The sequence below is a fragment of the Spinacia oleracea genome, chromosome 2, assembly GCF_020520425.1.
Source record: "Spinacia oleracea cultivar Varoflay chromosome 2, BTI_SOV_V1, whole genome shotgun sequence".
Classification (NCBI taxonomy): Eukaryota; Viridiplantae; Streptophyta; class Magnoliopsida; order Caryophyllales; family Amaranthaceae; genus Spinacia; species Spinacia oleracea.
The window spans coordinates 69075003-69135950 of NC_079488.1; the positions used below are offsets into that span (position 1 = coordinate 69075003).

General features: G+C 37.9%; 1 protein-coding gene, 1 long non-coding RNA gene and 3 other non-coding genes across 6 annotated transcripts; 3 read left to right on the forward strand and 2 right to left on the reverse strand.

The window, feature by feature from the left end:
* The first annotated feature begins 28493 nt into the window (after positions 1–28493).
* Positions 28494–34251, forward strand: LOC110788267 (2-oxoglutarate-Fe(II) type oxidoreductase hxnY). Of its 2 annotated transcripts, none has more exons than XM_021992910.2 (11): positions 28494–28874; positions 29088–29283; positions 30406–30504; positions 30667–30718; positions 31676–31797; positions 31901–32001; positions 32092–32150; positions 32371–32427; positions 32679–32724; positions 33708–33787; positions 33880–34251. In XM_021992910.2, the coding sequence occupies exons 1-11, from the start codon at positions 28776–28778 to the stop codon at positions 33956–33958; spliced, it is 990 nt and encodes a 329-aa protein (XP_021848602.1). In that variant the 5' UTR covers positions 28494–28775; the 3' UTR covers positions 33959–34251. The 2 variants fall into 2 exon arrangements, with proteins under 2 accessions (XP_021848602.1, XP_021848601.1); XM_021992909.2 differs by having other exon boundaries at positions 28498–28874; positions 30400–30504.
* Positions 34252–38834: 4583 nt separating this feature from the next.
* TRNAY-GUA (transfer RNA tyrosine (anticodon GUA)) lies at positions 38835–38922 on the forward strand. Its single transcript is given in 2 exon segments — positions 38835–38871; positions 38887–38922. It is a non-coding gene; the product is annotated as a tRNA-Tyr (tRNA).
* Positions 38923–38996: 74 nt separating this feature from the next.
* TRNAY-GUA (transfer RNA tyrosine (anticodon GUA)) lies at positions 38997–39082 on the forward strand. The gene is given in 2 exon segments: positions 38997–39033; positions 39047–39082. It is a non-coding gene; the product is annotated as a tRNA-Tyr (tRNA).
* Positions 39083–40793: 1711 nt separating this feature from the next.
* TRNAT-AGU (transfer RNA threonine (anticodon AGU)) lies at positions 40794–40867 on the reverse strand. Its single transcript has one exon. It is a non-coding gene; the product is annotated as a tRNA-Thr (tRNA).
* A 567-nt stretch (positions 40868–41434) lies between these two features.
* LOC110797102 (uncharacterized) lies at positions 41435–43537 on the reverse strand. Its single transcript, XR_008927927.1, has 3 exons — positions 42990–43537; positions 42839–42895; positions 41435–42012 (listed from the first exon to the last, which is right to left on the reverse strand). It is a non-coding gene; the product is annotated as an uncharacterized lncRNA (long non-coding RNA).
* Positions 43538–60948: the final 17411 nt, after the last annotated feature.

Consider the following 60948-nt stretch of genomic DNA (forward strand, 5'->3'; position numbering starts at 1 on the left):
CTCAAATTATGGGACGGGATACGTTCTGTTCGATATGAGTTTAATTAATACGTTAACTTTTTTTAATTAATTCATTTGTCTCCTTTTTTTATTCGTGACTCAAGACGGTTTGATAGGATAATTTGTATAGGTATTGGTCGAGCATGAGGATTACATCTGTTAGGACTCACAATTTGTAGCCTCAAGCTAGGGTCATGAGCTTACATCAACCGAGGCCAATGAGTAGCATGGGGACGGCCCAAGGGTATGTCAACAGGATGTATCCACACAAGTTATATGGTCATTATGCTAATGGTGGTGTAAGAGCAGGTTTTGGAAATAATGGGTATGGCGCATGTGTCAATGGCCGTGCGTGGTTTGCGGTTGACAATAAGTTCAAGAACAAGAGTCGAGGTAATGGTTTCTTGGGTTATGGCAATGAGAACATGGATGGGTTAGATGAGCTGAACAGGGGCCCCAGAGCGAAGGCGTCTAAGAACATAAGGATTGGAAAGGGTAGACTGTTAGGTTATGATACATATGACATTACATAGATCATGCGGAAACAACCATTAACCCAGGACAACATATTATTTACACATAATCATATAGCATAATTTAGATGCATACTCTTTGTTGCGTGCCCTCCCTAGCTGCGCCCGAACCGAACAAGAACAAGTCTTTAGGACTCCAAGTGTCGTCCCTCCGTAGATAGTCCACAGCACGTCCGGATCCGCCTTAAGATTGACCAACTAGAATCGCCCTTAAGGTACTAGAAAATTTCGGCACTTTATGAGCAAGATGTGTGTTTTAATTTTCTCTCAAAAAACTCACTTTTGAATACTTTGAAACTTGTGTATAAATTATGACCCCTAGGCCTTTATTTATAGAGTTATGGAAAAGGAATCGTAATCCTAGTAGGATACGAATTAATTGAAATTAGAATCCTACATGAATTCTATTTAATTAATTTATCCAATTAGGAATAGAAATTTAATCATACACTGACTCTTGTAGATTCAGGAATCACGCATGAGCACAAACTCACACACACACGGCAGCCACAAGGGCTGCCCATGCGCGTGCGAGCAGCAGCCCACGCAGCGCGGCCCACGCATCCGTGGCCCTTGGCGCGCGCTGGGCCTGCCTTGCGGTAGGCCTGGGCGCTGCCTTGGCTGGGCTTGTGGCGCGCATGCCTGCTGGGCGATGGCCCCGGCTTCGTGCTGGGCCTTCGTCCGGCAAGCCTCGTCCGATGCTAATTCGTACGATACGCTTCCGATTAAATTTCCAGTTCCGGAATTTATTTCCGATACGAACAATATTTAATATTTCCGATTCCGGAATTAATTTCCGTTTCGAACAAATATTTAATATTTCCGTTTCCGGAATTATTTTCCGATTCCGGTAATATTTCCGATTCTGACAATATTTCCGTTTCCGGCAATATTTCCGATTCTGACAATATTTCCGTTTCCGGCAATATTTCCGATTCTGGTAATATTTCCATTTCCAATAATATTTTCCGATACGTACCATGTTTCCGTTTCCGGCAATCATCTACGACTTGGATAATATTCATATTTCCGATACGATCCATATTTCCGTTTCCGGCAATATCATCGTTTCCGGAGTATTCATTTCTTGCCTGTGACAATCTTAGCTCCCACTGAAACCAAGATCCGTCGGTTCCGAATATTCATAGATGGAGTATTTAATGCCATTAAATACTTGATCCGTTTACGTACTATTTGTGTGACCCTACGGGTTCAGTCAAGAGTAAGCTGTGGATTAATATCATTAATTCCACTTGAACTGAAGCGGCCTCTAGCTAGGCATTCAGCTCACTTGATCTCACTGAATTATTAACTTGTTAATTAATACTGAACCGCATTTATTAGACTTAACATAGAATGCATACTTGGACCAAGGGCATTATTTCCTTCAGTCTCCCACTTGTCCTTAGGGACAAGTGTGCATTTCCTAATTCCTTTGTCGCTCGATGCTTGCTCTTGAACATAAGGTAAGAGTTGTCATCCTTATTATGTCCAGAGGTGTTCCTCGGTTTCAGAGTTCAACTGATCAAATAAACAGATAATCATAGCCTATGATTCATCCGAGCACGGCCATGCATTTCACAGTTTCTAGCTCTCCGAGTGGCCTTGTACAACTTTTAAGCATCTCATCCCGATTTATGGGAGGACAATCCCAATCTTGCGATCTTGAGATTAGACTTCGTTTGATAGGTGATTACCTGAGCGTTGCCTTTATAGCCTCCTTTTACGGTGCGACGGTTGGTCAACGTCAAAGCAACCAGTTCTCAAACAAGTAATCTCAAATCACTCAGGTATTGAGGATTTAGTGTCTAATAATTTAATGAAATTTACTTATGACAGACTTTCATCTCTTACAGTAAAGTTTCATAGGTCTTGTCCGATACTAGTCTTCCCAAAGTAAGTATCTATGCAAATGATTATGACATTGCCATGTCCACATAGTTCAAGAAACAGAACTACTAGTCATCTTGCATTCTAATCGTCTAACGTTTTCTATGCGTCCATTTTTATAGAAAACTCCGATTAGGGACCATTTTCAATCTTTGACATTCAAGTTCACTTGATAGACATTTCTTAGTCACAGGACTGGTCCTGACAGTCTATCTTGAATATATCGTCAAATTGAAGGGACTCATCATTTAATACTAAACCAAGATTAAATGGAATATGAAAATACATTTCATATATGATAAATGTTCAACCCCAATGTTTTACAACCATGGGCCTCAAACCCATCTTCTAAAACAGTTCATGGAATTCAAAGCTATGCTTGATTTCCAGTGCTACAATGTGAGTGTTGCTTCTCACTTGTTGCATAGGTTTAGTTATCATGCTTTGCCAATCTTAATATCCTTTTCATCGAATGTTCTTCGAGATATGATGATAAGATCTTTTCGAGTTTGTTTATTATGTGATCTAGTCTTTCTTACTTCGATGGTGGTTTTACTCATTTTGCAATGAAGAACCATCAAGTTAGCGGACGTTTTTCTTGCTTCAAGAGTGGTTCTACACATTTTTCAATGAAGAATCATCAAGCCAGCAGATAGGTGATCTACCCAAGTTCAGTGAAGAACTTTAAACAACCCTGTTTTATTGCTTCTTAGGCAATAATTACTTTTACTTCAACTTTATAGGTTGCTAGTGATGCTTTGTTTGGAATTACTTATCCAAGCAGTTCACAGATATGTGGAATACTCTCAACTATATCTTAGAACATAGAAATCATTATTTTAATTTCCCACGCAACAACTCATGGTCTCCAACCCATGTTGCCATTTCAAAACACGATGCTCTATAGCTCGTCCTTGTCAATGGTTAACTCCAAAGGGGTCTTGCTTGATCCTTTGCCAGTGTTTCTGCGTGTAGCATCAATATTTAGCATATCTTTATTTCCTTGAATCAAGAACTATTCCTATGTACCTTTTCAAGTACCATAAGTATTCTTGATCTCAATCTAGTTGATCTTCACTTAGATCAATAGAGATTGGTATATGTTCGTCATGGCTAAAGTCATACGATACGTTTTTGGCGATCCTCATATCATACATGATAAATTCTTTTGCAGAATAATTCCCAATTGAATTCTATTCATGTAACTTTAGCTTATTCAATTTCAGCAGATACTGAATCCAGCTAAATTCTTTGACATATAATATAGGTTAAGAATCTCATTTAGACTCTTTGATGTTTAACTTAGTAAATGCTTATACATAGTTCAAACATCCTTTACTTAGATTTATTCACATGGGTCGAATATCTCCAATGGAGACTTTCGTGTTTGATTTAGTAAATGCCATTACTTAATCCAAAACAATATCATAAGATTTTTGTAAATAGATCTTAATACCCAGTATGTACTAAGTTTCGCCATGGTCCATCATTGATGAATTATTTCAAATCTAAGTCATTAGCATTTGAATGTTATTTCACAATAGAGAGATATGTGTGTAATACACATAGGACCAATTAAGTTTTAAGTACTCCCACTAAACTTCTTATATATCTATAAGAATCATGTATATTTTATGAAACTAAAATACTTATTAGCTTCACTAAAATACAGTTCTAATTCCCAATTGCTTGCTTAAATCTGGACTTAGATTTCATAAGCTAGCTTTCCTTTTCAAGCATTTATTTGGATCCACAAATCCTATGACATACCATGTACATAGTTTATTCCAATATTTGATTGAGGAATACGTTTTGTCATCCAATTGCCATATGTACCAATATGCAATCATTGCTTGAATTATAGACTTAAGCATTACGATTTTGCATGAGGTTTCAACACAATCCATGCCATGAATTTGCTTGTAACCTTTAGCAACTAATCTAGCTTTGTGTGTGAACACAATTCCACGTTTGATGGTTTTTATCCTTAAAACAAACTTGCAACCAATAGGTGTGAAACTATTCTTGCAAATCAACAAAATTTCAATTTTGTCATCAAAACATTGAGTATGTTTTATGGCCTCTAACCATTTAAAACATTTGAGTCTATATATGGCCTCTAACCATTTTAGGGAATCTGGGTTTCGTCATAGCTTTCTTACAAGTCACAAACTAATTAATCTATATGATAATAGTTTGACTGCAAGTTGTAGGTTTCTTCACTATTTAATAGAAGAATCTCATAGTTTCATTGACCTGATCTCTATGTTTCTTCACTATCTAATAGAAGAATCTCATAGTTTCAGTGACTTGAATTCTATGCCTACTTGGGTATAGAACATCAAACATTAGAATATCAATAGCCACTTAAAGTCCTTTAAATATTCTGTTCTCCTTGAAGCACTTGTAAAGTCTTCTAAGAGATGTCTATTCTTTAAAGCCACTTCTAAAGTCTTAAAGAATAAGTTCGGATTTTCTGAAGCACTTCGAAAAGCCTCCGGAATGTCCGTTTTATGTTTGTTGTTCGCCTCGAAAACTTTCGAGGTCTATTTTCTCCCACTTGTCATTTTGGAAACGAATCTCCAAAAGGACATTATTTCGAGCAAACAAACATTATGTTCTCAAAAATTCGTGGTAGAAACAATACCCTTGTGTCTCATTTGAATAAATCACAATGAAACATATATCTATGCTTGGGCCTTAGTTTGTTGAATAACAAACACTAAGCTCCCACTGAGTTTAGGAACTCTTTAGATATATTATGAAAAGATATTCTGAAATTACTTTTCAATAGCTTTGACGAATTTGGTTTAGTTTGGTGGTAGTTGAGCATTTTGTTTTAGAAATTATAGGAAAAGTCTTTATGATCCATCATTGATCGAATCAAGTACTAATTGACTTCGATTATTCCAACTAAGATATGCCATATCTTATGGACCTAGATTGTGAAATTACAACACACAATCATTGATGATCATATTTGGTCTCAAGTAATCATCAACATGATCTAACCTAGATCTTTATGATTTCTTGACAAGTGGATTTTATACTTTTGAATCTTTGAACTAGCCAAACAGATTCAACTTATATCACATTTGAGTAAATAAACCTATATTCACTCAAATCCATGTGAAATAATAAAGTCATAAAACCTTTCTTTAGCTTTGAACTCTATCGTCTAGGCGTTCTAACAATAGTTCATATTCTTTGTTACTTTCAACAAGTAAGACTAGCTTGTCTTAAGTTGATCTAGAAATCAACCAACTTTCAAAGTCCATCAAAATAGAGCTTATGAATGTTAACTTGTTGATATGGTCTAAGCAACAATGCCAAAGATTTAATGGAACTCAAATCAAGGGTTTGATTTGAACCTAGTAAAGTTCTTTAAAGAGTTGTTTGTTTTAATCAAGCATATTGACTCAACCAGTAATTGACTATTTCATTCAAATAAACAAACAAACAAGCATTGTTTTTGTTCTTCTGAATGTGAGTCTTTCTGTGTTTGAAGCAGAAATTTAGGTATGCTGATTATGGAACAAAATAGCCATTAAGTTCCAGCCTTTGAAAGGACTTAAAACAAACTAGATGACCCTACAACTAATGTAGCATTGCCATGCTTCATTTCCCACTTGTAGGTCATTAGTGTATCCTAGCTTCCATTATTTGAGTTATTACCGAAGTAAGAACCTCAAGCGGTATATGATACCAAGGAAGTTTGATTGCTAGGTCACTTCTCTTTAAACATAAATTTATAGGTAGAAACGGAATCGTAAATTCCTTTCATTTGTTCCTCGTTTTTCCTATTTCTTGTACCCTCTCTTATAGTCTTAAGAATTGAATTCTTTAGTGTTGACTTTTATACTTTGTTAGACATGTCCAATGTCACCAACAAGGTTCTTTACCATTTTAATTTATGTTGAATATTCTGTTTCAACTAGATGATCTTACCAGAAGCTTCTAAAGTTCTCTAAGCATCGATCTATTCGAATGTCTAGGAACTAGACTCATTCGAGAATTAAATGGAAAAAGATATTAGGTTGTTAACCATTGGTAAAGCTGAGCGTTTAAGCTCAATGCTTTATGATCTCAAAACTACAGTGTATTTTGAATTCACAAGCACCAATTGGTTTGCCATTCGAATTTGATATTCGAAAACAACCATAAAAGTCGATATAAGAAACGTACATTTTAAATTGCTCACTTTCTCTCTTTTCCGTGAATCGTTCTTGGATTCACTACCAATCGAGGAAATTTACTGTTACCTTTCTAAAAGGATTTATTGCAGTGCAAGATATTTAATTATAAACAATAATTAAAACATACATTGAAGCATGCAAAGTCTAAACATTTATCATGAATAATAACTTGAAATTAAAGCAACCATGCAATTCAAACAAGTTATTAGCATTTTATTCGATTTTATTGTTCCGGCAGGTGTGAATAAAATGATTCCAAGATCCTAAAATCATTGAAGAACTAAGCACAGTTTGTCGACTTAATCCTAGAACATCTTAGGTAAGCAAAAGCCTTTTGCTAATAGTCTAGAAACTATTCTTGGTTGATAGGTACGTCTAAGAACTTATTAGGTAAACCTATCGAATTTGCCACGACATAAAAGGACTCCTTACTTATATCGTTGAGTTTCACCAAAACTAACATGTACTCACAATTATTTGTGTACCTTGCCCCTTTAGGACCAATAAGTAACACCTCGCTGAGCGAAAACTATTACTAGATTGATGTAAAGGATATCCAAGCAAGTGTATATTTTGGCATGGCACCTTTTAACTCAATTTTTAAGTTTGGAACTTAAGGCTCTTACTATGTTGGTTAGATTTTAAGTGAACTAAAATCCTTAATCATGCAACATAATCAAGCTTTTGATCTCATGCATTTTAAGACATATTTAAAGCAATAAATAACTTAAAACATGCATAAGATATTTGTGATCTAGTATGGCCCGACTTCATCTTGAAGCTTTGACTTCAAAGTCCGTCTTGAAAATCTCCGTGGGAGGCACCATTTTCTTCAAATAGGATAAGCTATAACTAATTACAACTATTTGATGGTTCGCAGACCATATTTGAATTGAAAAATAACTTTGGTACTTTAGACCAATTACATTCAAATTAATGGTACGCAGACCATATTTTCTATCCTATTTGGGCCATACTAGTCACTTCATAACCTGCAAAACAGTACATATACAATATATACCATTCACCCATTCATTATCATGAATGGCCCACATAGCTGGTTAGTAAAACACATTATGCATCACGTAAACATTTGCAGCAATTAATCAAGGGCACCAATAATCTACCAATTATTCAGTCCTTATTAATTCTAATCAAGTTGTTTTAACCTTAAGGATTTGTAGACCTAATCAAGAGTTTATGACTAAAAAGCGCTCCCACTTAAACCAATAAATTCATATGCTTTACCAATTTTAAACATAAAAATGTATTTCTAGTCCAACCGGAAACATACAAATTTAATTAAAATTTAAAGCTCATATCAATTTATAATTGAATCCAAAAATTTAATTTAATTTCAGTCGTATTTAAATTAATTCATGATTTTAATTTTAGTAAAATAATTAGAATAAATAACATTTATTATAATTATAATATTCAAAATTAAAATCCAAGAAAATAATTCAAATTATTAATTTTAAAATCAATTAAAATTACGTGAACTGAAATTTTCAAATTAAACATTCAAAACGATCTAATCGTAACGCAAACACCCTACGCGTTGCACGCCCATGGACCGTACGCACACAGCCATTGCTGGCCATGTGCGCGCAGCCCATGCGCTCGTCGCATAGCTGCTGCTTCCCTATCGCAAGCCTCCGCACACATTGTGCTCGCTGCGCGCGCCAGCGCTCATCGCACGCGAGCTATCGCTCGCAGTGCGCGCGCGCGACATCGCTCGCTGGGCGCGCGACATCGCTCGCTGGGCGCGCGAGCCATCGCTCGCTGGGCGCGCGACATCGCTCGCTGGGCGCGCGACATCGCTCGCTGGGCGCGCGACATCGCTCGCTGGGCGCGCGACATCGCTCGCTGCGCGCGCGAGCCATCACTCGCTGGCGCGAGCCATCGCTCGCTGGGGCGCGACATCGCTCGCTGGGCGGGCGACATCGTGCGCTGTGCGCGCGAGTAATGCTGGGCGCAGCGCTCGTGGCACGCGAGCTTGCGCTCGCTGCGCGCGAGGCTGCGCGCTCTTGTGCGAGGCAGCGCGCGCTGTGGCGCAGCTCGCTTGCTGCCCACACGCGACTGCCTTGGCTCGCCCTTCGCCCATGCCCATTCGTTCATTGCTCGTGGCATACGACACAAGGCAGGGCTGCTGCCTTGTGCTCGTGCACTACGCCCTTGCTCATTGCATTCGTGCCGCACGGGCGACGAGCTCCCTTGCTCGTCGTCGCATGCCCGCATTATACAACACCCCTTAAGGGTAACACGAAGCGTCCATTGCTTCGTGCGTGCAAGTTATATGAACGAATCGCATAAAAATTTAAAATTTATATTCAAAATTAATGACAAATTAATAAATATTATTAATTTCATAATTTTAGGGCGAAAAAATCGAAAATTTATTATCCAATTGATTTCCGATTGTTATGGATTCAAGTCTAGGTCATAAAAATTTAAAATTTATCGTAAATTTACAATTTTTATGGTGGTTTTTAATCATAGGTTTCTAATTAAATTACAATTAATTATGAAAATCAAATTAATTCTAAATTATTCTAATTTTCAACAAATTAATCATAATTACAAATTAGATTGCATAATTAACAAGACTAGGCATTCAAACTTGTTAAACATATGCAGTAGGTCAATCAAAAATTCAAGATTTATCAACAAGAATCGCAAATATTTAAATTTAACATCTTAAATTTACGAAATTTTGCATTCGAAAAACTAAAACCTTCGAAAAGTCATAGTTAGGCTTCGAATTTGAGAATTCTGGGTTCGGCAGAAAAAAATTATTTTTGTCAAAATTTTAGAATGCCTTTTACATGCGGAATTGACACAAAAATCACTCAATTCGGATGAGTAACGAAGAAACTGCCGAAAAACTGCGTACGTATAATTAAATAAACGCAATTTGCAATTAATTAACAATTACGAAAATTAATCACCCCTTTTAATTCTTGCAAATTTGTAATATTTAACCATGTTCATGCAATTTAGATTATGAAAATAATAAGGGGCTCGTGATACCACTGTTAGGTTATGATACATATGACATTACATAGATCATGCGGAAACAACCATTAACCCAGGACAACATATTATTTACACATAATCATATAGCATAATTTAGATGCATACTCTTTGTTGCGTGCCCTCCCTAGCTGCGCCCGAACCGAACAAGAACAAGTCTTTAGGACTCCAAGTGTCGTCCCTCCGTAGATAGTCCACAGCACGTCCGGATCCGCCTTAAGATTGACCAACTAGAATCGCCCTTAAGGTACTAGAAAATTTCGGCACTTTATGAGCAAGATGTGTGTTTTAATTTTCTCTCAAAAAACTCACTTTTGAATACTTTGAAACTTGTGTATAAATTATGACCCCTAGGCCTTTATTTATAGAGTTATGGAAAAGGAATCGTAATCCTAGTAGGATACGAATTAATTGAAATTAGAATCCTACATGAATTCTATTTAATTAATTTATCCAATTAGGAATAGAAATTTAATCATACACTGACTCTTGTAGATTCAGGAATCACGCATGAGCACAAACTCACACACACACGGCAGCCACAAGGGCTGCCCATGCGCGTGCGAGCAGCAGCCCACGCAGCGCGGCCCACGCATCCGTGGCCCTTGGCGCGCGCTGGGCCTGCCTTGCGGTAGGCCTGGGCGCTGCCTTGGCTGGGCTTGTGGCGCGCATGCCTGCTGGGCGATGGCCCCGGCTTCGTGCTGGGCCTTCGTCCGGCAAGCCTCGTCCGATGCTAATTCGTACGATACGCTTCCGATTAAATTTCCAGTTCCGGAATTTATTTCCGATACGAACAATATTTAATATTTCCGATTCCGGAATTAATTTCCGTTTCGAACAAATATTTAATATTTCCGTTTCCGGAATTATTTTCCGATTCCGGTAATATTTCCGATTCTGACAATATTTCCGTTTCCGGCAATATTTCCGATTCTGACAATATTTCCGTTTCCGGCAATATTTCCGATTCTGGTAATATTTCCATTTCCAATAATATTTTCCGATACGTACCATGTTTCCGTTTCCGGCAATCATCTACGACTTGGATAATATTCATATTTCCGATACGATCCATATTTCCGTTTCCGGCAATATCATCGTTTCCGGAGTATTCATTTCTTGCCTGGGACGATCTTAGCTCCCACTGAAACCAAGATCCGTCGGTTCCGAATATTCATAGATGGAGTATTTAATGCCATTAAATACTTGATCCGTTTACGTACTATTTGTGTGACCCTACGGGTTCAGTCAAGAGTAAGCTGTGGATTAATATCATTAATTCCACTTGAACTGAAGCGGCCTCTAGCTAGGCATTCAGCTCACTTGATCTCACTGAATTATTAACTTGTTAATTAATACTGAACCGCATTTATTAGACTTAACATAGAATGCATACTTGGACCAAGGGCATTATTTCCTTCATAGACATCGTAGAACTTTATGTAGTCTTTGTGGCGTGATTTGGATTGGTTGACTCAATTCTTTTCCTTCGTCTACTTGGGTAAATTTTGCACTTTGGGAGGTACGGGCTAAGTATTTCATGGCTCGCTCTTTTTGCTCTCCCTTTTCTCTTTCTATTTTTTTCTTTTCGCTCGGGATTTATCCCCAACATAAATCCTTCAATCAATTTGGGCTAAAAGGTAGATGGTTGTGGTCTTTGAGTCACGAGGCGAGACTGAGTGAGCCTCGTTTGGTAGGCCTATAGTGGACCTTTTAATTTTAGTAGGCCTAGGGTGGACCTTTAAATTGTCTTACTTTGCAAGCGTATTTAGTCGTTTCTTAAAATGTGCAAATAGCGTAGATTCAAAATGTTGTTTTTACCTTATTGAATTTTAACGAAAGAATTACACCGAAAATAATTTTTTGCTTCTTTTCAGATTCCAGTTTCTGGGATTTAATTGGAAGTTGTGATTTAGACTCAAACTTTCATTAATCTTTCTGATTATAACCCGTGTATGAATACAAGGAGGTGGCCTAGACTCAAAATAATGACATGGAGTAAGCCTATAATACTTGACCAAGCGACTCTCGGACTTAGGCTAATTGGACCATAACTTTCGTTGGTTGACACTTTAGATTTTAACCCTTGGGTGTTCATTTGTCATGCGCCATTTTGCTTAATGTTGGCAAGGTAGTTAATTGGGGAGATTGAATTTTTATTTTTGCAAGGCTAGAATCATTAGTGCGGCTTCTCTCTTAGTGTGTATTGCTTTACCCCAATGGTAGCCTTATGGTATGCCGATTTGGGTATTTTCATGGTTGGTCATGTTGCATTCATGGAAAATCTTTTAGTCCGTAGTTAGTAGTATTTCAAGGAGCGAGTGACTCGAGAGGACTATGATAGTCGTGACCCAATGTGATTATAAGCCTTGAGGCCATTTAATTTTTCTTGCCAATGGTATTGACACCTTAGGTTCACTTTGGGGGTTGTGCGACTATGGGGGAATGATTTTCAGAATGTGACTGTTTCCATTTTTGCAAATACTATAATATATTATTTTTATTGGTGGGAGAGAGTATTGAGACCGTGGATTCTTAGCAAGGGATGACAATTACATATGGGTGCTTATTGATTTAAATGTTAGGAAGGGAGACTCAATATGGTTTAACCTTTTAACTTGCAGAACGACACCAAGCATTAGGACCGATTCTATGGATAAGACAACTAAGACTTTAGGATTTAGATTGTACTTTTGGCATAGCCTAGTCTAGACTCGGATTTATTTTTTTATTCGAACATTATTTTTCTTTAAAGACTCTATTTGAACATTATTTTTTTGAATACTTTGCCCATGTGACATCCAAGGTTATTTCGATTAGCGTGCTCGGTCTTAGAGCCGAACATTGTCGTTATAGGAGGCCTAACAACGACACAAAGAGTTATTTTATTTTTTTACAAGTTGCTTTTAGAATCGAGTGCCTTTTCTTACGCCCTTGCAGCAATTTTTACGAAAGTTTTTTTTTGCTATGTGTATTTTTTTTTTTTTTTACGCGGGCACCGAGGCTGCTGCGCCTGACCAAAAGGCCAGGCAGCAACTTCAGCGCCCAGCGGTGGGCGTGAGAAATTTTAGCGCCCAGCCAGGGGCGCTGAAAATGCGTCTCTGGCTGGTTCTCGTTTTCAGTTTTCGTCTACTTTTGTTTTTGCGACTTTAATTTTGCGTGCTTGCCTTATAACGTCCTTTACGCGTTGTGCAACGTTTGTGGGATTCATTACGGCCATCCCGAGCGTCGCTTATTTTTGTGGCGATCGTTCGGGCTTGCGGAACACGTATTTTGGTATAACTCTTTGGCCAATTGGTTCATGAATGTTTGGGCAATTTTTAAGGTCGTTGGTTTTTCTAGGATAGTTTGTCACACACAATCATATATCTCGCTACACATAACTAACATTCCATCATGAGGCAATACTAATATGTCATGTAGTTTATGATAGGCTTCTATGGGTAGTTATTTGCGCCTGGCTTGGTACCGCTTCTATCGTAGATCCAACACATGCCCCGGTCAAGGTAGTGTCTTCAGCAGACGAATTTCGCTCAAGAGGCCAACCCGCAAGTGCAAGCCAAGGGGGCATGCAGGCGAGAGGGACCTAATGAGCGAGCGATTGGGTTTGGGACGGGTGTACTACTAGCGAAAGTGCCGAGTGGACAACATTCGAAGCGTATGCACCCCCCGGTTGCCGATGGGTATCCTTAGTCCCAACTCCCAAGATGAAACACCAAGGGAGCCAAGATTCGTTATGCGGTTCTGTCCGTTCACATTAATATGCTGATTTTCAGGTCGTCCCAACTTGATTGGGAAATAAACGCGGGGTAGGATCGTTTCACCCTTCGGCTATTTTGATTACCTACAAGCACGAGTATTTCCTTCACTATCCCCAGCGGAGTCGCCACTGTGAGGGGGTCGAAAAAGCACGAGGCTAATGCGTGACCTCGTCCCTCGTGGGTGTGACGCTTCTTTTTGTCAAATCAAGTGTAATTGGATTTCCTGTGAGTTTACACCCAATTGACTAGTAATATAGGAGTCGTCATTCAGTTTTTAACGACAATGAGAAAAACTGACAAAACCCGGTTATCTGACATAAAGGGAGTGCAATTATGTTTGACCACGACGGCCGTAGGTTCCCTTGTGATCCCTGGTGGTGGGGATCGCTCAACGTACACCCGCAGGGTAGAGATTGAGGGTTCGGGGGACTGTAACTACCGAGAGGAGTACTCGCTCTTCGATAACTCCAGAGGCAGGATATCCTTACTAGCCCAGCATAAATAATTGAAGGGACATGCGTTAACTATTAAACTAATCTGAGTTGATTTTAACAATATGCAACATATAGTACTAGATCGAGCGTGATTATCTGATTTAGATTGTTTTAAGGGACCTAGCATGATAATCCAATTTCCCAAAAATATCATATTTATTAAGCGTGATCGAACAATCAGATTTAGTTAGTTTAACAGTTCATAAAAGGGCGAGGAAAGCAATTAAATCATAGAAAGGGGACACATTACGACGCACCCTTGAGAGGTGCGTCACGGTTCTCAGAAAACTAACCACTTTGACTTTGCTATTTCTCCTTTTATTTAACGAATCTCAAATTATGGGAAGGGATACGTTCTGTTCGATTTATGGATCGATTGCGACAGAACGCGTGATCAGTTTTGCAGCGTGAGGCTTAGGCTTAGGGGTTTAGAGTCAATACTCAGAATATAATTGTGTGTTGTGTGTCCTCTTCACGTCGGTTTTAGGGGTCTATTTATAGGAAAGAGTGGCGTAGAAAGATAGATTTTCAGGAATTTGAATACGAAACGGATCAGGAAAAGAATCCGTCCCAGGTATTTTCGGCGCCCAGCTCTAGGCGTCAAAGATTTCGGCGCCCAGGGCTGGGCGTTGAAAATAGGGTCTGGCTGAATTCTTTGTCAGATTGGACTCTAGAGTACGTAGTTCATTAAGAGACTTAATCCGAGTTATTTGGTGCGTATCAATTTACGACGGAATGCGTCTGGGCCCTTTACGAACTCTAGGTTCGTTATGAGTTTAATTAATACGTTAACTCTTTTATCAAACTGCGATAGGAATAGAATTCCTTTTACAATTTCTATCTCTTTTAGGATTTATGTTGGAGTGCAACACCTAATTCTGACAGGTTTCTATCTTTTTATTCTTACTACTTTTAACAACTACCCATTACGGCAGTTACTATTTTTAGCAGGTTTCCATAAATAGCAGGTTTCTATAAATAGCAGGTTTCGGGTGAAATGAAAAGGGGAATTGAGATTCATTATTTTATAGGAGATGCGTTGTCAAGTGGAGATTTATGTTCTCATCACCGAACCTTTCCCTTTCGGGAATGGGGACAAAAGTAGGTGTCTACACCAACGAATGTGGTTGGAGTTAATCAAGGACTATGATCTAGATATTCAATACCATGAAGGAAAAGCCAATGTAGTTGCAGATGCCTTGAGTAGGAAATCAAGTCATGGTGTGAATGCGTTAGTAGTTGCTAACGAGCTGTGTAAGGACATGCAGCGACTGAATCTAGAAATAGTGAGTGGAGAATGCCTTGAGAGTATGATGAATGCCTTAACCATCCAGTCGTCAGTATTTGATGAAATTAGGGAGAATCAGGCTGGTGATGTTAAGTTAGAGCGGATCAAGGAAAAGATTTCGCAAGGAAAGGAGATTGATTTTAAGGTCCACGAGGATGGAAGTTTGAGGTATAAAGGACGATGGTGTGTACCTCAAAAGTGTAGTGAACTAAAGGAGAAGTTGATGAGAGAATGTCACAATACACCATATTTTGTTTACCCGGGAGGTGACAAGCTGTATAAGGATCTGAAAAAGGTCTATTGGTGGCCAAGGATGAAAAATGAAGTGGCTGAATTCGTGGCAAGGTGTTTGACTTGTCAGAAGGTTAAGATTGAGCATAGGAGACCTCAGGGAAAGGTCCAACCTTTAGAGATTCCGAGTTAGAAGTGGGACTGTATCTCAATGGACTTCGTCACTTGTTTACCCAAGTCGAAAAGTGGAAATGACACCATTTGGGTAGTGGTCGATAGGTTGACTAAGTCGGCAGTGTTCATACCAATGAAAGAAACCTGGAAAATGGAACAACTTGCCAAAGCTTACATCAAACATGTAGTGAGATTACATGGAGTTCCTAAAGATATCGTATCAGATAGAGATTCTAGTTTCCTATCGAATTTCTGGAAAAGTGTGCAGAAGAACTTTGGTACAACATTGAAAATGAGTACAGATTCCACCCAGCCACAGATGGACAAACCGAAAGAACTATTCAAACCTTAGAGGATATGCTAAGAGCCCGTGTGATTGATTTCCAAGGTGGATGGGAAGATAGCCTAGATCTAATTGAGTTCTCATACAACAATAGCTATCATGCCAGTATTGGAATGGCACCATTCGAAGCCCTGTATGGACGAAAATGCAGAAGTCCACTATGTTGGAGTGACATTAGTGAAACCGTTGTACTAGGTCCCCAATTGATAGAGGACACTATGAATCAGGTTAGGACTATTCAATCCAAAATCCAAGCCGCGCAAGATCGCCAAAAGAGCTACGCAGATTTAAAGCGTAGGGATGAAGAGTTCCAAGTAGGTGACAAAGTCTTGCTAAAGGTTTCACCAATGAAAGGTGTGATGAGATTTGGGAAGAAGGAAAAGCTTAGCCCAAAGTATATAGGCCCATATGAGATCCTAGAGCGGATAGGGAAGGTAGCGTATAGACTAGCCTTGCCCATGGACTTGCATAGAGTGCATAATGTATTTCATATATCCCAGTTGAGGAAGTATATCCCGGATAAGTCTCATGTACTACAACCGGAGACCATAGAGTTAGACCAAAGTTTGACCTTTGAGGAAAGACCTGTCAAGATACTTGATAGCAAAGTGCGTAGCACTCGAACTAAGGATGTTAAGATCGTAAAAGTGTTGTGGTCTAACCAAGAGTCTGAGGAAGCTACCTGGGAAGCGGAGGAGGAAATGAGAAAGAAATATCCCGAGCTTTTTCCCGAGGTTAGTTGAGTTACTAGGTCGTAACTCGTTTTCTTTAAGGGGGGTAGAGTGCGGTAGAATTTCGCGCTTTTTACCTTATTTACCCAATTTATCCTTTAGGATATGCTTGAATCGTTGTTTCCAGTGAAGTTTCACTGTTTATTGTCATGTTGAATTACTTAAAGAATACAACAACTAAAACTTTTTGCAAAGAAAACGCACTAAAGTCTCAAAATAGTCTCAAGTTTAGTTTTAAAGTTGTGATTTCCGTGCCCAAGTTTCGGGACGAAACTTCTTTTAAGGAGGGTAGACTGTAATACCTCGTATTTTTCTATAATTATAAATATATTTTATTATATTTATAAAACATTTCGTGTATTTTTATAAATTATTTTCATTTAATGAGAATTAAATGCGCGTTTATTTTAATTAATTTAAATATTAATTATTTCGAAAACCGGATTTTATTAAATAAATTCAAGGAATTTATTCAATCGGGAATTGTTGGGTCGTATTTCAAAAACGAATTTAATAAACTTAAAGCCCGGTCGTTTTGTTTTAATTAAACCCAACAAAGCTTGCAAGGGATTTAATGAATTGAGCTCGGTAGTAAGCCCAACTCAAACTACCATAACCTAGCCCACATGGGAGAGAAAAACTATAAATAGACCCTCTCATTAAACCCTCACAAAAATTTCAGCACTCTCTCTCTCTCCTCTCTTCCTCTCTCTTGCGGCAAACCCCACGCCCCTCTCTTCCTCTCTCGTCCGACTTTCTTGCAGCCCAAAGCACGAGTAGTGCCGTGCGTGTGTGTGCCCAGCCCCGTGTGCCAAGCCTTGCTGCCCCTCTCTTCGTGCCTCGCCCCGCAGCGCAACACCAACGTTGCTGCTGTGTCGCGTGTGCCATGTCCCGCAGCCCCGCAGCCCCGCAGTCCCGCTGTCCCGCGCGCGCTGAGCCTCGTGCTCGTGTGTTGAGTGCCCCGCTGTGCGTTGTGCCTGCTATGCGATGTGCCCCTTGGTCGCCTGCCCCTTCGCGCGCGCCCTTGTGGTGCGTTGCGCTGCTGCTGTTGCTTTGTTGTTGTCGTGTGTGTTGGTCGGCACACACACACACGATTAATTAATCGTTGTGTGTGTGTGTGTGTTGATCAATGGTTTAATAAAATCATGTTTTCAAAAATATTAATTTTCAGTTTTTAAATTGATTTGATTATTGTGATTAAGTTTAATTATTGGATTGTTTAGATTAATTAAAACGGTTACGAACACCGTATTGGGTTAGTAGTATGTTTTAATTAAAGAAATTGGTTTTGATGATTGAGTTTATAATTTTCAGATTTAATAAGTTTATAAAGTGTTGGTTTTTGAAGTCAAAACATGTTTTCGGATTAAACCAATGTTAGGGTTTTGGTTTCAAATTGATTGAGCGATTGATTCACATAATTTAATGACAATTTAAATTATGGGAATCAACTTAAATTTTCAGAATGTTTTTAAGCTTTAAAAAGTTGGTTTTTAAGGGTTTTAAAGCTAAAAAGTCAATGTTTTTATGTTAGGACTTGAGTTGACTATTTGAGACTATTAAATTACCAATTAATGAATGATTTCTAATTAAACTAAGGGTTTTAGTTTCTTAAATAGTTGCTGGAAATTTAGTAAACATGGATAATAATTTAGTTCTCTTGTTTTGTTTATAGGAGTTGATTTCTAGTGAGTCGTGATTCGCACAGTGGCCCCCGTACTTAGGTATTCCAGGTACGTACAAGACTAGGGTGACCACCCATCCCTTAAGGACTTTGTGAAGTGTATTGAATGCGAATCATGTGAACTTATATGACCTTATGAATTCATGTTGATGATTGGGAATGAATATGTTATTATGAATTCATGTTTAATGTTGAGCATGAGCATGTTGTTATTATTGTTGAATCTATGTGAACTAGCATGTTATGAATTGAATTATGCTTTATAGATTCTATTGAACTATCATGTTATGGACTTTTATAATCGTTGAATTATGTCAAGCATGTTGTTCAAGTTGGTTTGCATGTATGAGTAGTGCGCATGCAACTTATTATTATTATGCTATAGTACAGGATGTCTAGCATAATTATTGAGCCAATCGATCGAATGTTGCCAGTGAGCAACATATATTCTACCAAGGGGTAGAATATGTTGAAGAGTCTATGTGAATTGAATTAAGGACAATTCGTGCTAAGGGCACACCCCGCTTGTTAATAGGCAATGTCGGGTTATCTCAAACAGTGTTTTTGAGAAGGAACAATGGGAGTAATTTCACTTGAGTCTATGTTTGATCACAAGTCTTAAAGAAGTAAAATATTGAAGAGTCATTGTTGAATTGTTGAATTGTTTAATTGTTTGTATGTTGTGTCTTGAGTCGCCTTGAACATAACATATTAATTAACGTAAAGTGTAACCCAAAAGAGCTACAAAACTCTTGTAACGTATATACCTTGAGTATGAACAATGGGGGGAGACTTGCCAGAAAACTTGTACTCCTCGAATGATACAAGACGTTGTTTTATTCTTTCTTTTTAGGCCGTTGTGCATTGGAATTCCGTCGGTAGGATCAGACTGTCGGTAGGAGTCCGACTTATTATTATTATTTGGTGTATGGTGGGCTCCCATCACCCTTTTCTTTCCTTTTGAGGATACTTTACTTTACCCGTTCGAAGCTACTTTTTATTAAACTGTGAGTCAAGAGTCGTGTCATGTGTCGAGTCTTGTCTCCATGTTTAATTGTTTATTATATGGCTTTTGCATTTTGATTATTTAATATTGTCGAGTGAAGCATGTTAGGATAGAATGTTATTCTAGCTTGTCCGTACTCAGCTTTCGCTGACTTCGTGCGTCATGTCTTCTAGTCATGGCCTTTGCCTTAATGACCGTATGATGATCCATCAATTGCATTTGCGTTGTTGGGGAGTAGATTTTCAATAAAGCAGGTTCGTAGAGATAACTTGCGGGAGAAGTTATCATGGGATTCGAGTTGAGAGTTTTATTCTTCCGTAATTTATAAACTCTTTATTTTATTTTAAAGTCATGACTACTATTTTCAGTTAATGGATTTTAAATGGTTTATTACTTTGGATTGGGCCTCAGTGGTTCCAACTTGTTTTTAATAACCATTAACTATTTATTTAATGTGTTTGAAAGTTATTTAATTCCGCTGCGTAATTCTGGTAAATAGCCTTAGCCGTTATCACGGTGGCGGTAATATCTTGGTAATTCCTGTGTTTTAAGTTGAAAAATGTTTTATAAAAAGCAAGGAATTATTTGGGTGTTACAATAACATGATTGTCCAATAGAATATATAAAGCATAATTCAATTCATAACGTGCTCGTTGACATAGATTCAATAATAATAATAACATGCTCGTTCTCAATATCAAACATGAATTCATAACAACATATTCATTCCCAATCATCAAACATGAATTTCCAACATATAAGTTCACATGATTCGCATTCAATACACTTCACAAAGTCCTCAAGGGATGGGTGGTCACCCTAGTCTTGTACGTACCTGGAATACCTAAGTACGGGGGGCCATTGTGCGAATCACGACTCACTAGAAATCAACTCCTATAAACAAAATAAGAGAACTAAATTATTATCCATGTTTACTAAATTTCCAGCAACTATTTAAGATTCTAAAACTCTTAGTTTACATAGAAATCAATCATTTATCGTTAATTTAATAGTCTCAAATAGTCAACTCAAGCCCTAACATAAAAACATTGACTTTTTAGCCTTAAAACCATTAAAAACCAACTTTTTAAAGCTTATAAACAATTTGAAAATTTTAGTTGATTCCCATAATTTAAATTGTCATTAAATTATGTGAATCACTCGCTTAATTAATTTGAAATCAAAACCCTAACAATAGTTTATTCCAAAAACATGTTTTAACTTCAAAAATCAACACTTTATAAACCTATTAAATCTGAAAATTATAAATTCAATCATCAAAACCAATTTCTTCAATTAAAATACAATACTAAACCAATGCGGTGTTCATAACCGTTCTAATTAATTTAAACAACCCAATATTTAAACTAATCACAACAACTAAATCAATTTAAAACTGAAAATTATTATTTTTAAAAATAAATTTTGATTATCCCAATTCAACAACACACACACACACAACAATTAATTGTGTTGTGTGTGTGTGCGTCGAGCAAACAACGCAACAACAACAACACGCACCGCAACACGCAGTGCGCGTAGGGGCGACGAGGGACGAGGCTGCGGGACGGGGCGAGACACACACACGACACACACAGCAGCAGGGCGCTGCGCTGTGCTGCGGTGTGCTGCGGGACGAGGCAAGGAGAGGGGCAGCAAGGGGCGCAAGCACGCAGGCACTTTGTGTGCTACGCTGCGGCTGCGAGGCTGGGCGCGCACGGGCACGACGCGTGAGGCTGGGCGAGCACACACACGGCACGACAGCTTGTCTTGGGCTGCAAGCAAAGGGTCGGGCGAAGGAGAGTGGGGTGCCGCAAGGAGAGAGAAAGAGAGGAGAGAGAGGGAGTGCTGAAATTTTTGTGAGGGTTTAATGAGAGGGTCTATTTATAGTTTTTCTCTCCCATGTGGGCTAGGTTATGGTAGTTTGAGTTGGGCTTATTTTCGGGCTCAATTCATTAAACTCCTTGCAAGCTTTGTTGGGTTTGATCATGGGATCAACTGGGCTTTAATTAAATCAAATTCGTTTTCGAAATACGACCCAACAAATCCCGATTAAATAAATTCATTGAATTTATTTAATAAAAATACGGTGTTTCTGAAATAATTAATATTTAAATTAATTTAAAATAAAAAGTATTTAATTCTCATTAAATAGAATTAATTTATAAAAATACTTTATAAATACGACGAAAAGCTTTATAAATATAATAAAATATATTTATAATTATAGAAAAATACGAGGTATTACAATTTCAGCAATTTTCGACGATTTGCTTCTTTGTCGAGTCGTGCAGCCATCCTTTCTACGTCAGTCTCCTCCACTTCTAAAGAACTCGACCTCGAGTTCGTATCCTCATAAAGGGTCTCGTCTGCACGGTACTCATGAATGTCAGCAACATTGAAGGTGTTGGATATGTTCATGTCATCCGGGAGAGCTACCACACAAGCATTATCATTGATCTTGCAAGTCACTTTGAACGGACCATACTTGCGCGCTTACGCTTGTTGTAAGTACCAACTGGGAATCGCTCCTTACGCAGAAACACCATCACATCATCATCCACACTAAAAACCTTGACTCTCCTCCGTTTTTCAGCAGCAACCTTGTTTTTCTGTCCCGTAGCATGCAACTTAGATTTGATCGACAGTCTCTTTTACAGCTACGATCTCTTAAGCCATGTTCTCCGTTGTTGCACTAACTCCAGGTGTCTTAGGAAACTTAATCAGATCAACCACATGCTTAGGAACAGATGTGTAAACTAGAGAAAATGGTGATTTTCCCGTGGACAAGTGTACAACACTGTTGTAAGAAAACTCCATCTGGGGCAAAGCCAAATCCCATTGCTCCGGGTTATCTCAACAAACACTTCGAATCATATTCCCCAAAGTTTTGTTAGTCACCTCCGTCTGCCCATCAGTTTGTGGATGAGCTGTAGAACTCCAGTTCAAGGTTGTTCCAAACATCCTCCAAAGAGTAATCCAAAAGTGGCTAAGAAACTTGGTATCCCTTTCTGGCGTGATAGATGTAGGGACCTCATGGAGGCGCACCACCTCTCTGAAAAACAACTTGGCTATATTGGATGCATCGACAGTCTTCTTACAAGGAATGAAGTGTGTCATCTTGGAGAATCTATCTACTACTACGAACACTGAATCCACGCCCCTCTTAGTACGAGGTAATCCCAGCACAAAATTCATTGCCAAATCTTGCCAAATATCGTCAGGAATAGATAAAGGCATGTAAAGACCAGGATTTTGGGACTGACCTTTCAAAACCTGACAAGTGTAACACCTTCTGACTATCGCGGCAACATCTCTCCTCACGTGAGGCCAATAATATCTCTCTTCCAATCCAGCGATTATCTTGTCTCTACCCAAGTGACCGCTAAGCCCACCACCATGAAAGTCTCGAAACAATTTTTCCCTTAAGGACGAGCAAGGGATGCACAGCTGATCCCCTCTAAAAAGATAGCCATCTCGAATATGAAAATCCGCACTAGGTTTCCTCCTACTGCATTTGGCCCATAACTCCTTGAATTCAGCGTCGCCCTCACAGACAACTCCTTCAAGCACTAAAAGGCCACGGTCTCCTGGTTCAGGATAATGAGCAAAGCAGCTCTTCTACTCAATGCATCTGCTACTTTTTTAAGAGCCCCCGACTTATGTTGGATGATAAAAGAAAACTTCTGCAAATAACTTACCCACCGAGCATGAATTTTATTTATCACCTTCTGGTTGTGAAGGAACTTCAAAGCTTGATGGTCAGTAAACAGAATGAACTCCCTCTGAACCAGATAATGTTCTCACTGACGTAAGGCTCTAAACACGGCATAAAATTTCTGATCATAGGTACTCCACTTCTAATGAGCATCACTTAACTTCTCACTAAAGAAAGCCACAAGTCTCTTCTCTTGGGACAGTACAACTTTAATACCCACTCCACTGGCATCACATTCAACCTGGAACACCTTGTCAAAGTCAAGAAGAGCTAACATTGGAGCACTACACAACTTCTCTTTAATCAATGCAAAATTCTTTTCCTGCTCATCCTCCCACTTGAACTTCCCTTTCTCAAACATTCTGTTATTGGTGCAGTAATGGTATTGAAATCCCTAATGAATCTCCTGTAGAAAGTGGTCAAACCATGAAAACTACGTACTTCGGTCACTGATGTAGGTGCGGGCCAATCCCTAATTGCACTCACCTTCTCTTCATCCACCTGAATCCCTTCTTCACCAACAACAAAGCCTAGGAAAAGCAACTTGTTGGTGCAGAATGTACACTTTTTCAGATTAATGTACAAATGGTTCTCCTGTAATACTTGCAAGACCTACTTCACATGTTCTAGGCATTCTATCTAGTTCTTACTATAAATCAGAATATCATCAAAATAAACTACAACAAAAGAACTTGTAAAAGGAAGAAGAACCTAATTCATCAACCGCGTGAAATTACTAGGGGCGTTTGACAATCCGAAAGGCATCACCAACCACTCATACAATCCATCCTTTCTCTTAAAAGCAATCTTCCATTCATCTATAGGTCTGATTCTGATTTGATGGTATCCACTACGCAAATCTCTCTTCGAAAACACCTTAGAACCTGCCAACCATCAAGCATGTCTTCCAGTCGAGGAATTGGAAATCGATACTTGATAGTTATATTGTTGATGCCCTTGCTATCAACACACATTCTCCATTGATTTCCTTTCTTGGGGACTAGAAGGACTGGTACTGCACAAGGACTCATGCTCTCACGGGTGAACCCTTTCTTCAACAAATCTTCAATTTGTTCCCTTAAAATTTCATTATCCTTAGGACTCATGCAATAATGGGGATGGTTGGGTAAACTCGAACCCGGAATCAGGTCGATCTGGTGTTGAATGTCTCGCATACTTATCCCACCAAACAACATTAATACTTTTTAATCTAATTGCCACCATATTAACTTGCTTATTTTCAAGAACTTCCATGACTTCGAAAAACCTATCAACATCAATCTTCCAATCCAGAAACTCCTCCACTCCCATAGTTTCGTAGAACAATGGATATCAGCCTTCACCTGATAGTCATGCTTATGATGATTATTTCCATCGTCTCTTCTTTCTTCCTCGAGGGGTTCTTCTTCTTCGAAACTCGAACATCAACAATAATATTACGTCGTTTCCTCCCCTGTGGAGCTCTATTTCGACTCCATCTCCCGTTCCTCCGCTGATTCACATTATTCTGCACAACGTTCATCTGTGTTGTTAACGATGTCATCTGATTAGTCAAAGCAGTTAGGGCCATGGTAAAAGTCGCGGTAACCTCCTCAAGATCTACTCTGGTCACTAAATCTCCCATGGCTAATCAAGATACGAAAAGAAACATGAGAAAGCATGCTCTGATACCACTTGACGCAATCGGAAAATATCAAGAAAAGCAAGCTCTAATCTTTAGAACGAACGAACTGATTTACAAGCAACGAACAAACGAACGAACGAACGAACGAACGAACGAACTGTCAGAATTTTTATTATTAAAAAAATAGTTCATTTCTAATGACGAAAATAAAGTGTTTAAATAGTTAACACAAAACCCTATATAATACGAAACGGAATTAAAAACAAAAGTTGAAAATAATTAAACTATAGTTTTCGAGCCCAAAACGAACTCGGATGGGCCCGTTTCCTTTCTGAAAAAATATTCTATTAAGCAATCGGACATCGGAGGCCCGGCTAGTAGAAATCATTTTAGCAATTTGCGACGATTTTCTTCTTTGTCGAATAGTACATCCATCCTTCCTACGTCAGTCAGTCGAGGTGACTAAACAGGTGGACATGTAAATGGGCTGGGCTGAGTACTTCTAAGAAAGAGTACATGTCTAACCCAAGTAGAATAGATGTACCTATCCAAAAGAACTTATTTTAGGTAAAAGTGGATTAAATTTCTCTTGGCTTTCTAAACTATTTAATTGTTGCCGTTTTGGAGAGCTTAGATAAACAATAATTTTTTGGATCATTAATTTGATCAACAACAACAACAATCTAGTAGAGAACAGGTCCATAGTTAATATTATGGACATGTTCGACAAAACTAGTGGTAGCAGGTAACATTTAGCGGTTGAATAACGGGTATTTGATGAAGTAGCGGGTATCTGTTGAAGTAGCGGGTAGCGGTCAATAGTAGCGAGTAACTAGTAGGAGTGTTTGGTAAAAGTACGTAGCGGTTCTTTAAAACTTTATTATAATTTTATTATAATTTAATCAAACGCTATTTGCTACCTTCAAACGCTATTATTTTTAAAGTTTGACAAAAGCTACCCAACCGTTACCTCTACCGCTAACCGCTACCTCACCCGCTACCACACCAACGCTACCCGCTACCTCAAAAGCTACCGCCGAACACGCCCTATATCATCGTTTTCTCGCTACTTTGAATCACATCAAGATCGAGTGTTTATTTAGGGTGTGATTTTCTCTATCTTATAACACCTAAAACTATTTGAGTTTATTGGATTTGATTAAACGTAATTGACCAGGTAGCATATATAAAATCTGATAGAAACTTATTGGACCCGATCAAACTCGATTTCAAAAGAGAACACTCTCTATAAACTTAATATAATGGAACTTGATTGCAACTTTGGCTTCGTTCTATTCGACTTATTTTGTCTATAATTCTATTATCTGAATTTATATGAACTTATTTGAACTTAATTGAACTTAAATGAACTTATATGAACTCATTTTATCTGGAAAAAAACTTATTTTTTCTAAACTTATATTATCTTAATTAACTGCACTTATCTAAACTTAACTGAACTTATCTAAACTTATTTTGTATGAAATAAGTCAAAATAAGTCAAACAGAACAAGCCTTATATGAACTTAGTGGACCTTAAACATTTTTTCTTTAAAACGAAGAGTACGCATCCTTGAATTCTTCTACTCCCTCCGTCTCTTTTTGTTCTTTACGTTTTCCTTTTTGGGTGTCCCAAAATGTTCTTTACATTTCCTTTTATATTTCACATAAATAATTTAATATTCTATCAAAACTTGTGTCCAACTATTATATTAACCAATTATATCAATTGAGTCATTTAATCCCTCACACTTTTCCATAGGGACATTAATTTTTTCTCATTTTCCCAATATCAAAATTTTGATAAGAGTGAAAACATTATAAATAAATGTAATTTTCCTCGTTTACATGAAAAACTTAGAAGAATCTCAATGCACATTAAGTATTCGTTAAAACGCGTGCAAAATATCAAACGTAAAAAACAAAAAGAGACGGAGGGAGTAACAATTAGCAAATTTTCAACCAATATAAGTTAGCAATTTTTTCAATATACAAACTTTTATATAAGACGTACGGTCTTACACAAAAGACCACATTGGTGTTATATAAGTTAAGCAATGGAATCAATTAGTTACTATGTAAACAATTAGTTAAGCAATGGAACCCATTAGTTAAGCAATGCAACTAATTAGTTAAGCACTGTACCTAATTAGTTAAGCATTGAAACCAATTAGTTAAGCAATGAAACTAATTAGTTAAGCAGTAGAACTAATTAGTTAAGCAATTGAACCAATTAGTTAAGCAATCAAAACTGTCTTTTCGGTAAGACGGTTTTACACAAAAGTTGACGTTTCAATTAATATACCAATCTAAATCACAATATACCATTTCAAAAAACATTAAAATGAAAATAAAATTTTAGAAGATTAAAAGTAACTATAATAATAATTAAACACGGCATTGTGGAGTTTTAATAGATCTAAACACTACCCCCTATTTAAAACACTATAATCCTAACCCTCAAAAAAAAAAACACTATAATCATATTTCATACTAAAGTTGAAAATTATCTAAACGCTAACAACAATTTAAAACGAACTAGGGCAAAACTTCGACGAAAAGAAAGCCCTAATTCATAAACCTCAATCAAAAAATCAGAAATAAGAAAAACGAACTAGGGCATAACTTCAATCGAAAAACAAAAGAAATAAAAATCAAATACCTAACATGGAAAATCGAAGATCAACCAAAACAACAGACAATAGATCTCCAAAATTGGGGGCCGAAAGATGGCTCGTTGAATCGTATGAGAGGAGAAAATAAAAATAAAAGAAATCTCACAAATTGCAGCAGAGGAGACGAGGTATGGATGATGGCAGCGTGGGAGATAGTGGCGGCGCGGTGGTTGCAGCAGGTGGGGAGACGGTGGCGGTGAGGATAGAGAATCACGAAGGAGAGCAAAAATGGAGGAGAGAGAAGAGCTGACAGTATCTCGCGAGGAGAGAGAAAGTACCTTTTTTCTTTCCATAATTTACTCGATTGTTTTTTTTGCAATATTTACAATTATGCCATTATTGAATGCGCTAGGTAGACGTATATGAGTGGTTAGATCTGATCTTAGCGAACGCACGAGATTGCTTCTCATTCTTCTCATTTTAAGCTCTCTTCTCATTTGAGTGCAAATATATATATATATATTGAATTAGAGCGGCACGTAGGATATTGAATGGTTTCGGCCAATGAAAAATAAGATTTCTAATATATTTTTGAATTAAAAAAATCGAGTGCCACGTAAATAATTAATTAGTGTCACATCGATATTTTAATTAATTAATTACTAATATATACAACTCCATCCCAAATAAAATATTCTAATAATTAAAAGATAAATCTAAATAAAATTTAAACACTAATCTAAAATAAAATTCAATCCAAAATCAAACATTAATCCAATATTAGAGCACCACGTAGGAAATCTAATGATTTCGGCCAATGAAAAATAAGATTTTGAAATTATTTCTGAATTAATTAATTATTAATATGACACATATACAATTTCATCCAAAATCAAACACCCTAATAATTAAAAATTAAATCTAAAATAAAATTCAATCCAATCTATTCTAATCTAATATATAAAACATAGCAGCCGCCGGTCGGTATATATTAGAGTTATATTTTAATTTAACATTTTATAGAATACGTGCATCGCACGGGCTAAAATCTAGTAATAATTAAACACGGCACTGTGGAGTTTTAATAGATCTAAACACTCCCCCCTATTTAAAACACTATAATCATAACCCTCAAAAAAAAAAAAAAAAAAAAAACACTATAATCATATTTCATACCAGAGTTGAAAATTATCTAAACGCTAACAACAATTTAAAACACTATCGCCGAACACGACGTAAGCAGAGTAAAACGCCACCATTGGGAGCACCACACAGTCCTGTCGCGACATTTGGCGGTTAACAGATTCCGCCATTCTCTATCCCCCGCCCTCTCCTCTCTCACTTTCTCAACCTATCTCTCGTCTCTTCATCACTGTGCTTAATTCCCAATTCTTACCACTATTTATAATCTTAGCTTCAGATTATAAAGGAGTACTCATATCAAAATTATTATGGAAAATTACAACAATTCTTTCTCAAAGATCAATAATCTCAACTGCATCGATCTTTCAAACCCTGATATCCACCATTCTGTATCTCTCCTTAAACAGGTTCTTTTCATTATTCCTTTATCATAAGTTTCATTAATTTCTAATTATTTTGAGTTACAAATATTTCAATGTTGATTTTGTTATTTTGATGAAAAAAATGTCTCCTTTACTTTGTTTATGATCAACTATCTTTTTCCTGTTTATATTCCTTCATAATTTCAATGTTGATTTTGTTGATTATGTTTATTTTTTTATAATTTAATTTGTTGGCAGGCATGTTTGGATTGTGGGTTTTTCTATGTAATAAATCATGGGATGAGCGAAGAATTCATGGATGAAGTTTTTGCACAAAGCAAGCAGTTTTTTGAATTGCCAATAAGTGAAAAAATGAAGCTTTTGAGAAACGAAAAGCATCGAGGATATACACCAATTCTTGACGAGCTTTTAGATCCTGAACATCAACTTCAAGGTGAGAATTTGATGACCCTTTGCTGTATGTACTAGTATGTCATTGTTTGTTTTATTGATTTTATGTGCAAGAAATATGTTTAAGCTATGGTAGAGAGTGTCTGGTGTCTGGGGTAACTAGTTTTTGTGCAATGAGCCTATGTTGGGTTAGACTCATCATTTCAGCTTTAGTGTCTGGTGTTGGATACTTGAAACTAACTGAATATGAACTCTCATACACTTCAATTATGGCCAAAAAGGGGGAAAATTTTGCTTCCCGTCTTTTAATATATGGCATTTGATATTGTATCATCAACTTTATGGTTTTCCATGTCCAACTCTTGGGGCCAATGGGCCATATCTGGGTCTTAAGACTCATATCTGATTTCAAGCATCACATTTTATGGGGGTACTAGAAAGTGATTGCTAACTTATAGGGGAATGCCTTTGTGCAGTCTTAGCTGTTGAGAGGTACTCTATATCATACAGACTGTATGTTATACGGGAGCATCGGAAATTGAGAAGCTAATGGACTTTCAATGTGGTGTCTGATTATATATTTATACTTGATAACCGTTGAAGATGATATTATGCATTAGCTCAGTGTTACTTGTTTTGTGAATACACTGAATAGGGTATAGTTGCAAGGAATTACCTTAAGGGCACGCTTGGATTGGGTGTAATGGATTATGGGGGTAATAAAAGTCAAACCACCATAATAAAAGGACAATGAAGGTGAATTGTGGTGGTTGCATGGAGGGTGGTGTGGTGGTATTGTGATGAGAAGTTGTGGTAGTGGTGGTGTTGTGAGGAGAAGGGAGGAAGGGGGAAGTAATTACCCCCCAAATGAGGGTAATAATCACCCTAGTGGGATGGTGGGTAACTATTCCCCCCATGATAAGGGTATTTGTTCCACCTTCCCTTTTATTTTCTTCTTGCCAACACTAGCTTGTTCCCTTTGCCACCACTTCATCCCCTCATCATCACCTTCAATTACCTTAGTTTGACTTTTATTACCCCTTTAATACATTACCCTCAATCCAAGCATGCCCTAAGGGTTAATTGAGAATTGATTGCTTAACTGTAACTAAAGTTGCTTTGTACAATTCAGATACTGTACTAATTGTCCATCTTCTAGCTGTAGGAGATTACAAGGAGGGGTATTATATTGGTGTTGAAGTACCTGAGGATGATCCTGAGGCAGATAAGCCATTTTATGGGCCCAATGTTTGGCCAGCTCCGGGTAATCTATTCTGTTTTTATCTATATCTAACATGTAATCTATTCTGTTGCTTTAGTGATTTCATGTTATTGTTGAACTTCTGTGAAGAACTTTTTTCTTTTGAAATATAAATTGTTGAAAGAATATGCATTTTAATATTTGTAGCCTCTCTTGTCATACCAGATCTCTTGCCTGGTTGGAGGCAAACTATGGAGAAATATCATGAGCAAGCACTGTATGTATCAGATCACCCCCCCCCCCCCTTCCCTCTCTTTTTGTTGTTTTTCATCTTTCTCTCTTCTCTTTGTTGAAATCTTTTAGCTTTATACGAAGTATGTATTATCTGGTCGCAACGTGTGCAATGGCTGGACCTAATCTAGTTATACAACTATTGGTTGATAATAACCCCTAGCATGTTTTTTGTTAATATGAACTGTTTGTTTCAACATGGAATACATGATCCATATTTGACCCTTTGGCACATAACACGACACTCAGGATACTCAAGTTAGCTTGCCAAGTACCAACTTGTAAAAATAACAGAAAATTACATCCTTAGCACCACTTCTAGTCAGTTATTGGACAGACCTAGTAATTGTATCTAATGAAAGAAAATATTGCATGAATTCACTAGGAGAATTGTGCTTGCTGAATTCGAAAATGATAAAGGTCGCAACATGCGACCTTTAAGCCGTGTCACAATGATGACCTAGCATGCTTATGTATCATGATTTAAATTGGAAACTAAAATATTTACGGAGTAACTTATATAACCTATTATAAATGTTACAAAAAAGGTAGGAAAATTTTAATGTTCTAATTTGTTTCCTTCTTTATATTGACTACCTTATTTACATAATTTCATAGTAAAAATATTGCATTGATAGTAAAAATATTCTGATGATGCATATCCTACATAGCGCCTATATGTACCAATTAAACTCCGACACGTAAGATTGCGACAACTAAATGTTGTCGCAACTTGCGACCTTTAACATCACCCGAATTCTGAATTTTGGGGTCCATGAGCTCCATATGCCAATTTGATGGCGAAAGTTCTAGAGTGTAGCAATGCATTTTACTTGAAGGATATCTTTACACTGAATCAGCATATTAATTTCTGTATTCTATCTTCCTCTTGTGAGTGAAAGACTCCTAGACGCATTATCCATGATTTCTGATATATTTACAGGGAGGTAGCAAGGAGTGTAGCAAAGATTATAGCTCTTGCACTTGACCTGGACGCAGATTTTTTTACTAAGCCAGAGATGCTGGGGAAACCTATTGCAACCTTACGCCTATTGTACTATGAAGGTGGAAAATGAATTTTCTTTACCACTCAACAATAATGACTGATTGACTGATAACTTATTTTTTAAAATTTCTCTTGTCATCAATCATGTTTAATTCTTGTTAGGTCAAGTTTCTGATCCATCAAAAGGAATATATGGAGCTGGTGCACATTCTGACTATGGTCTGATTACACTCTTGGCTACAGATGATGTAGTTGGTCTGCAAGTATGAATGGTGCTGAAATCCTGTATAATCACCATCATATCTTGCTCAATATAACAGTGTCTTGACTTCTACGCTTTCCCTTTGTTGCAGATATGCAAGGATAAAGATGCCAAGCCACAGGTATGGGAAGATGTACCGCCTGTTAAAGGGTAAGCTTATGTCCAACTATGTGACTTGCAGAATGAAATTGATAAGTGATAAAGGCAGGTTATCAGGACTGTTATAAATATCTTGCATAACGTATTTTCTTTCCTCGTCCTACTTGATTGTTGATAAATGTTTAAGTTTGGGAATACGTGTCTATTTGTCCTTTATATTTAGATAGTTTTTTGTGTTATGATGTCAACCAATTTTCTTTTTCTCTTTCAGGGCGTTCATTGTGAATCTCGGTGATATGCTGGAGCGCTGGAGCAACTGTGTTTTTAAGTAAAGTGCATCCTTTCTGTACTTCTTAACATAAATTTCTTGCAAAAGGATGCATGGTGTAATTCAGATGGTGTTTGATTAACTTCAGCAACTGTCTAAAATATTTTACTTTGTGGATGAATGATACTTCTTCATGTGATGAGTATGAACTATATTAACTGAATTTCATGGTCAAAAGAACTTCTGAGTTGTTATTTGCTTTCATTCTTTTTTCCGTCCGGTTGGTTAACTCCAGTATTCTGAATCTGCAGATCCACCTTGCACAGGGTTATAGGGAATGGTCAACGCAGATACTCTGTAAGGCCCTACGTAACTCTCATACCCCCCCCCCTCCCCCCCCCCCCCCCCCCCCAACAACAAGAAGTTTCTGATTGTGAAGAAAGAAAATTCCTTATTTTTAATCCTAGGAATCAACTTAAGAAGAATTTATTCAATCTTGTTCATCTAGACCATCCTCTGCCCCCTCTCTAGTTTCTATGAGTGATATGTTTGGTTTAGTGAGGTTATTGATTTAATACTCCTCTTGCTATTTTACATAGTAGGTTTGTTACCTTTCTTTGACTTCCTTTTATCTGATTTAATACTCCTCTTGCTATTATACATAGTAGGTTTGTTCCGTGTGTGAACTGGCGTTATTTGTTCACCCGGGAGTATCATTCAGTTCAATAGAATACTCAGTCTGTCCCAGTTGTAAGGTTTAATTAGAATTTTACCGAAAAATGGTATCCCACTTCTAAGGTTTAACTTCTACTTATTTTTGAATTTTGGGGTCAACAACTAGCGCACTTTTATCTTTCAATTCTAGTTTTCTCCCTCGATATCTGTTCCGGAAAGCAATGTTAACTTACAACTGGAAGTCTGGGCCGGAGGGAGTTTCTAATCAAGTTGGAGGTACAATGTTGCATAAAGGCTTTTTGTGCTTACCACCTGTATCCGAGTTTTGCTAGGACATAATACTGCTTTGAGCACCTTTCTATTGAACTATTACCAACTGTATCTAGTAGCTGGTCTGCATTGGCTATGTAATACACTACTATGATCTGCTGTCTAAGAGGAATATCTGAACTATCTGATATGTCTATTTGTATCTTTTAGCATTTTGAGGCTTTGATGACTTGATCACTTTTTACGACGAGATTTTTTTAGATTTTTAGCTGATATCTAACAGAAAAAGGCAGTTTGTTTTATTGATCCAGTACATTTTATTTTTCCCAAATGCTGGTCTTCATTGTCTCTCTTCAGAGAGCAACTTTCAGCTAACATTACTATGATGCATGCAGATAGCCTATTTTGTTGAGCCGAGTCATGAATGTCTTGTTGAATGCTTGCCAACATGCAAATCAGAAACTAACCCTCCCAAGTAAGTCGTTTACCTTCATAAGGTAATTTTAAGTATATGTGAAATACTCGCTTTTCACTCTCTGTCACAACTCACTATCTTACTCCTGGCAGGTTTCCTCCAGTTCGATGTGATACATATCTTTCCCAGCGCTACAAGGACACTCATACTGATCTAAGCACATACAAGTAACTTCATTTTGGCCACACACAACAAGAGTTTGATATGGGAGTGTTTCGCATGTAGAATATTTTCAATCTAGCTAGCAAAGATAGATGTTATGTTCATCACTTTAAAAATGATATTATCACTGCTCAAGTACTGATAAGCACAGAATCTGGGTTACGCGTCAAGATATTCTTACTAGTTTCATTTTAAATTACCATTTATTGTACTTCTATCATCCATTTGCCTGTAATCAAACCACAAATCTCAGTTTATACTTTATATTATTCATAAAAAGCTTACTACGGATTAGTTGTTTAGATAGTTGTATTAGTGTATCTATCCACTGATTGTTGCCTTGTTGGTGCTCATGCTCATTGCGCATCTCTAGTGCTCGACTGCTCGTACCAATCTTGTGCCATTTAGTAGCGTTTTCGTTTAAACTAAAGGGGAAATTTTCGTTATTTAAACAGAATCAGCATCCTTGAAAAGCAAACCAGCAACAAGTACCAAGTTTTTCAACAAGACACCAAACAAGCAAAAGGCAACTTAAAAGTAGGGGTGTGTAAAAATAATCTCACCAGTATGACTCGATCCCAAAACCCGATGACCCAGTCCAGAATTTTGGATATCTCTATTATATAAGCCAAGAGGGAAGGGACAGTTTAGTAACTACACTTTTCGTGTCTCCAAGCAAAATGACCAAAATACCCCCATTCTATTTTACGATTTAATTGAATTTCAAACCTAAGCCTGTAATCTTTCTCTCGCCACAAACTTTCTCTCTCCTCGAACTTCCTCCATCTCTGAAACCTTAAAACCCGAAGAAGACTTTAATGGCATACATTCATGGAGGCTCCGGTGGTAGCTCTTGTCTCGGCTCTCGCACCATGACTCCAACACACAATTTATGAGTCCGACTCTGCAAATACGGAAGGGTTTCAACTCTGCAAGTTTTCCGTCCGACTTGTTATGAGTTCGACATTTTGTTGTTGCTGATTTGATCTGTTTGCATTCTCGAATCGAATAGATGCATTTTGATTTGATAATTTTGTGTTTGCTATTATTATTTTGTTAGGGTTAATTTCTAAAATCTGCAATTACTCTTGAGCAAGCGGCCTAAATTAGGTTTTTGGAGATTTTAATTAAAATCTGCAATTATTCTTTTAGGTTTTTTATTCTTTAATTTGTTCAAGAACGAAATTTGTTATGAATTCAACAATTCGCTTTTGTTGATTTGATCTGTTTGTATTCTTGAATCGAATAGATACATTGATTTGATAATTTTGTGTTGTCTCAATCTTGCTGCTGCAGAGGCGGCGCGGTTGATCCCGCGTATGTGGTGGTGGTCGGGTCAATGGGTCCATCTTTATTCAAGGAAGGTATAAATACTTTGTTTTTTGGGTAGTTTTAACATCCAATTAGACGATTCTATAAATGCTGAATTGAATTTGTTGATTTCCTAGATTTTCCGGTGAAAATTTGTTGGATAATTTGGTGAACATCGGGTGAAATTTGCGGCTAGGGTTTTAATTTGAGTGTTAATGCAATTAATCAATCCCCAGATTGGGGTTTTCATGTTCCATAAATTAGAGATGTACTTGCTTGAGCACCCTTATCCAATTTTAAAATTAACAATTAAGAAGAGAATTATTTTTTCCAACCATATTTGCGGTTGAGGTTGTAGACACATGTGCAATTCGTATTCATTAAATTTATTTTTGGTTAAGAAAAATTATGGTTTACAAAGGTCTTTGTGCAATCGATATTTTAGTATAATTTCAATTTAACTTTTCTAAAAGTTGAAGATAGATGCTTATATGTTGTTAGTAATAGACCTTGATTTAAGTTGCAACCGGTGATATTGATAGTCATTGTTCTTGGCAGCATGGTTTTGATGGAAATTTGAATGACGGATTTTCAACAAATTAGGTTATGAGCAAAAAAAATTGCGATAGTTCAAGCATTCTATTGTTGTCGAAGATGATGATAGATATCTAAATCAGGCAACTGTTTTTAAGAAAGGTAAGAAAAACTAATTCTTGCAAGTAACTTGCATTTGATAAGACAATATTATATACCCTATGCTACAAGTCAGTCGGTATTTTAACTGTTGTTAGTGCTTGATTACTTTTTTTGATAAGTTTATAAGGTTCTAGATTCTATTGTTGCTCCCGAAGATAGGCTTTCTCCTGTTTCTGCGGTTGTGTTTGCTGCTGCTATTGTTGAATGTGTACCTGCTGTTAATAAGTTCAGTTAATCAGTTACGTTCAGTTGTTCATTTGTTCAGTTCACTTTTGTCAGATTAGTTCATTTGTTTCAGATTAGTGTCGAGTATCCGATAAGGCTAAACCAACCTATATATGCATGATCAACTAACCTGATTTGCAATGTGACGGCAGGCTTGCTTGACATACGCTCCGTGACCAAGTTCTCTGGAAAACTGTCAAGTTTGGAAACATTCCCAACGGTAGTTGAATGTATATACCATATTTGGATCTTTCCCAACGGTACTTGACTCATAGCGTGTGAATAAGAAATAAATTTCTTCGAATACTTTCGATGATGTCTAATTTTTTTAAGATTAATTTTGTGAATAATTTTTTTCTTGCCTATTGTTTGTGATGATTAGTTGTAATAATACGATTTTAATTTTCATATGTATACTCCCGCACGCATCGCGTGCATATAAGACTAGTTAGATCCAGTTTTAAGGTTCCGAATATGTTGGATCGGATTTTCGGAGAGGACAAAAATCAATTGTTTCATATTTTTGCTATAGAATATATTTCATAAGTTCATAAAAAGTTAGAAAAACCCGATGATCTAATTTGAAATATCCAATTCGTTTTTAAGTTTCGGATATTTTGGAGCTGATATCCAAAAAAAATTAATGCGAAATGTCAATGGTATCTTTTATTTTTTTTTAATGTTGGATCGGGTTCGGATTATCGGATATTTGAAATTTTACCTCGGTTTCAGATCATGCTTTCCCCGACATACAAATTACACACCCCTACCTTAAAAGCTAGAAAGAACATTTAAATAGGATGTACCTAGTGAGATGGGATAGTCGTGACGAGTTATATATATCTCATCACCACCACTAACAATTAACCGACATCTCGTTAGCTTTTGATGCCTTAGCACCTTTTTGTATCACACGAATATTTAGGTCATTCTGGAGCACTTGTTTTGACCCCATTAGGTGAAAATATTAATTGAATGTAAACAAACTTATTTTTTGGTGTTACCACCTGATTCACCGTTAGGGCATGCTTGGATTGGGTGTAATGGATTATAAGGGTAAAAAAAGTGAAACCACCTTAATAAACGGACAATAAAGGTGAATTGAGGTGGTTGCAATGAGGGTGGTGTGGTGGTATTGTGATGAGAAGTTGTGGCAGTGGTGGTGTTGTGAAGAGAAGGGAGGAAGGGGGAAGGGGGAAGTTATTACCCCAGAAGTGAGGGTAATAATCACCCTAGTGGGATGGTGGGTAACTATTCCCCCCATAATGAGGGTATTAGTTATCTCTTTCCTTTTATTTTTTTTCTTGCCAACACTAGTTTATTCTCTTTGCCACCACTTCATCCCCTCATCATCACCTTCAATTACCTTATTTTTTTTGAGTTTGACTTTTATTACCCCCTTAATGCATTACCCTCAATCCAAGCATGCCCTTAGGGCTAATCCGAATTCGGATCCAGTTCTGGGTGAATAGGTTACAGTCCCCTCTCAATTGTTGTTGCGGGGGATTGAACACGGGGTTCTACTAGGGATGTCAATGGGGCGGGGCGGATGCGGATGTAGGTCCCTCCATCTCCATCACCACCTAAAATTTTCATCCCCATCCCCGCCCCATCACCCAATGCGGGTACAAAATTCATCCCCATCCCCGCCCCAACGGGTGTAAGCTAAAATCCATTCCCGCCCCGCCACCCAACTGGGTATCCATCCCCGTCTTATCCCCGCTTCATACCCGCGCTAATACCCTCCTAATTTTTCTTATTTAGCAAACATTTGTCATATATACGGATTAATCAAAGTTAACTATAGAAAAAAGTACCTTATGACTAAAATAACCTATATAATCGGAAAAAATACTCGTGATAAAAAAAAATCCAAACAAAAAACATAAAAATCTCACATAAATTTATATTATCACCTAAAGATGCAAATAAATCCAAATTCACCCCATCACCCATGGCGGGTATGAAGTGGGGCGAGTGGGGATGGGGCGGGGCGAGTGGGGATGGGGCGGGGCGGGCGAGGATGGGGCGGGTTCAACACAAAATCCACACCCGCCCCATCACCCATGGCGGGTACGATTTTTATACCCACCCCCGCCCCATCACCCGCCAAACCTACCTCCATCCCCGCCTATTTGGGGCGGATGCGAGGCGGGTCTCCCGCGAAACCCGCCCCACTGACATCCCTAGGTTCTACCTACCAAGTTCAACCCCAATCACCACTGAACCAACAAGCAATTTGCAGTATAAACAAACTTATGTTAGTCACTCTTGTCCTCTTAAGGTTAAATAGTTGTTTATGTCTTGCACTTCTATGCCAGTTGATATTACATTTCTATCTAGGCATACTTGCATTTAATTTAAATGGGAAATATGACTTTTTTTCATTAAGAATATGTAATTAACGCGTGTCAATGTTTATCATGTGAATAACACTAAAAGTTAGGCTCTATTTTAATCAACTTTTGATTAATATTAACTTATCTGGATTTATTTTTTCTTAACAAAATTACTCCGTATATTTGGTTGAAATTGCTGAAAGTATAATAAGTTAGAATAGAGTGAAACAAACAGACCCTTAATTTTCAATAGCTAAAAAGCAGAAGCAGTTAATACACATTAAGAATTTAACAAAGTACAATTTGAACAATATCCGACCTTAGCTCAGTTGGCAGAGCGGAAGACTGTAGTTGTTTAAGCAGATAATCTTTAGGTCGCTGGTTCGATTCCGGCAGGTCGGACTTTTTTGAAATGACCTTTTTTGTTTACTTAGTAAGTATAAAAATAAATAATTTACAACCTTACAATTAAACAACCGACCTTAGCTCAGTTGGCAGAGCGGAAGACTGTAGTTGTATGCAGATAATCTTTAGGTCGCTGGTTCGATTCCGGCAGGTCGGATTTTTTCTCCCAACAAATAGTTTTCCTCTCCTCTATTTTTCTGCAGGGTGATTTGTGGGTTTCGGTTGCAATTCGATTAGGGTTTTCTCGAGTCAATTTTTGCTGATTATCTTCCCCATATTTCTGAAATTTGACGGTATAAATTACTCTTGACTGCTGTATTATTTTAGTTTCTGCTTTAATTATTAGCTGAACTAATCTTATATAAGAAGTTAAGAACCCTAATTTGCTTTCTAATTGAGTTGGTTGGCGGCCGTTTTTGTTATGTTAAATGTGGAAATTAAACAACAGCAATTTAGTTGGTAGAATGGAATTCTTCAGATTAATCTTTAGGTTGGTTGTCCGATTTCTGTTATTCTCATCAACAGGATGTATGTTGGAATTCGAGTTGGGACTTTATAATTAATTGTATTTCCTTGGTTATTATGATTATTAGATGGCCTAGTTGTTTGAATTGATTCTTGCTTAATGTTGAGAAAGGAAGGTATCTTTTTCTTTGACTCGAAATCTTTGTTTATCACGGTAGCTTATGGAGATTGAGTATACTGATATCAACCAACCTTGATCAGTAGGATAAGAACATTGGTTGTGAAGTAAAATGTTGAGAGAAGATGAAATTTAGGACATTTCTGACATAAGTAGGATGTAGAAGCTTGTCTGTTTGCCTGATATATTATCAGTAGGTTAGCTAGTATTGCTGGTGTATGTCCTACTGTAAGATCATACTGCACTCACTTTTACAACTTTGAATATATTTCAATAATGGCTGAATCATGGACCGACTTTAGTCAGTTTGACAATTTGTTGAGTAGGGTACTGTAATTGGTTAATAGATTATACTCAGGTCCCTAGTCATGGATAGCTCAGTTGGTTAGAGCTTCCATCCCGGTTCCAGGTGATCCTGGGATCGATTCTCATCCCCGCCCTTGTGGCTCATTTGCACCAAAAATAATGGAATGGAATGGAAGATGTTGTCAATTATGGAGTTGCAACTTCCATCTTCCAAGAACCAACCTTAGCTCAGTTGGTACAGAGGATTGTAGTTGGTAATTGACCCATTCTTAGGTTGCTGGTTCGAATTTGGCAGGTTGGATTTCTAGCGTATATGGTACATGAACTGGCCTGAGCTGTAAGAGTAGACTGCTAGAGCACTGTTGTTCATTGATCCTCAAATAACCGATACCATCATGATGTAGTCATACTCGATATTCTTTTTATTTAGTGGTTCTCTGTTAGAATTGCTTCAGTAATTTTTATTGTTCAGAGAAGATCTTACTTGTAGATGCTATATGGTATTTCTGTAATGAAATTTCCTTTTACCATCAGCCTCCCTGAAAAGAAAAAGGTTATTTTATAGTGTGTTTCAGCGTTGGATCTTAGCTCAGTTGGTAGAGCGGAGGACTGTAGTTTGTCAAACAGTTAATCCTTAGCCCCTTAGGTCGGATACTTTTGCTTCTTATGTTATATTGCTTGATGAGTATTTTGAGATGGAAATGTTACCACAATAAAGCCAGTATGACTTTTGTGGGCAGAATTTTGGTAGTGCCCCTTTCACATCTCTAGCGTCCCGGAAACTTGCAAAGATACTAAAACTACATGCCCAAGTCTTAAGCTGGTAGCTGCCCGCAATCTTGTGCTGTGAGAACTGAGAAGTTTGGAATTTGGTGTCTGTTTGAATGTTAATAATAAGTGTAAAAATAAAATGTGAAAATGCTCTCGTTGAGAGTCGAACTCAAGACCTCCCGCTTACTAAACGGGTGCTCTAACCAACTGAGCTACGAGAGCACTTGTGTTACTGGATTGTTTTCAATAAAAAATGACATAATGTTAAAATATTGTGGCGCTTTTGTTAGACTAGAAGACTCTAGTTAGGAAATAGCAATGACCAAAAGTGATGTGTAGATCACTCTTACTAGATCCTGAACAGATACAATACAGCAGTAGCTGATGAATGATGATAATTTAAACAAACCTTTTTAGTTTAGATTCATGCAATGGTGTCGTTTCATTCTTGCCAGTTTCAAGTCTGTGACACATCACAAATGCGTGTGTGGTTGGGCTGAGTTTGTTAATTTTCATGCTTTAATCTGTACGGAGTACTAGCTAGTAATGGCATTTCCAAAGCTTGCTGCTTGTGAACTACTAAAATCCGCATATACTTTTTATTGATGCTCAATGACACTACAAGAAATTGATTAATTACCAACCGCCAAAATTGGTTGGTAAAACGCGAAAAACGGTTGGTAAAAGATTTTGCGACCGCAGCGGTCGCAAAAAGGCGGTCAGTTTTCACCTGGACGGTAATTTAGGAAACTCCAACTGAAAGGCGGTCGCTAAAATTTACCGACAGGATTAGCGACCGCCACCTAAGCTTTATTTTGACTTGCTAAGACATATTCAAATGTTAGTTTCTCTCAACTGTGATGACTCATCCTGCTTACATATTCTAGACGTGCTGCAGGGGTTAAGAGAATGGCTGATGTGGCAGAGTTTGTTAGCCAGAGAGCAGAATGTAATTAAAGGGGGAACAGTTGAGAGAGAGGCAATGAGAAAGTGTTAGTTGTCTTATTTCTTTTCTTGGGAGAGATCTAAGCCTCTAAAAATCTTAGGGTTATGTAATCATCCTTCAAAATCTATCAAAAACCTATCTTCTTTGTGTTCAGCATTTTCTCTTTATTCCTCAGTGTTCTGAACTTCTGATTTAGTTATTTCAATTCATTAACATTTACTCAGAAATAGATTGTCCATAAACCAAAGAGTATATTATTTGCCAATAACAAACCCCCCCAAAAAACTGAAGTAAAATAACTCTAATTATATGCCTCCAGAGAGCATATGACACCTTGCCCCTTCACAACTCTCAAAAGACCAAAATTTTAGTTCAGCCTAAACAAAATCTTGGTCCAAAGATCATCACCAGATACTTCATCCTGAAGAGGGATATCAGAAATTATTCAAGCCGGAAACAATCATATCAAAAGCAATAGAAATTTCACTAAACACTTCCAGGACTGCCAAAGTGACAAGCATCACAGTAACTAACTTGCTAGAATCAGCAATATTAGTTGATAACATTTGTAAATAATTGGTCATGACAAGAGTAGAACTGAGAGTCTAAAAGATGGTGCAGAGCAATACAACAGTTTTCTTTTTAAACCCAGCAATACGACAGTTTTAGTAGCACATAACACCTTGTAAAAAACAGTCTGTCATTGAACTGATCTAGGCATCATTCTACAAAGCTTTTTAGCAGAAGTGGTGAGTTATTGGTCAAAGCAGAGCAGAAACTATATCTAGAGTAATTCAAATTATTGCACCCAGGCATCAACATATAAAAATATATGCAACAATATTTCACATTGTAGAAAAGACTACAAAGAAATAGCTTAGTGGCTAAAACACTCATTCCAAACACGAAGTCAGCAGTATAAATCCACTGTGAGAATTCCAGTATTATGTATTCTCCTAATTTGGTCGTTATAGGTCATATTTTGCCTAAAATGTCATGTACGAGCAGGTTGAGTGGGTTTTTGGCTTCATTATTCCAACAATGTTATTGTGTATCTGCCATGCTACCGCAAAACGCACTAACAACCACACCAAAATAAAAATCAAAATAAAAATAAAAATAAAATGTGTGTGGCTTCATTATTTTCTGCCTTTCTACAATTAATCAAATTATGCAAAAAAAACCAAAGCCACAAATCTACAAATCTACAAAAAACCAAATTCTAAAAGTAAAAGGAACAAGGTTACCTTGGTTGGGTGACAGAGCCACGCGGAAATGGTAGAGCAGACGGCGCTGGGGTGGGGCTGGCGGTTAGGGTTTGAAAAAATTGAACAATCCAAATTTTAGGGTTTGAAAAAATTGAACCACAATCAATAAAGCAAAATGAACAAAGATTACCTGGTTAATTCATGAGCGTCTCGACGATTCGCAAGGAGGAATAACAGCGAGGGTGGGGCTGGCGGAGCTGAGGGTGGGGCTGGCGGCGCTGGGGGAGAGGGTTGTTGCCTTCAATTCGCCCAATTTAGCTGGTCGACTAAACCCCCTGCTCTGTTCTTTTTTTTTTTGTTGGAATGTACATTCAGGAAGGAAGTTGGTCCTAAACCCAATTCCCACCTACATTTTCTTTTTTGAAATAATTAACGACCGCTAAAATGGAATAAGCGGTTGGTAAAGTTTTAAATTTAATTTGGAAATAATCTGATGTTTAAGGTCTATTATTTAGTCGGAAAACATGGAAAAGCAGTCGGTAATTTATCGACTGTTTTAGAAGCGGTTGGTAAATTTAAATAATAGCGACCGCTTTTATATTGGTCGGTAAAATACCGACTGCTTTAATTTTGGTCGGTAAATTTAGTTTTACCAACTACTTTTCTGGCGGTCGGTAAATGTAGTCGGTAATCAAGCGCTTTCTTGTAGTGTGAGTTTTTGTTGCATAAGTTTTATTTTTTATTTTTTATTTTTTATTGTTTCATCATCAAATGGTGTAGTTGGTTATCACGTATTCACGTCAGTCTAACACACTGAAGTCTGAAGGTCTCCGGTTTGAGTCTAATTTCATGCTCCTCGTGTGAATCTTTTTTGTTTAGTGTCCTGTGATTATACTTATTACAGGTTGTGAATGTCCAACTTCCTGTTCCCTTCTTTCAAAATCCCTTTAATTTCTTTTTCGATTAATTTTCTTTTGACCAACAATGCTCTTGCACATCCTGCATACATCAAATATATCAGCATGAAATTGAACATACAGATATCAAGTTTTGGGCTCCTTCTGCTTGTGCAGTGTCCACAAGTCTGTCAAGTGTATCTTATGCAGACTTATATGCACTGATGTGAAGAGTAAATTCCTATTTATGGCTAACAAAATTGGTGCCGGGAGAAAATATATATCAGCAGGAAATTGTACATACAGATAAGGCTATCCAGTTCAAGTAAATATACCGTGAAATTGGATATGGAACTTTAATCTTGTAAGGTCGATTCCATAAACACAAGTAACAAGTTACAAGTATTTTGGTTCACAAAGCTGGTGTTTGATGCGGTAATGCTGGATGAAGGCCAAAACTGGAGTTTACAATTTCACATATGACCAGTTAGAACTTAGAAATCACAGGTTGGGCAGTCATGTCTAGGTCTTTTACATTGAGATTTGATAGAACGGTCGATTTTAATACATTTGGTTAACAAAGTTGGTAGATGAGATGATTTATGTTTCTTTTCTACTTGGAATGTTGGATTAACAAATTTATCAAGTAGTACAAAGGAACATTACTGAAATTCCGTTAGGAATTTACTTTTTCACCTAACCAAAAAACTACTCGTATCTATCTATAACCTTTTAAAAGCAAGGAGTATGTTTTTACTATTCATCCAATAGTGAAGTCCCTAAAGTACCCTTAAGTTTCTCACCATTTATGGTTTTGCCTTCCTTCTCAGCTGTTAGACACGTTGCAAATTGCTCTTCATCCACCGTCCCTTCTCCCTCTTCACTGCTTCCTTCCTCTCTTTGTTTAGGTTTTCCCCTTTCCTCCTCGGCTTCTCACCCTTTCGGTGCTTCCCTTTCCGATCTTCCCTTCCTTTCGCAGTTTCTTTTTCCTTGTTCTTCGTGTCCCCATGGATACACACTTGCCTTCTTTTCGCCCGATCTGGAAGCTGATCTCTCCATTTGCCATTTTCTCCGATATAGTGGTTTTCACCATTTTCTTCTTCCTCGCTACGCGTACTCCTTCAGTCCTTCTAAATCTCCTCACTATCAATTCGTCTCTTTCTCCCTGGTATAAATCTCCTAATCTGGATTTTTCGAATTAGGGTTTTGTTTCTTGTTTTTAATTGTTGATTTTGTTAAATTATGGCTGGTTTAATTGAATTGGTGTTTTTGTTTTCTTTTTTTTCTTCTTTTTTTTAATTTCTAGGTATTTTTTTGGGGATATGGCTACGAAGCGCCACCAATCACAGGTTTACGCTTGGCTGCTTCCGCACCATCTACAACAAACGCTGCTTCTCATAGGCTTTCTACTGTTAGAGTTTGTATGAGGTAACAATGGTAACTTACCCACCTTCAGTTTTGTCTTTAATTTGGTTTTTATGCATATTTTGGCAACGCTGGTAATTACCCGCCATCAATCCTCTATGTAATTGTTATTTAATTGGATTTTTTTTTTTTGCTAATTTTAGCTCATGGGTATGATGGGGGATTGTCTCTTTTATCTTGTAGTTGTTTATTATAATTGGTAATTTGGGTTGGGTATGTTGTAACTAAAAACGATCATATACATCTAATTCATATTATCAACCTGGATTCATAATTCAAGTTTCCTGTTCAACCAAAAATGAAATCATGTTAATCGAAGTCATCAATAGGAAATATAGTAGTTTTTTTGGCATCGGTTTGCCAAGGTTATCAGGAATTTGCCTCAACAACCATCTCAATAATAACCTCATGATCATCTAGAATGTGATCATCTAGAATGTAGCAGTAGTGGCATTGATTCCTCCAAATCCCATAGAGTTGGGAAAACATTGCTGGATAGTATTAGAGATCTAGCCTTCAGTGTCATTGTTGTTGATTGGAGGAATGACATGGTGGAGTTATGGCAATGATATCACACAAGGAATAAGTGTTTATGTATGATATCGGTCATTGTGGAGTTTTGGCAATGATATCAGTCATTGTGGGATGGGAAATAGATTTTCTCAAGTCAACTACTTTGGTAAAACATCCACAAATTCAAGTCTTTGTTTAGTTTTATCAAGTTCTAATTTGGTGTTGGACGCAATGTCTGATGAGTTCCGAGTTTCTCGGAGATGGTGGAAATAATAGTAATTCTCAGGGTTTTTCCTTTGGAAAATACCTCTATTAGTCAGGAAAACCCCAAATGTCCAATGTATATTAGATTCATATAATACTTCCCTCTTGAGGTTGGAACTTCGTTTCCTATATTGTGATGATTTTATCATCCCTCAGAATTACAGCCAAAGATTCATTTGTTCTTTTGGCTGTGGGATGTAATGGACTAAATCAAAATGACTCTTAAAACCTCTTCGCTTCCTTTCCATTAAGTAGAAGATGGTCGTCCCATTGCGATCCGTTATTACTTTTGGGTCAAACGAAAATAACCTCTCTGCAATTGTAGGGGTAAGGTTGCGTACATCCGACCCCCCCTTACCCCGCTTCTTGCGGAGGCCTCTTTAGGCAATGGGGTAATGATAATGATAATGAAATATTGAAATTTCGTTGATTTGTATGAGAATATTTTATTTAGTGGAGCAACATTTTGGACAGAGCTTTAATTTTTGTACATGAACTTACCCACATATTATTGATTCTTGCTCCTCTGACATAAGGTTATGTTGGTACTTGTAGGTTTTGAGTGCTCCGTACCTCCACAATACACCGGTTACTAATAGTATAGAGGTGAGTACCCGTGTAAATGTTACTAATATTATTTAATTATTTATACCGGTGAATTTTTTCTCCTGGGTATATTATTGTCATCCTTCGCGAGTAGAGCGAGTTCTATCATAGGCATGTACTATGTATGTTGTATGCAGTTGGAAGAGGATATTAGTTTTTGTTTGATCAAGGGTATTTTCTGGGTTTTCCTTTGATGCATGCTTTCTAGAACCTTTTCTTCTCTGGCTCGGCTCATGCAACAGTTTTCAGTTTTTCTTCTTCTTTTCTCTGCATCCAATACAACTTCTTTCCTGAATATTCACATATGTAGTCTTAGAACTCATACAGAGTATAGAGCATACCCCTGTTTTAATTTATTCCAGATTTATTCCAGAATCTTTAACACTGGTTGTTCATAAGTTTAATAGTAATTAAAGCATGAAATTTGTATATAGATCGATTGGGCCATGGCTAAAGACGAAAAAAGGGCCGGAGGGTGGGCGTGAATATATGCAGTTGCCTAAAGATAGGAGGAATTTTGATGGATTGGGCGTGAATATATTGATTTAGTTACTGTTTTTATGATATTTTCTCATTCACTAACTACCTGGCCGGTGTCTTGATGTGGGGGGATTTCCAGCTATCTTGGCTACTGTCTGGTTAATCAAATTTGTCTAAGAAGTAAGATATAATTTACTATGCTAAGTAGACAAGCTGTAGTGAGGGCATGGAAGATGAAAATTTGGGCAGAGCTATTGAAAGATCTTTTTTTACTCATCTGCTAATGCATTGATATTGATTTCAGCTGTTTACTATAACTTTAAATGTACTCCTGCAAAATTAAATTCATAGCGTAGCTATTGAACTTTTATTTACAATGCAGATACTATTGGATGTTGTTTCTGTATTCAACGAAGTATCTTCTCTTGCTCGGAAAAAACATTCCATAAAAATAACTCAGAACGGAATCGAGGTAGTATTTTGCTTCATCAGTTCATCACAAGTTCTTTTTTCTGTCCTCTACAACTGTTATAAGGACCTTCTGCCTCTACTTAACTCAATTTCAAATTATAATGACAAATTATGCAGGCTTCCCGAGAGTATTATCCTACAATGGAGGAGGAAATTGTCGTTCTAGAGTGTGTCTGGAATCCAGATAAATTTGTGTTGCTAGAAACATCTGGTAAAGGGAAGATATCGCAACAAGGTGGGAGTTCAGAAATAGTATTAGCTCCGGGAACTGGTGCTTTTATGGAAGGTAATACCCCACCCCACCGTCCACCTCTGTGCAATTTTTCGTTTTCTCATCCGTACACTTACACTCTTTTACAATTACCTTTAAGGTCGTATGTGCTGGTTGCCGTTTTTGTTGTCTGGGTCCGTGTCCCTCATTGGCCTCAAATTATTCAAGCACAATGTTTTTCTTTCACACTGAGATTTATCAGCATCAATATTTGATCCTCTCTCATTCTCTCTTTGGTTTTACTTGCTCATTCTATAGATGATGGTCTTGATCAGTGTTCCACTCAGCATCATAAATTATAATTTGTGTCTTGAAGTTCATGCATTATTTGACTCATCACAGTATTAGAGCTCAACAGAAGAATTTGAGCAGAAGCATAAAAGTTTCCCTCAATGTTTAACTGGTAGGCTTACTCATGTAGTTAGTTGAATCTATGACTCCTACCAAAAATCTTCCTGACATGTGGAATGAGATGAATTGAAATCTAATTAAAAAATATAGAGTACCATTTGAATCAGGTGCAAAAAGGCTTGCTGACAGTCTACTTATTTCACTTGGACTGGATAGCTTATCAGATTCACATAAAGAAGTTACTAGGTTAAGAAAAGAGTTAAAAAACAGTAAAGTTCCTTTGAACATTTTAGAGCTTCAGTTTCAAAATTTGACTTTCAACTTCTCTATGGTGCTTTTGGAGATTTCAGGGAATTTATTTACTTTTCATTTTTTTTATTGATGTTTCGTTAAAGTAACACATGGTTATATTGTCATATTTCGCAGATTCACTTGACAAAACAAGTATTGTTTCATCACCTGAGGGAAGTTCTACTTTCAACCCGTCACCAGAAGTGGCTCCATCAGATGGATCTTTTGATGTGATGCAAATACATGCCCTTGGTTTTGCTCGTAAGGAGGATGAGGTGCAGCCCCTTATCATTGCAGTTATAGGAGCCACAGGTGACCTCTTCAGAACGAAATTCTTTCCAGTATTAATTATTTGCTTTATATTACAGTGGCTTTCTCCCTGAGGTGGGGCCTGTTCTATTTTCATTTTAGCTTACTTTGTTGTAGTTCTTAACTTCTTATATTCTCTCTAGACTCTAGATCAGATTATATTCTTGTGTCAAATTTGTTGTCAGCTCGTCACCTGAAATAAACTTGTGAACTAATAGTGATTGACCTCATTGGTTGATTGTTATCCTAATAAATCAGCAAATAGGAGTTACATGTGCAGAGTTTGGTGAAAGAGAGCTAAACTTATGATGTCAAAGTAAATCTTAGGCACGTTTAAGATGTCAGAGACTCGGAGTATCCAGGATCACCAGCTTAGGTATATTGAAATAGTAGAGAGATGTAGCATGAGGAGGCCTTAGAGTTTGGTGAAAGAGAGCTTAACTTATGTTGTCAAAGTAAATCTTAGGCACATTTAAGATGTCAGAGACACAGAGTATCCAAGATCACCAGCTTAGGGATATTGAAACAGTAGAGAGATGTAGCATGAGGAGGCCTTAGAAACCGAGAGGTGAAGTTAGCATACAAAAATGGGGGAGTGAAGATATTGAAGGGATGTCCTTGGCTCATTATTGTCGGAATATTCAATTATGCTGAGGTGTTAATATCCTTTTAATCATGATAGAGTTATGAAACCCTCATGTGCTCTTTCTTATTTTCTTACCAAATTCAAGGTTTAAATCTCTCAGTTATCCACTTATTCTTTTATTACATCTCTCAGTTATCCTTTTATTGTTGCAGGATGTTTGCTTGTAGATCGGTATTGCAGAGAAAAACTGACAGATAGAGATCTGAGATCACTTATAGCATCAACGTTGACATGCCGTGTTGATCATCAGTATGGCCTTCACCTTAAGTAGTTTAACTCATTGATCTGTTAAATTGTTTCTAGCCATAGATAAATTCATAAACATCTTTTTCTGCACGTTCTGCAAAGCATTAATTCCCCTAGAGAATATACTTAGCAATAAATACTTCGTACGAGTTTGCACCAGGAGATCTAATAATGCTTCTGACATTGATGAGATGTAAGATATAGGCCTGGATAGAGCAAGTGATATTTCTTCTCCACTTATACTGACATCTGAATTGTTAGAGGATTTAACGGGCCTCCTAAATTTACATAATGAGCTAGAGAGTTTATTGGAAGTAAATAAACCCTTGTAGATGTTCTGGAGACAAGCATTCAATGCCTTAAGTTTTACATGGTAGTTTTGATGCTTGGTCAGTAATAACTACTGGAAATGGTAGATTAACAACTACTTTTGCTAGGAATGGTCTGATATTGGGGGGGGGGGGGGGAGCATTACAACTTTGTGTATGTGGCAGTGTGAATTATGATTGAACAACCAGAAAATTGGGACAAGGATAAAAACTCCCAAACTTCAATAAATGCCCTTTGCTAAAATAGTCACTCAACCATCCAGTTTTTAGTTAATTCCATTAACACCAAAAATAGAATTATGTTGATGAGTAAGGGTGTAGCAAACCGCTTCATTGCAAATTAACATCAAATAAATCACAAGCATCAAATGCAGAAAAAACTATGCCTCATCGACATCAGTGCACCCGAAAGGCATCCTTCTAGGAAGGTTTTCACACTGCAATCCCATCTTGTGCTGAACATTAGCCACAAATAACAGCCTCAGTGAAATATAACTAGAGGCTCGGGGATAACCAATTATTTCTAGATTTTTTTACACAAGTTTTGGTATGACACTCTTGCATTCCTCTCTATTAATAAAGCACAAGCATAACATGCAGTTTCAGTATGCAAGTGCTCGTGATTTTCTTTGGCTTGTGGGTGATGCCCTCTGCTCTGTTGTTTAGAACTTCATTAAGATAGACTTTGCCAAAATCTGTCTAGAGTGTCCATTTCTTTCATTTTGTGTCTTGCTCCATACTTTAGCAGTAAGCATTGTGCATGTGTTATTTAATACTAATTCAATGTTAGGTTATGATACATATGATATTACATAAATCATGCGGAAACAACCATTAACCCAGGATTACATATTATTTACACATAATCATATAGCATAATTTAGATGCATACTCTTTGTTGCGTGCCCTCCCTAGCTGCGCCCGAACCGAACAAGAACAAGTCTTTAGGACTCCAAGTGTCGTCCCTCCGTAGATAGTCCACAGCACGTCCGGATCCGCCTTAAGATTGACCAACTAGAATCGCCCTTAAGGTACTAGAATTTTCGGCACTTTTGAGCAAGATGTGTGATTGAATTTTTCTCTCAAAAACTCACTTTGAATACTTTGAAACTCGTTATAAATTGTGAACCCAGGCCACATATTTATAGGGGTATGGAAAGGGAATTGGAATCCTATTCAGATACAAATTAATTAAACCTAGAATCCTACAAGAACTCTAATTAATTAATTTATCTAATAGAATTAGGAATTTAATCATTAACCGAACTCTGCATGTTTTAGGAATCGTGCATGAACACAAACACTCACGCACACACACACGGCAGCCACGATGGGCCGCCCATGCGCGTGCGTGCGAGCAGCAGCCCACGCAGCGAGGCCTACGCGAGCTACAAGCCCACGTAGCTCCTGCGCGCGCTGCGCGCGCTGTGCGCGCTGCCACGGCCTGCTGGGCCTGGCCTTGCGCTGGGCCTGGCGTGGCCTTGGCTGTTCGTGTGGCGCGCTTGGCTTGCTGGGCGATGGCCTGGCTTCGTGCTGGGCCCTCGTCCGGCAGGCCTCGTCCGATGCTTATTCGTACGATACGCTTCCGATTAAATTTCCGATTCCGGAATTCATTTCCGATACGAACAATATTTAACATTTCCGATTCCGGAATTAATTTCCGTTTCGAACAAATATTTAATATTTCCGTTTCCGGAATTATTTTCCGATTCCGATAATATTTCCGATTCTGACAATATTTCCGTTTCCGGCAATATTTCCGATTCTGGCAATATTTCCATTTCCGATAATATTTTCCGATACGTACCATGTTTCCGTTTCCGGCAACATCTACGACTTGGATAATATTTATATTTCCGATACGATCCATATTTCCGTTTCCGGTAATATCATCGTTTCCGGAGTATTCATTTCTTGCCTGTGACGATCTCAGCTCCCACTGAAACCAAGATCCGTCGATTCCGAATATCCATAGATGGAGTATCTAATGCCATTAAATACTTGATCCGTTTACGTACTATTTGTGTGACCCTACGGGTTCAGTCAAGAGTAAGCTGTGGATTAATATCATTAATTCCACTTGAACTGAAGCGGCCTCTAGCTAGGCATTCAGCTCACTTGATCTCACTGAATTATTAACTTGTTAATTAATACTGAACCGCATTTATTAGACTTAACATAGAATGCATACTTGGACCAAGGGCATTATTTCCTTCAGTCTCCCACTTGTCCTTAGGGACAAGTGTGCATTTCCTAATTCCTTTGTCGCTCGATGCTTGCTCTTGAACATAAGGTAAGAGTTGTCATCCTTATTATGTCCAGAGGTGTTCCTCGGTTTCAGAGTTCAACTGATCAAATAAACAGATAATCATAGCCTATGATTCATCCGAGCACGGCCATGCATTTCACAGTTTCTAGCTCTCCGAGTGGCCTTGTACAACTTTTAAGCATCTCATCCCGATTTATGGGAGGACAATCCCAATCTTGCGATCTTGAGATTAGACTTCGTTTGATAGGTGATTACCTGAGCGTTGCCTTTATAGCCTCCTTTACGGTGCGACGGTTGGTCAACGTCAAAGCAACCAGTTCTCAAACAAGTAATCTCAAATCACTCAGGTATTGAGGATTTAGTGTCTAATAATTTAATGAAATTTACTTATGACAGATTTTCATCTCTTGCAGTAAAGTTTCATAGGTCTTGTCCGATACTAGTCTTCCCAAAGTAAGTATCTATGCAAATGATTATGACATTGCCATGTCCACATAGTTCAAGAAACAGAACTACTAGTCATCTTGCATTCTAATCGTCTAACGTTTTCTATGCGTCCAATTTTATAGAAAACTCCGATTAGGGACCATTTTCAACCTTTGACATTCAAGTTCACTTGATAGACATTTCTTAGTCACAGGACTGGTCCTGACAGTCTATCTTGAATATATCGTCAAATTGAAGGGACTCATCATTTAATAAACCACAAATTAAATGGAAAAATGAATTCATTTCATTTATTGTGAATGATTAACCAATAATGTTTTACAAAGATTTAAACTCTAAAACTTTAAAACATTAAATAGAGACATCAAAGCCATTTTCCAATATGCTTGATTCCCATAGCTGCAGTGTGCGAGTTGTGCTTCGCTTGCGGCAGAGGTTTAGTCAATGGATCTGATATGTTGTCATCAGTTCCAATTTTGCTTATCTCGACTTCTTTTCTTTCAACGAACTCTCGTAGAAGGTGAAATCTACGAAGTACATGCTTGACTCTCTGGTGGTGTCTAGGCTCTTTTGCCTGTGCAATAGCTCCGTTATTGTCACAATACAGGGCTATTGGTCCTTTAATGGAGGGGACTACACCAAGTTCACCTATGAACTTGAAGGAAATAATGCCCTTGGTCCAAGTATGCATTCTATGTTAAGTCTAATAAATGCGGTTCAGTATTAATTAACAAGTTAATAATTCAGTGAGATCAAGTGAGCTGAATGCCTAGCTAGAGGCCGCTTCAGTTCAAGTGGAATTAATGATATTAATCCACAGCTTACTCTTGACTGAACCCGTAGGGTCACACAAATAGTACGTAAACGGATCAAGTATTTAATGGCATTAAATACTCCATCTATGAATATTCGGAACCGACGGATCTTGGTTTCAGTGGGAGCTAAGATCGTCACAGGCAAGAAATGAATACTCCGGAAACGATGATATTGCCGGAAACGGAAATATGGATCGTATCGGAAATATGAATATTATCCAAGTCGTAGATGTTGCCGGAAACGGAAACATGGTACGTATCGGAAAATATTATTGGAAATGGAAATATTACCAGAATCGGAAATATTGCCGGAAACGGAAATATTGTCAGAATCGGAAATATTACCGGAATCGGAAAATAATTCCGGAAACGGAAATATTAAATATTTGTTCGAAACGGAAATTAATTCCGGAATCGGAAATATTAAATATTGTTCGTATCGGAAATAAATTCCGGAACTGGAAATTTAATCGGAAGCGTATCGTACGAATTAGCATCGGACGAGGCTTGCCGGACGAAGGCCCAGCACGAAGCCGGGGCCATCGCCCAGCAAGCATGCGCGCCACAAGCCCAGCCAAGGCAGCGCCCAGGCCTACCGCAAGGCAGGCCCAGCGCGCGCCAAGGGCCACGGATGCGTGGGCCGCGCTGCGTGGGCTGCTGCTCGCACGCGCATGGGCAGCCCTTGTGGCTGCCGTGTGTGTGTGAGTTTGTGCTCATGCGTGATTCCTGAATCTATAAGAGTCAGTGTATGATTAAATTTCTATTCCTAATTGGATAAATTAATTAAATAGAATTCATGTAGGATTCTAATTTCAATTAATTCGTATCCTACTAGGATTACGATTCCTTTTCCATAACTCTATAAATAAAGGCCTAGGGGTCATAATTTATACACAAGTTTCAAAGTATTCAAAAGTGAGTTTTTTGAGAGAAAATTAAAACACACATCTTGCTCATAAAGTGCCGAAATTTTCTAGTACCTTAAGAGCGATTCTAGTTGGTCAATCTTAAGGCGGATCCGGACGTGCTGTGGACTATCTACGGAGGGACGACACTTGGAGTCCTAAAGACTTGTTCTTGTTCGGTTCGGGCGCAGCTAGGGAGGGCACGCAACAAAGAGTATGCATCTAAATTATGCTATATGATTATGTGTAAATAATATGTTGTCCTGGGTTAATGGTTGTTTCCGCATGATCTATGTAATGTCATATGTATCATAACCTAAAAGTGGTATCACGAGCCCCTTATTATTTTCATAATCTAAATTGCATAAACATGGTTAAATATTACAAATTTGCAAGAATTAAAAGGGGTGATTAATTTTCGTAATTGTTAATTAATTGCAAATTGCGTTTATTTAATTATACGTACGCAGTTTTTCGGCAGTTTCTTCGTTACTCATCCGAATTGAGCGATTTTTGTGTCAATTCCGCATGTAAATGGCATTCTAAAATTTTGACAAAAATAGTATTTTTCTGCCGAACCCAGAATTCTCAAATTCGAAGCCTAACTATGACTTTTCGAAGGTTTTAGTTTTTCGAATGCAAAATTTCGTAAATTTAAGATGTTAAATTTAAATATTTGCGATTCTTGTTGATAAATCTTGAATTTTTGATTGACCTACTGCATATGTTTAACAAGTTTGAATGCCTAGTCTTGTTAATTATGCAATCTAATTTGTAATTATGATTAATTTGTTGAAAATTAGAATAATTTAGAATTAATTTGATTTTCATAATTAATTGTAATTTAATTAGAAACCTATGATTAAAAACCACCATAAAAATTGTAAATTTACGATAAATTTTAAATTTTTATGACCTAGACTTGAATCCATAACAATCGGAAATCAATTGGATAATAAATTTTCGATTTTTTCGCCCTAAAATTATGAAATTAATAATATTTATTAATTTGTCATTAATTTTGAATATAAATTTTAAATTTTTATGCGATTCGTTCATATAACTTGCACGCACGAAGCAATGGACGCTTCGTGTTACCCTTAAGGGGTGTTGTATAATGCGGGCATGCGACGACGAGCAAGGGAGCTCGTCGCCCGTGCGGCACGAATGCAATGAGCAAGGGCGTAGTGCACGAGCACAAGGCAGCAGCCCTGCCTTGTGTCGTGTGCCACGAGCAATGAACGAATGGGCATGGGCGAAGGGCGAGCCAAGGCAGTCGCGTGTGGGCAGCAAGCGAGCTGCGCCACAGCGCGCGCTGCCTCGCACAAGAGCGCGCAGCCTCGCGCGCAGCGAGCGCAAGCTCGCGTGCCACGAGCGCTGCGCCCAGCATCACTCGCGCGCACAGCGCGCGATGTCGCGCGCCCAGCGAGCGATGTCGCGCGCCAGCGAGCGATGGCTCGCGTCAGCGAGCGATGGCTCGCGCCAGCGAGCGATGGCTCGCGCGCACAGCGAGCGATGTCGCGCGCCCAGCGAGCGATGTCGCGCGCCCAGCGAGCGATGGCTCGCGCGCCCAGCGAGCGATGTCGCGCGCCCAGCGAGCGATGTCGCGCGCGCGCACTGCGAGCGATAGCTCGCGTGCGATGAGCGCTGGCGCGCGCAGCGAGCACGATGTGTGCGGAGGCTTGCGATAGGGAAGCAGCAGCTATGCGACGAGCGCATGGGCTGCGCGCACATGGCCAGCAATGGCTGTGTGCGTACGGTCCATGGGCGTGCAACGCGTAGGGTGTTTGCGTTACGATTAGATCGTTCTGAATGTTTAATTTGAAAATTTCAGTTCACGTAATTTTAATTAATTTTAAAATTAATAATTTGAATTATTTTCTTGGATTTTAATTTTGAATATTATAATTATAATAAATGTTATTTATTCTAATTATTTTTCTAAAATTAAAATCATGAATTAATTTAAATACGACTGAAATTAAATTAAATTTTTGGATTCAATTATAAATTGATATGAGCTTTAAATTTTAATTAAATTTGTATGTTTCCGGTTGGACTAGAAATACATTTTTATGTTTAAAATTGGTAAAGCATATGAATTTATTGGTTTAAGTGGGAGCGCTTTTTAGTCATAAACTCTTGATTAGGTCTACAAATCCTTAAGGTTAAAACAACTTGATTAGAATTAATAAGGACTGAATAATTGGTAGATTATTGGTGCCCTTGATTAATTGCTACAAATATTTACGTGATGCATAATGTGTTTTACTAACCAGCTATGTGGGCCATTCATGATAATGAATGGGTGAATGGTATATATTGTATATGTACTGTTTTGCAGGTTATGAAGTGACTAGTATGGCCCAAATAGGATAGAAAATATGGTCTGCGTACCATTAATTTGAATGTAATTGGTCTAAAGTACCAAAGTTATTTTTCAATTCAAATATGGTCTGCGAACCATCAAATAGTTGTAATTAGTTATAGCTTATCCTATTTGAAGAAAATGGTGCCTCCCACGGAGATTTTCAAGACGGACTTTGAAGTCAAAGCTTCAAGATGAAGTCGGGCCATACTAGATCACAAAAATCTTATGCATGTTTTAAGTTATTTATTGCTTTAAATATGTCTTAAAATGCATGAGATCAAAAGCTTGATTATGTTGCATGATTAAGGATTTTAGTTCACTTAAAATCTAACCAACATAGTAAGAGCCTTAAGTTCCAAACTTAAAAATTGAGTTAAAAGGTGCCATGCCAAAATATACACTTGCTTGGATATCCTTTACATCAATCTAGTAATAGTTTTCGCTCAGCGAGGTGTTACTTATTGGTCCTAAAGGGGCAAGGTACACAAATAATTGTGAGTACATGTTAGTTTTGGTGAAACTCAACGATATAAGTAAGGAGTCCTTTTATGTCGTGGCAAATTCGATAGGTTTACCTAATAAGTTCTTAGACGTACCTATCAACCAAGAATAGTTTCTAGACTATTAGCAAAAGGCTTTTGCTTACCTAAGATGTTCTAGGATTAAGTCGACAAACTGTGCTTAGTTCTTCAATGATTTTAGGATCTTGGAATCATTTTATTCACACCTGCCGGAACACATAACTTGAATAAAATGCTTAATAAACATTGAATTATGCATGTATGCTAGAATTTAAGTTTATTAAGAGAAACTGTGAATGGTTATTTATTTGTTTATTCTTTTCAATTGTAGTTTTTAATATGGCAAACAACAATTCATTCAACATTCGATCAATTCTCGAAAAGGAGAAGTTGAACGGGAAAAACTTCCTTGACTGGCAAAGGAACTTGCAAATAGTTCTTATGCAGGAAGAAAAGGAGTATGTCCTAGATGAGGCGATGCCCGAAGCTCCTGGCGACGGGGTCACTCAGGCTGCCCTCAATCGTTGGATTGATGCCAACAAGGATGTGAAATGTCTAATGCTCGCCACCATGAGTGCGGATCTGCAGAAAACGTTCATCAACTCAGATGCTTTCACAATCATCAGTGAGTTGAAGAACATGTTCCAAGATCTGGCTCGAGTCGAAAGATTCGAGACTCATAGGCAAATTCTTGAGACCAAGCTTAAGAAAGGCGAGCCCGTAAGTCCACATGTTCTCAAAATGATTGGACTCATTGAGAATATGAGTCGGCTGGATCAGCAATTTTCTCAGGAAATGGCTATAGACACCATCCTCCATTCTCTTCATAGCGGGTATGATCAGTTCAAACTGAACTACAGTATGAATAGTCTGGACAAAACGCTCACTGAGCTTCACGGTATGCTGAAGACCGCTGAAAAGACGCTCAAAAGTGATAAGCAGGATGTGCTTATGGTGCGTGGGGGCAAGTTCAAGAAATCTGGAAAGAAGAGGAATGCTAAGAAAGGTGGCAACAAGGCCAGCCCAACTAAGCAAACTGGCGCCAAATCTGCAAAGAGGAAGGTCAGTCAACCCACTTCTGAATCCGAATGCTTCTACTGCAAGAAGAAGGGGCATTGGAAGAGAGATTGCTTGAAGCTAAAGGAAGATCAGAAGAACGGAACAGTCGTTCCATCTTCAGGTATTTTCGTTATAGACTGTATACTTGCTAATTCAACTTCTTGGGTATTAGATACAGGTTGTGGCTCACACTTATGTTCCAATCCACAGGGACTAAGAAGAAGTAAGAAAGTTAAGCAAGGGTGAAGTCGACCTACGAGTGGGAAATGGAGCACGGATTGTTGCATTAGCCGTAGGAACTTACTATTTGTCGTTGCCCTCCGGGCTAGTTTTGGAACTGGAAGAATGTTTCCATGTTCCAAGTCTTACTAAAAACATCATTTCAGTTTCTTGCTTAGATGCTAAGGGATTTTCCTTTATAATAAAAGACAATAGTTGTTCGTTTTATTTTAAAGAGATGTTTTATGGATCTGCTAGATTAGTCAATGGACTTTATTTATTAGATCACGACAAACAAGTATATAACATAAATACCAAAAAGGCCAAAAAGGATGATTCAGATCTCACCTATCTGTGGCATTGTCGATTAGGCCATATAAACTTGAAACGCTTAGAAAGACTTCAAAGGGAAGGAATTCTAGAACCATTTGACTTAGAGGATTATGGTAAATGCGAATCATGTTTACTTGGCAAAATGACAAAGCAACCTTTCTCCAAAGTTGGAGAAAGAGCAAATGAACTATTGGGTTTAATCCATACAGATGTATGTGGACCAATGAGTACAAATGCTAGAGGTGGTTTCAGCTACTTTATCACTTTCACTGATGACTTCAGTAGGTATGGTTATGTCTACCTAATGAAGCATAAGTCTGAATCCTTTGACAAATTCAAGGAATTTCAGAGTGAAGTAGAGAATCAATTAGGCAAGAAGATTAAGGCACTGCGGTCTGATAGAGGCGGTGAATATCTGAGCTATGAATTTGATGACCATCTGAAAGAATGTGGAATTCTATCAGAATTGACTCCTCCTGGAACACCACAATGGAACGGTGTGTCAGAACGGAGGAACAGAACCTTGCTAGACATGGTCAGGTCAATGATGGGTCAGGCCGAACTTCCATTAGAATTTTGGGGACATGCACTAAATACAGCTGCACTCACTATAAATAGAGCTCCGTCTAAAGCTGTCGAAAAGACTCCATACGAATTATGGTTTGGAAAGCCTCCAAATGTGTCTTTTCTTAAGATTTGGGGATGTGAAGTTTACGTCAAACGATTAATTTCAGACAAACTTCATCCAAAATCTGACAAATGTATCCTTGTGGGCTATCCAAAGGAAACAAAGGGGTATTACTTCTACAATACATCTGAGAACAAAGTGTTTGTTGCTCGAGATGGTGTCTTTTTGGAGAAGGATCACATTTCCAAAATGACAAGTGGGAGAAAAGTAGACCTCGAAGAAATTCGAGTCGAACAACAAACTCTAGAGAATGCTCAAGATGACATTCAGGATGAAACTCAGAGATCTTTAGAAGAATCTGGTGAGAATCATGGTCAATCTAGAAATGTTACCCCGCGTAGATCGCAAAGATATAGATCTCAACCGGAAAGGTACTTAGGTATTTTGACGAACGAGAGCTATGACGTTCTATTACTTGAAAGTGATGAACCTGCGACTTACAAGCAAGCTATGACGAGCCCTAGCTCCAAGCAGTGGCAAGAAGCCATGCAATCTGAATTAGACTCCATGTCTGAAAACCAAGTATGGGATTTGGTCGATTTGCCAGATGGCTACCAAGCCATTGGAAGCAAATGGGTTTTCAAACTGAAAAAGGACAAGGATGGGAAACTTGAAGTTTTCAAAGCTAGATTGGTTGCAAAAGGTTACAGGCAAGTCCACGGTGTGGATTACGATGAAACCTTTTCACCAGTTGCAATGCTAAAGTCTATTCGAATAATGTTAGCAATCGCTGCATATTACGATTACGAAATATGGCAGATGGATGTCAAAACTGCTTTCTTAAACAGCGTTTTAACAGAAACTGTGTTTATGACACAGCCTGAAGGTTTTGAGGATCCAAAGAATGCTAAAAAGGTATGCAAGCTAAAGAAGTCAATCTACGGATTGAAGCAGGCATCCAGGAGCTGGAATATACGTTTTGATGAAGCAGTCAGTGACTTTGGTTTCATCAAGAACGCGGACGAATCTTGTGTATACAAGAAGGTCAGTGGGAGCAAAATTGCTTTCCTAGTATTATATGTCGACGACATATTGCTTATCGGAAATGACATTCCTATGTTGAACTCTGTCAAGATTTGGCTTGGGAAATGTTTTTCGATGAAGGATCTAGGAGAAGCACAGTACATATTGGGCATCAAGATTTACAGAGATAGATCTAAAAGGATGATTGGACTTAGTCAAAGCACTTATATCAATAAGGTGCTTGATAGGTTCAAGATGGCGGACTCCAAGCGAGGCTACCTACCCATGTCTCATGGAATGACTCTAAGCAAGACTCAGTGCCCAAAAACACTTGATGAGCGTAGACGAATGAATGGGATTCCATATGCATCATTGATTGGTTCAATAATGTATGCTATGATATGTACACGCCCGGATGTTGCGTACGCACTCAGTGCTACGAGCAGATACCAGTCAGACCC

Bases quoted from the DNA above. Each gene is read 5' to 3' on its own strand.
- LOC110788267 (XM_021992909.2), top strand. From the start codon at position 28,776: ATGGAAAATTACAACAATTCTTTCTCAAAGATCAATAATCTCAACTGC. The intron at 28,875-29,087 runs GTTCTTTTCATT...ATTTGTTGGCAG, and splicing joins CTGTATCTCTCCTTAAACAG to GCATGTTTGGATTGTGGGTT. The intron at 32,002-32,091 runs GTATGAATGGTG...CCTTTGTTGCAG, and splicing joins ATGATGTAGTTGGTCTGCAA to ATATGCAAGGATAAAGATGC.